Source organism: Ovis aries, chromosome 1 (genome assembly GCF_016772045.2).
Source record: "Ovis aries strain OAR_USU_Benz2616 breed Rambouillet chromosome 1, ARS-UI_Ramb_v3.0, whole genome shotgun sequence".
In the NCBI taxonomy this organism is placed as follows: Eukaryota; Metazoa; Chordata; class Mammalia; order Artiodactyla; family Bovidae; genus Ovis; species Ovis aries.
In genome coordinates, this window is record NC_056054.1 from 14,962,093 (window position 1) to 15,025,888 (window position 63,796).

A 63,796-nucleotide genomic window follows, 5' to 3' on the forward strand; every position below is an offset into this window, starting at 1 on the left:
ATAAGAGGAGACCTCATGAACAGAGAAACCCAGAATTCAGCAGGAGCAGGCATACCAAGTGAGAGGTGACCAGGGGGAGGTTGTGATTGATGTTCCCTTATTTTGTGTTAGGAGGTTGTTGTTATTCAGTCACTACATTGTGTCTGACTCTTTGTGACCCCATGGGCTGCAGCACGCCAAGCTTCCCTTTCACCATCTCCAGGAGTTTGCTGAACTCATGTCCATTGAGTTGGTGATGTCATTCAACCATCACATCCTCTGTCACCCACTTCTCCTCCTGCCCTCAATCTTACCCAGCATCAGGATCTTTTCCAATAAGTCGGATCTTCGCATCATGTGACCGAAGTATTGGAGTTTCAGCTTCAACATCAGTCCTTCCAATGAATATTCAGCGTTGATTTCCTTCAGGATTGACTGGTTTGATTTTCTCGCTGTCCAAGGGACACTTAAGAGTCTTATCCAGCACCACAGTTGGAAAGCATCAATTCTTCGGCTCGCAGCCTTTTTTATGGTCCAACTCGCATATACATAATGACTATTGGAAAACCATAGCTTTGGATCTCTGTTAAGAGGTTTAGAAGGTAGGACTCTTCTATTTGGCTGTTGAAGGAAAGAATAAGCTTTGGAGCATTCACAACCCAAAGGTTACATAAGGATGGTAAAATTTTAACTCATAGAGAGGTTTGGGGGATAATGTTGGGATCATTCATAGAAAGCGCTCAGCACAGTGCCTGGCACGTAGTAAGAGCTCAGTTATTTGTTGTTTCCCTTCACTTTCCTCCACTCCCTCCACCCGCTCTCCGCCTGCTCCATTCATTCTTTTCCAAGGACATGCAGGGGGCGTGCCCAATCCTCCCTCCGCCCCATCCAAGCCCCACCCCTCGCTTCTGCCCGGATTGGTTCTTGAGAAGCGGAGCGGAGGGAAGAGCCCAGTCCGGAGCGGTGGGGGCGGGGCGCATGCGCGGGCTGGGCTGGGTGGAGGAGGAGAGGAAGAGCTGCCGGAAGTAGGCGGCCGAGGTGGTGGCAGAGCAGGCGGCAGCTGCCAGGGAAACCGAGGCGCGGGAGCCGTAGCCCGCTGACAGGCAGGCCCGGGGGTCGTCTCTGCGCCCGGCAAAAGCAGGAGGCCCGAGCGTCCCTGTTGCCTGGGCCGAGGGTCCCTGCCTGGTCCGACAGCCTCGTTGGGACCTGGGCCTTTCCCTAAGCCCGCCAGGGGGCGCCGCCCTGAGGGGGCTGCAGAGTTGGGGGGCAGGCGCGGCTGACTGGAGAAGGGGCGCTGGACTGGGCAGGGGGAGAGGGCTCCCGCGTTCTCAGGAGGTGCCCTGGGCCGGGGACCGGGAGTCCTCACCTCCGGACTGAGGCAGGGGTTTCTGGGGGCTAGGAGGGCGCGTCGCCCTCTGCCCCCGCCGGCACCCTGGCCATGACGGGCAAATCGGTGAAGGACGTGGATCGGTACCAGGCGGTCCTGGCCAACCTGCTGCTGGAGGAGGATAACAAGTTTTGTGCGGACTGCCAGTCTAAAGGTAGCGCATCCTTCCTTGCGGGCGAGGGGTCCAGCCTCCGGGCGACACGGGGGAGGCGACCTGTGTGGGGAGGGGGGAGGTCTCTAGAGCTTAGGGGGCCCCGACCGTCTAAATGGTAACGCGTGCTTCCCTCATTGAGGAGGCTGCTAGGTGTTCTGGGGCGCCGGGATTGGTGTGGGGAGAGGTTGAGAGGGCGAGTGTGTGTGGTTGAGGCTGGGGTGGGGGGCGGGGGCGGGGATGGTCGGGGTTGGGGGAAGTGGCATGGTGTGTGCAGGTGAGAATGTCTACATTTCAGGGCTCTGCATGAGTTCTGCGCCGACGGTCAGTGCAGCTCGCAGCCTTCCGCTTGCAAAGCTGGGGGTGAACTGCAGCGGGGCGGGGAGGGGGTGGGGAGGAGAGGGAAGTGAGATGACGGGGAGGAAAACTGCTTAAATGGTTTTTAAAGGTGGTGAGCGTGGCTGCCTGCTATTTGGTTAGCAGTTCCTTCTGTCATTTTACAGCCTTGCTGAGATCTGACAGAGTGCTTAGGTGGCTTTCCTCTTCCAGGATGTGTGGAGGGGGGACCTGGCTTATGCAGTGACACAGTGCGGATTTCTAGACAGTCTAGCCCTGGCTTGTGGAGTGTGCTGGAGGCCTGATGTGTGTGTGGTGGCAGGAACTAGCAGATTGTGGCTGTAGTGCAGGATCGGCTTAATCAGTGCAGAGAAGGAAACAAGGGCTGCATCGAATTTGTTACTTCCATGGCGATGATCCTTCTAAAGATGAAATATGATCATGGCAGAGTCTTTGTTTTCTGTGCCCTCAAAGATTCATGATTTGGTACAGTTACAAATTGGTGTGCTACCAAAGCTTGCTTATTAGTGAAATATTTGCACTTGAGATTGATAGATTACAAATATTTTGTTTCCTTATTTTCTTTCTGAATTCTTTGGAATATAAATTGGAGTTGGGAAAATTCCTTTTTTGGTTTGGGAGCTATTGCTAATTTACTTTTGTTCATAACGCAGTGAATTCACCTGGATTGTTTGTCGTATAGCATGTTGGGCATATAGTACATAACAAAGATTCAAATATATTTGTCTTTATCAGTATTGAGAAAGGAATTACGTGCTTAATTGATACTTTTACTTAATTACCTTTTATTTTGCAGAAGTAAGGTTATGTAAGGAGATGGGGGAGAGAGACATTGATTTGGACCCCTGGTAGTATATTTTAGTGCCCTTTACCAATGGGTAAATGGCATGTGCCATTAGGAAAGTGGATTCCCCCGACTTCTTTCCTGAATTTTTGCAGTGGCAAGAATTCATTTTAAAAAATACTGTAGAATCAGTTTATGTTGAGTAGGTTAATTTCTTATAGTTGACTCTCATGAGATCTGCTGCTAGCTCTATGGGGAGATTTGGCTTAAAATTTGGGAGTATATCTCTTTGGGTTGACTCAAATTCCCTTGTGTCCTCAGTTGACAGATCTTGAGTTACAGTGAAGCAACCCACTGAGTGAGCACTGCTCCGTTTGGGGAGTCAGATTCCATTTTTATAATCGGTACCACCCCTATCCCCCACTTCCCATACCACTCTTGTATTTACTCATATTCCAACAAAACATAGCACATAGAATAGAGGTTGATTCATCACCTCCAAATTTTCTGTTGCTCTTTATCAACAGAATTACTGGGGATCAGGTAATAAAACATTAGTCAGTTCATTCTTAACGAGAGATGGTAACTGCTGGCCTGTAAACTTTATTAACTGCTTTTGATAGTAGAATCCTGGGTCCTGAAATGATTTATTTTCACAAATTAGCTTTACATTTTGGCTTGGTGGCTTCAGTGACTTGGCCATTCTATTAAAAATGAGATGACAATGTGTCGGTCAGTCATCGTTCAGTTCAGGTCAGCAAGATATTTGTGGCCTCAGTTTTCGCAGTTTATGAGTTAGCTAGCCCCTTCTACTGTTTGAACTCCTCCCATTCATTTTCCCGCTCCTTTTTCCTGACTGTGGTTGTCGTAATGGTCACGTGGACAGATGTCAGATCGTGGAAGGAAGAGACACTTGAATCCGTAGATTAAGTTATCTCTTAGCTCTGGTAAAAAACACATTTAGTGGGAGGAGGAATTTTAAAGCCATAGGCTAAAATGAGGTTTGTACTTGGGTATTTATCTGTAAGTCTCATGTCGTTTCTTACTTAGAAAATTGAGAGCTTGATTGTGTAGGACCTGGTGAGTGATTGCTTACTAATCCGTTAACATAAAATCAGATGATGTAACCCTGAACTGCAGACCTATGAACAGGTATTTTTGTAATGTTTCAAAATAACTCTGGCAGTAATTCTTAAAAAAAAATTCTTATCCTGATTTAAGAATGATATTATAAGATACATAATTTGAATATCAGAATAGAGAATAAACCTGTGTTCTCTTTGTGTAGTATAAGTTATGTTGGTTCTGGGTTTTTTGTTTTTGTTTTTAACTCTCTTGAGCATAAGACTCACAAGTTACCTCTAAGGCATTGAAATAATTTATGTGGGAATGGAGGCCACTTTGGTACTACCTTTAAAACAAATGCTTCAACTTGCTTTAGGCTGAAAGATGTTTCGTCACCCAAAGCCTTTAACTTACTGTGACCTTTAGGGTAAAATTTTGGGCTGACTGAAGTTGTGGTAGAAAAGAGAACAAACATACTGAAAATTTCAGATATGTTTAGCTCCACCTTGTTGAGGCCAGGTCCCATTTTTGGAGGTTTAGTCTGTAGCTCTGCAGTTCCATGTTTTGTCTGTATGCCTGGAATAACTCCTAATCAGCCTCTTCAGAGAGTGGTTTAGACTGGACACTATCCTGCTGCTGCTGCTGCTGCTAAGTCGCGTTAGTCATGTCCGACTCTGTGCGACCCCATAGATGGTAGCCCACCTGGCTCCGCTGTCCCTGGGATTCTCCAGGCAAGAACAGCTGGAATGGGTTGCCATTTCCTTCTCCAATGCATGAAAGTGAAAAGTGAAAGTGAAGTTGCTCAGTCGTGTCTGACTCTTAGTGACCCCATGGACCGCAGCCCACCAGGCTCCTCCGTCCGTGGGATTTTCCGGGCAGGAGTACTGGAGTGGGGTACCATTGCCTTCTCCGGACACTATCCTATTTACCATGAAAGGATCTACCTTTCTGATGTCCTGAATACTTATGTCCATTGTTGGGATGTTCCTTTCTCAGTATCAAGGTTTGTGAAAAAAATGAGAGCTGTTTAATGAGAAAAGAATTAGAACGGAAGAAATTTGATGGTCTTGAGGAATATTTACTTTCAACTGTGAAATACCACATAGAATTCTGGAGTCTGACAAAAAGTTTGTAATATCTTTTTACTGCTCTGTTCTTCTCCTACACTCCATCTCGGAAATGTTTCACTTCAAATCACCTGGCCACTGCCTTTGTTCCAACTCCTAGTACGTGTTCTTAAATTCAGATTTCCTTTTTGAAAAACCACTTTTATGTGGTTCAAAATTCAAAAAGTTCAAAAGGGAATATATTCAGTGAAAAGTTGTTTTTCTGTCCCTGATCCCTTAACCAGCTTTTCCCAGTGCTTCTGGAGGTAATTTATTATGTGACTTTTAAGAGATGATACATACATAGACAATTTCATTTAAATATATTCCTTTTCAGTGCTTTTATGCGAATAATAGCATGTTACCCAAAGTCCATGGCACCCTGCGTTCTTTTTCTTCTTTAATATTTACTTATTTGTTTTTTTTTTGGCTGTGTCAGGTCTTAGTTGCAGCTCACGGGATCTTTCATTGTGGTGCTTGGGCTGAGTAGTTGCAGTGGGTCCAGTAGTTGGAGAGCGCAGGTTTCGTTGCCCTGCAGCATACGGGATCTTTGTTCCCTGACCAGGGATTGAACCTGCATCCCTGCATTAGCGGCAGATTTTTAATCTCTGGACCATCAGGGAAGTCCCAACCTTTCACTTTTTCAATCAAGTGTACAACATGAAGGGCATGGAGATTCCCTCTCCATGCACAGTAAGGAGTGTCCCCATTCTCTCAGGGTATAAAGTTGAAAGATATGCATGATTTGGAAACATCTGCTCTCATTGAAGTCATCTTAGACAGTGTCCTAGCCCCCGTCCGTAGCACCTGTAAGCTCACCTTTCAGGTTCAAAGAATCAGAGCTGTAGACTTTTAAAAATATGTATTTATTTATTTTTGACCTCTTCAGATCTTAGTTGCCCCAAGGCATGTGGGATCTTAGTTCTCCAACCAGGGATCAAACCCACATCCCCTGCATCGGAAGACAGATTCTTCCAATGGAAGGACTTCCAATGGAAGGACCACCAAGGAAGTCCCAGAGCTGTAGACTTCTGTTGGAAAGTAAAAGTCACGTCTGACTCTCTGTGACCCCGTAGACTGTGCCGTCCATGGAATTTTCCAGGCCAGAATACTGGAGTGGGTAGCCTTTCCCTTCTCCAGGGGAATCTTCCCAACCCAGGGATTGAACCTAGGTTCCCCGTGCATTCCGGATGGATTCTTTACCAGCTGAGCCACAAGGGAAACCCAAGAATACTGGAGTGGGTAGCCTATCCTTTCTCCAGGAGATCTTCCTGACTCAGGAATCGAACTGGGGTCTCCTGCAGTGCAGGCAGATTCTTTATCAACTGACCTATCAGGGAAGCCCTTTGATGTTGGAACATCCAATTAAACTCTGTTAGTCTGCTTATTTTAGCTTTGGGACCTTTAGCACACCACCTAACTTTCTCAGTTTAACTTTCCTCATTTGAAAAATAAAAATGCCTTGTAAACTAAAGTGTTACACACATGTAAGCACTATTTATCATTACTATTGCTGAACTCATTTATTTCATCTTAATTTTATTCATTCATTCCACTTTCAGACTTTATTCCCTTAAATACCCTAGTTACTGGAAGCCACAGTTAGAATGACTCACTGAATAACTCACTGAATAGAAAACTCACCTAGTTTTTAAGCCAAAACCATTTCCTATATTTGATTCTAACTCTGGTAGATTCATCTCTAGTTTTGCTTTACTTTTTTTTTTCTGTCAATAGCTAAATCATTGCTTGCTGAATATCATTCCTAAGAACATGAACATTGCTATCATTTTTAAATTATTTTAGCTGTATCTGTGGCACCTTTTAAGAGATTTTTTTCTTAATTGCCGCAGACCTGGACAGTAGAAGGTATTTTCCTTCCATCTCTAGTTAGACACCCTTCTCCAGCCAAGATCAAATAACTCTCAGTCCTTTTACAGCTCATGCACCTTAACTCTGACCATTGTAGTTAGGCTGACAGAGTTTTACTGACAGTAATTAAAGTCCCTGTTAGGTTGTCATTTATTTTATTTTATTTATTTATTTGGTTGCGTAGGGTCTTGGTTGAGGCACACCAGATCTTGGCTGTAGTTCACAGGCTTAGGTGCTATGCGGCATGTGGGATCTTAGTTCCCTGACAAGGGATTGAACCTGCATCCCCTGCACTGCAAGGCAGATTCTTAACCACTGGACCACCAGGGAAGTCCCTAGGTTGTCTTTTAATATCAACTTATTCAACCTGTTCCCTGGGAGACATTTTCCTATTAGTTCTCTCTGTCTTTTAAATTTCATCTGGCAGCAGTGGGATAGAAAGTACAAAATGCCTAGTCTTCTGAGGGTGCAGTCCCACACTGCATGTATTCATTCAGGAAATGCTCTTAAGCACCTGCTTTGTGTCAGACACTACCAAGACATGTAGATTAAAAGATAGGGCCTTTGGTCTCAGGGATTTTATAGTCTAATGGGCAAGCAGATGTGTAAACAGATAAATGATGCAATGTGGTAATTATCACTGTAGCATTGTGTTCAGGGAGAGATGAAAGCATTGAAGAAAGCAAGCAAGTCTGCTTAGGAAGTCATGGCTCAGAGAGACGAGAAGGCTATGTCTTAAATGAGAAGCATGATTCTGTCAGGTGAATTTAGGGGACTTTTCATTCCAAGCCGAGGAAGAAGAACGTGCAAAGCCTCCAAGACGTGCTGTGATGTGTGTGTGAGATTCTCTAGTATATTCTCATTACATGTTGGGGATTGACAAGGGCTAAGGTAGGCAGAGACACGTCAGATTAGCTCTGCAGTTGACTTGCTGTGTGGCACTGAAATTATGAATATGCATTAGACTCTCTGTTATGTAAGAAACCCACAGTACTGGAAGTCCACCTGCTCCTCAAATGGAGTTGTAAATATAGCAAACATGAAATGTTTTCTGATTGCTGAGTAGTAAGGAAGGTCAGAGTATTGTGCCCACTAGATCTCCCTTCATGAGTACATTCATTTATCTGAAAGAAGCCTAGTGGGATGCCAGCCGCAGATGTCATGCTGTTTCTGGAGTTGATGACTTTGGATTTTTGAAGCTGAGCATGCTTTCACACTCAAGCAGTCTAAGAGTATTTTATGCAAGCCCTTGGTTGTTCAGTGCTTGTGTGTGTGTTCAGCTGTGTCTGACTCTTTGCGACCCCATGGACTGTAGCCCTCCAGGCTCCTCTGCCCATGGAATTTTCCAGGCAAGAATACTGGAGTGGGTTACCTTTTGCTTCTCCAGGGGATCTTCGCAACCCAGGGATCGAACCTTTATCTCTTGTGTCTCCTGTATTTGGCAGGCGGATTCTTTACCATGAGCGCCACTTGGGAAGCTGGATGTGTAAACAACAGGCAGCTGCAGCCACATCTCTCAGTATACCTTTCAGCAAATCTATTGCCTTTAAATAAATCAGAAAACAACCTTTCTGCATTTTTCCTCTGATATCGTGGTATGTAGGTGGCAGCTTTCTTGGGCAGAGTTGTCTATATAACTGTTCACCACATGAGTCATTGTCTGTTTCTGTTCAGGCTAAAAATTCCGTCTTGGAAATAATGTCATGCAGTTGGAGACCACAACACTTGACTCGTTATGTGCATTGTGGCTGGCTTGGTATGTGATACTGGAAGCTACCTGCGCCATAGGGAGGAGATAAAGTGACATTAAATGGACTCAAGCTCAATTCCTCCAAGTGATAGCTCCTATGAAAAAGATACCCAGCAAGAATCTGCATCAAACACTCATGTGTTTTTCATTTAAGCATACAGTGCTTAACTTTTATTATTGTGTCTGCCTAAATCCTTATCACAGTTATATTTTTGTTTGAGCAATTTGCCAGTTTAAGTAGATACTAACTTTGAAGAAGTTTTATACTGGCCCCTGGAATGTGACAGTTCAGCATACCACACTGAAAAGGTAGGAACCAAGTCTATGTAGAGTAGAACCCCTTAAAGTTAATTCACTTTTACCAAATTCCTCTATTTTTAAAGAAATATTCCTCTCACAGTTAACTTCTTAAAATTGTAATTTGCCGCAGTTCACTAGAAAGTAAGCTGCATGAGGGCAGGAGTTTTGTGCCTGTTTTGTTCAATATAGTATTCCCAGCACCTAGTATGGTCGGGCACAGATCAGGCTCTCAGTAAATATTTGCTTGAATGATACAAATCCTTTGTTTCTTATTAAAAGAAATCCTTTATAACTTTTCTGAATATTTGTGTAATTCTTAGGAAATCTAAGTTTTTAAAATATATTTAAAAGTCAGGGACCCTTCAGAGAAACAGAAAACACTATAGGAGATATAAGCAGAGAGACTTTAATATGGACTAGGTTCCATAGGTGATAAAAGGGCCAAGAAGGTCAATGGGCTGGTGAGACAGCCCAGAGATTGGCAACACCTGGGACCTCTTATGTCCTAAGGAAATTAGAAGGTGCTGATGCCAGCAAAGGCCAGAAGCCTGAGCCATCTGCAGTGACCAAGACGAGTGGAAAGAAGAGCTGTCTGGTGGCAGCTGGAGCTCGGACCAAGTAAGACAGAGAGTGTTACCCCGGCTTCCCCCCTTCTCCCGCCTCTTTTCCTTATCAGTTCCTCCCATTGATGGAACTTACCAAGAAATTAGTTTCCAGGGAAGCCTGGGAGATGTAGTTCCCCGTGATAGTGTGGAGGAAGGGGAGGATCCAAATTGAGACAGGCAAAGGCACTTGAATCCCCAAGATGCGGTTCTTTCTGCTTGTAAGAGAACAGTTGAATTATTTTGGACAAAGGATAAGAAGGGTGTTCAGGCCAATGCTTCTAAAGGAGCTTAACTGTTGCCAAAACAATAATTAGTCCTGGGAAGTAATGTAACAACTCAGTCATTGCCTGTTTAATTAGGATGCATAACTTTCTGTGGAATCTGTATTTGACTTTCCCTCTCTGCCAGGAGCAGTTTATCATTTGGTTACTTGGAAAGTAAGTTCCCACCCTGATTCTGGGAAGCTTTAGGCATGATGTGTATACACTGAGCTTGTCCCATCCACAACTAAAAACTTGGTCGGTAGCACTTAAGATATGCAAAGAGTTTTGAGGATTGCAGCCTTAAAACATGGTACGGATTAGACTTTTCTGATTGTTAAGCTGGAGCCAATTTTCCTTGCGTTGGGTATCTCTCTAAATAGTTTGATTGCTTTGTCTGTTCCCCTGCCTCAACAAGCTTAGATCAGTTAGCACTGGGGGAGAGTGGCGAGATCACCCGACGTACTGTCTTCTGTGTTGCTGTTGCTCAGCCGCCTAGCTGTGTCCGACTCTGCCGCCCCACGGACTGAAGTCTGCCAGGCCTCTCTGTTCCTCAGCGTCTCCCAAAGTTTGCCGAAGTTCGCTGCTGTCTTCCATACTGGACCTGAAAAATATTCTGTCTTGTTCAGAAGGGTGCTGCTGTTCCTTGTAAAGACAAGGCTTCTCAGGTTATTGCTGCCAGTTTCCTTCTTGATGATGAGGTGTTTAATGAGTTATGTGATACAAGTCGAGCACTTTGCAGAAGTGCTTTTTTTGTCAATCGGGTCGCCTGCCTTTGGGCGCCTGCCACATTATTGGAATTGGTGGAACTAGGCCAGCAAGGGTTTTTCAGTGGAGTGTGAGTATGTTTGCTTTTAGGTGGTTATTTTCCTGCAGAAGCTATGGATAAGGACCTCTCACTGAGTAAAGTTACCAGTGGTAAAAACTGCATAGGTTTCATTGTTTTTCTCTTCTTTTCCAAAACTTAGTTTCCTCATAGCAGGTATTACTATAATTCACACATGTGATTGAAGTGTAATTTGGTATTATAAAAAGCATATCTCTTCCCAGAGTACCAGTTCTTCCCAGCCAGTCCCTTTCACCTTAAGAGGTACACCTATGTGTTTTTGAAGCCTCATGTTTAATAATTACAATATTTCACTACTGTATTTGACTCTTCCATTTTCCAAACTTTCTCCTTTCCTACCCCACTCTTCTGGATCCTGTATTTCCCCCACAGGCTTTGTGGATGCTGGTCCATTGATGGCTGAACTGCAGGTTTCTTCCCCGTGGAAAACCCCAGAGATGAGCCAAATCTGCCTTCAGCTGTGGCCACCCATCAGCGTAAGGTCACCCTGGTGGTTGTCTTCAGTTTGTGCATCACTCCCCTGAGCCCCCATGTGCCCTCTTGTGTGGCTGGAACCTGCCCTGGGGTCCCACCTCTGCAGCCTGTTGCTGGGATTTAATTGTTGCTGCTCATTTTCAAATAATGTTAAGTAGCTTTCTGACCATTTTTGTTGACCATAGCCCTCTTTTCCCCATTTGTATATTTCCTATGGGTATTCTGGTTTGCTTTTTATATAGCTGTTGGATATGGTTTATTTAGAAAGTACTGGATTTCATAAGTCTACTTGGAAAATGCTTTGTTTATCCTTACTTAATTTCAAGTCAAAACTTTCAAAAAGAACTGTCTTAATCAGAAGCAACGAGAACCGGATCCCTCAGGCTTCATGTCATTTCTCCTCACCCAAGGAACAAACGTGTAACCTTTTCCATTTTATGAGGTACTGAAAATAATAGAGCAAATACAGGAGGAGGAGAGACCTACTCTCAGCTGCAGCTGATAAGCCTGTCCCTGCATAGAGATGTGTGGAAATAGAGCACTTTTTCTTTCCCTCTATTGCAAATAGCCACACTGTCTTTCATGGCAGTTGCTGGTGATGGGAAGTCCATAAATATCCCCATGCCTCTGTCACAGAGCTTACATCTTGAGATGTGGGTTTACATGCTAATCCTGCAGTGTTATTTCCTGAATGCACACACAGTGAATTTTAACTTCTTCTTTTCTTATCTTAGTGGAAGTCCCCTGTGTGTGTGTGTGTGTGTGTGTGTGTGTGTGTGTGTGTGTGTGTAAATTTAGAAATGAGTTCTCTACTGTTTCAAGTCTTGAGTTTAAATCCTCTTTTCTTATCTTAGTGGAAGTCCCCTCTGTGTGTGTGTGTGTGTGTGTGTGTATGTGTGTAAATTTAGAAACGAGTTCTCTACTGTTTCAAGTCTTGAGTTTAAAATTGTCTTAATATTATTTAGATGGTTTTTGTTCTAGTGCCTTCAAAAAGTAATTACCTACAGAATTTTCCATCCTGTGCTGTTGATGAAGGGGGCATTGGTGTCTCTTCATGTTGACACTTGACACTTGGGTTATAACTGACCCAAGGCCTCTGATGAGAAAGAGGAAGGAAACGTCCTATTCTAATCATGATGCTTGTGTTCAAAATAGCTGGAAACAATGGACTTAATGGAGACCATTTGAAATGTGACAGCCGATCTGAAAAAGAAAGAATGAAAAGACTCAGCCTCTTCTGCTGTGTCTAAACCGTTTTTATTGCGAGAATAGCTTTAAGGGACTGGGAACTTTGTCTTGCCCAAGGTAGATGTCAGGAGATGAGTTAGAGGAACTGTTTCAGACTGAGGGGAATTTTGAGGTCTTTCTGGTGGTGTGAGTGTTGTGTTAACATTCCTAGCTCTCCTGTGAGAGAAAGGAAGCATCATTAAATACAGCATTGGAATCAGGAAGATTCCAGCTCAGCTCCCCTGAGCCTTCTGACTTGGTTTTGAGCCTTGTCTATGAAGAGGCATCTGACACAAGTGACTCAAATTAAGGATCGATAGGAACAGATTCCCAGGCCAGTTGTGCTTATTAGGTAAACATCATTAAATGCTATTTCTCTAAAAAAGAAAAACTGTATCTTCTTCTCATTATGAAAGTTATTCATATTTGTGATGGCAATCATTGGAAAGTATGAAAAAGTATAGTAATGTAGAAGATATTTCATATAATCCTTATCACCTATTTATACTTAAGCTTATACTACTGTAATAGAATTTTATATCATTATTGTTTTGCTTAATATTATCTTAAGCATTTTTCCTGACATTAAAAACGTTTAAATGCCTTTATTGTACTCCACTGTTTGAATATATCATTACTTAATTCTTGCCCAGTTGTTGGACATTTGGGTCTTAAATTGTCAGGATTATAAAATTTTTTATAACGAGACAGTGTGAATTTTGGTGTTGCTGTTGGACTGATGGGTTATTTATGTGTTCAGAGTTGAGTAGTGATGTGTGCCTTCTAATTTTAAGGAGTTGTCAGAGGGTTCTCCGGTTGAGCCCCTGTGGAGACGGCCTTGCTGTGGGGGCTGTTGTTTTGAGCTGCCTCATTGTAGTGGACATTTGAGACGGGAGCAGAGAGCTGGGGAGAATCCAGGCTTAACCATAAGGAACAGATTTACAGGACATGATCATAGCAAGATGGGCCAAGTTATATTTTCATATCTGACGTGCACTTTGCACATTTATGTCCTTGATATGTGGAACTGTTCTGTCGAGCCATTGATCAGCATCTTATGTTGTTCATACAGGCCTCCTTCACTTAAACTCAGTCCAGTGGGAAGAAGGATTAGAAGCCCTACTGTGGTGGAAAGGGGATAACAGCCACTGGTTTTTGCTTTTGTTTTACAAGGCTCTCTTTGGACTGTGGGTTCCATAAGGACAGGGGCCGTGTTCCACGTTTCCCTGTTACCTGATGCTCAGCATCTGCTGCGCAGTGTCTGTGCTTCTGGAACCATTGTTTTTGGAGTATAATCTGCAACATTGTGTTAGTTTTAGATGCACCGCAAAATGATTGAGGTGCACACACAGACACTCACACATACGTGTGTGTACACATATTCTTTTTCACTATAGGTTATTAAAAGATACTAAATATAGTTCCCTGTGCTATACAGTAGGTCCTTGTTGTTTATCTATCTTATCTATAGTAGTGTGTATATCTTAATTCCAGACTCCTAATTTATCTTCCTACCCACAGAAATTTTGCTTTTGGGTTGAATTACTTTACACTTGTCCCCAGGATCATCTTTTTCTCATCTCTTTCCAATCCGCACTCTCGACTGGGTTGGGTGCAGGATGATGTCGTTTGGTGAATGGGGTAGAGCGTGTTCTGTGGGCATCGTGAACACTATCCTAGTCATGCATGTTCAGGTCATACTCTTTTTCCTGTTTCATTTTTTGAAAGTCACCTTTATCCTCTCAACTCAGATATTTGAAGCTCTGCGACATTGCAGGAAGCCCAGCAGGTGAATTTCCTGGTTGCTTTGTGATCATTGCTTTTGTGTGCCATTTCTTCTGTGTGCTCCTGGCATCTGTGCCACGTTGAAAGCTGGAGCCAGTCACAAAGCTAGCACTCTGTCCTTCCCATAGGAGGTTTTAGTGTGACACGTCACTGGGCGGGGGAGTGTAGCGGGGGGTATGAAACAGGAGGCTGAAACAGTAGCCCTTTAGCCTTTCTTGTGGGATGGGAGTAAATATTTAGACGCTGTTCTCAGGTGCTGTAGAAATTAATCATAACCTTGCAGCGCTTTTAGAAGCTCTCTTTGTCCCTGCTGGAACAGGTTTGTCTAATTCGAAGAACCTTGCTTTGGCTCTTTTGAAGCTGTGTTTTTCCTTGAGACCTGTCCTGGGTTCCCCTGTGTAAAGTTCCCTTTGCAGGAACTTTCTATCCACACAGCTGGCATCTTGCCCCATCCCCTTCTGACCTGTACCTCATTATACCCAATTGTGAAACACCTGGCTTGTGAAACCTTGTAGTGAATGTCTTCCTCTGGAAGGGTAGATCTCCACCTTTGCTCTGCTCCCTTAAGGCAGGGCTGTTTCAATGACTAATAGTCTGTGTGTCACTGAACTAACTGGCTGTACTTTGATCCCAGGATTCATTTCTGTTCTGCTGTTTGTTTAGGAATGAAAGTTCTCTAGCTTTTGCATGCGGTTGTGATGCGATTAAACTGGCACTGGTTTTCCATCTGCTGGGAAAGCGGCACACCGGTGTGAAAGGGAGAAGTTCACGTCTGTGGTCTTGTGCATGAGTCCATCTGCTGACTCGGAAGGTTTTGTGTAAAGCCTCTCTCTGCCTGTGTGAAAAGCATGAGCTTCCCTTTAAACAACTGAAAAATGAGTTCTGCCTGGCTGCTTGTTCTTCACTCTCCTCCACTTCTGGGCTTCCTCTGAGGCGGAGGACTGTGGGTGAGAAGGGGTGGGAGATGAACCTTCACACACAAGCTCAGGCATTGGGCTTTCCGGGAGCAGAGAGTAAAAAGTATGTGGTAAGAGATGTGAGAGTTGGACTGTGAAGAAGGCTGAGCGCCGAAGAATGGATGCTTTTGAACTGTGTTGTTGGAGAAGACTCTTGAGAGTCCCTTGGACTGCAAGGAGATCCAACCAGTCCATTCTGAAGGAGATCAGCCCTGGGATTTCTTTGGAAGGAATGACGCTAAAGCTGAAACTCCAGTACTTTGGCCACCTCATGCGAAGAGTTGACTCATTGGAAAAGACTCTGATGCTGGGAGGGATTGGGGGCAGGAGGAGAAGGGGACAACAGAGGATGAGATGGCTGGATGGCATCACTGACTCAATGGACGTGAGTCTGAGTGAACTCCGGGAGATGGTGATGGACAGGGAGGCCTGGCGTGCTGCGATTCATGGGGTCGCAAAGAGTCGGACACGACTGAGCGACTGAACTGAAGAGAAAAGAGCACTTGAAGAACAGGACATCAATACAGTGACTGTTACTGAGCACTGTCTGTGCATAGCGCATTTCAGGTGGAGAAGGATGATTCTGACTCTGCCCAGCTGGTGGTCTCTTCTATGAACTTGGGTGAATGACTTGACCTCTCTGGGTCTTAGATTCTCCAGCTGTGCTTGGACTAGATAATCCTTAAAGTTCTTTCCAGCTTTGAAATTCTGTATCCCAGTGTTTATCTCCTTGTTATGGAGCAAGAGAGGCAGCTTTTCTACAGGATTGGTATATTCTTATATCTCACATGCTCCAACCTAAATGGCTTAAAATAAAGATGGCTTCTCTAGGGCAGGACTTCTCAGCCTGAGCACTATTCATGTTTGGATACTTTGTTAAGAGGTTGTCCTGTGTAGGAGTTTAGGCAGAACCCCTGGCCTCACCTGTTAGATTCCAGTCCCACTTTCTGCCAGTTGTGACAACTAAAAATGTCCCCAGACCCTGACATTGCCACTAGGGGGGAAGTTACTTCATTTGAGAAGTATTGCTGTGGAGGAAGAAGAGTGGGAATGGAGGATGAAGAGCTATCTCATTGGTCAAGAGCTCTATCACCCCTCTTTAGTCGCTTATTCTAAAGATATGCCTCCCCTAAATGGGCAGGCTCACTTTGCATCTTCAGGATTTTTTTCAGGATATGAATAGATACTGGTTGTTGCAAAAATGAAGTTAAAGCTTTAACCGGAAGTAACCTAAAGAACGAAATGTCCCCAGAGGGTGAAGACAATAACTTTTGGTGAATCAAGTTAATGTCCATTTCCTGAAGTGAGGTCATGAGCAAGAGGAAATTAGCTTAATTATCATGTCAAGTTTTGAAATATCAGGTCCACCTGGCCTTGAAATAATTGCCCAGCTGTCAGCTCAGTGATCCATCTCTATGTGCGTCCTCCCCCCAGCCTGATGAAAGCCATTGAGATAGTGGCTGAAATGTCCTAGCTTTCTTACAAGATCTGGGTTTTATCCTTATTACTTTTACTACAAAATGTTGGTTTTATTTTATTCTTTTAAAATATTTTTAAATTTTTTAACCATTTTTTGAGGTACAATTTACAACACTGTGTAGTTTTAGATCCACAGCAAAGTGATTGTTATACTTGTATATATGTGTGTGTGTGTGTGATTCTTTTCCATTATAGATCATTAAAGATACTGAATATAGTTCCTTGTGCTATACAGTAGGTTCTTGTTGTTTATCTTATTTAGAGTAGTGTGTATTTGTTAATCCTGGGGCTTTCCAGGTGGCTCAGTGATAAAGAATTTGCCTGTTAAGCAGGAGATGCAGGTTCAATCCTTGTGTCAGGAAGATCCCCTAAAGCAGGAAATGGCAATCCACTACAATATTCTTGCCTAGGAAATCCCCTGGACAGAGGAGCCTGGTGGGCTACAGTCCATGGGGTCACAGAAGAGTCAGACACAACTGAGCGGCTGAGCATACACTTTATATTTGTCCCCAGGGCCGTCTTTTTCTCATCCCTTTTCAGTCCACAGTCTTGACTAGGCTGGGTGCAGAATGATGGTGTTTGCTGGTCGGGGTGGAGCGCGCTCTGTGAGCGTCCTTGCTGGGATGTTCTGGGATCCCAGAGCCGTGACACTTGAGCCTGTGTCAGGCTCTGTCCCTCAGTCCTGGCAGGCTCTGAGTTCCATTCCAGCTGAGCCTCTGTGGGAGTAATTGGCCACATGGAGCCTTCAAGCCAAACAATTGTTTGTACTGAGATAGTCTCACTGTTTAGCTCCTAATGAAATAATCTCCTTCCTGCCCCCAATGAAAGCAGCTCTTTTTTATTTCCTCCCTCCCCTTTTCAGAGAAGCCTTGCCTCAGCTACCACTCTTCTAGCTTATTCATAAATGCTTTAAGCAGGGTCTTTGTGTAGAGGAAATTAGCTAGAGCCAAAATATCCCGGCTAACCAGGGTGCAAGGAACATTAAGGATACCCTTCTTCCTAATTTTCTGTGTAGGATATTTAAATCACCTTTGTGTGGTTCAGTAATAAGGGATTCAAACCTCAGGTCCACATAGGAAAAATACTCATACTAGGTTTTTTAAAAGTATGCCAACTTAGGCAGTTGTTACCTAAAGGAGCTGACAAAATAAAAACATATAAAACCCAGCAACAGAAAAACTGTAGATGAGGGCCATAGGAGTTCTGAGAGAGCCAGAATAGGAAGGAAAAAAGCCTTGCTGGAGAAAGTGGATGGAGCAAGATTTTCACAAAATGATGTTTTGCAAGTAATAGCTCACATAGGGTTGTTGGGAGGTATATTAAGTTCATCCAGAAAGTGTAAGTAATCCAGTTTTCCTTACTTGTCAAAACTGAGAACCTCCAAAACGTAAATCCAGGAAAGAGAATCCGCAGGTAGAGATGAAAAGGTGTCCAAGTGACCCCAGCGTGTCCTGCTTCTCTTTCCGTTGTTGTATGCTTCTCCTGGATTATTAATGCTCTCAGCACAGTCCTGCCTCTGCTCTAAAGCTCTGGCTGGTACATACACACAGATTATTTCCTTTGATTCTTTGCTCTTAGCCCTGTTAGCACCATTCAGAACTCTGAGTACAAAGAGGGAGCAAAACTGAGAACTTACCACAAAATATATGAAACTGAAGAACAGTCACTGTTTGAAAGTTTAATTGCTGATCCTGCCTTGACTTGTTCCCAGTCCATGTTCAGCTTCATAATCCTGAAGTTGCTCGCCTTAGTTTATAAACAGTGTAGATTCTTAAATATCTTGCTTGATATTTTTTTCCTCAACATCAGGCCCTCTTCCATGGGAAAGGTGCTATTTAAGGACCCACCACCAGGAATTTTCTCTCAACCCAGAGGATAAAGCCAAACTAGCCTTTTTGTGCTGCTGCTGCTCACTTAAGGCTCTTTTACTCATTTCTTAGAGGATAGAGAAATCCAGGCCTCTTCCTAAGGTTACTGGCATAGTCAGAGACCTGATCCTGCAGGCGGATCTCAAGATTCTCCAGAAAGAGAGGGTCTTCCCACTTGGAGGCCCAGCACTGTGTACCCACAACTTTCCTACTGGCTTCTTGTGGGAGCATTTATTTAAAAAGAACCATGAACACACTGTTTTTGTTTTTTTAAGAAGGTAAAACTTTTATTTTGTTGGCATAAAATTTGAAAAAATTTAAACAGCAAAGCATATGCTAAACAAAATAACAGGTTAAAGAGAAATTTAAAAATCAAGAAACAAAAAAAAGTTGCAAAATGAGTTCTCCTAATCTATGCATTTATGGCTAAACCAATAAAAATACTATTGCTTTTAAGGTTAAAGCATCTGCCTCCAATGCAGGAGACCTGGGTTCGATCCCTGCGTCGGGAAGATCCCCTGGAGAAGGAAATGGCAACCCACTCCAGTATTCTTGCCTGGAGAATCCCATGGACGGAGGAGCCTCGTAGGCTACAGTCCACGAGGTCGCAAAGAGTCGGACACGACTGAGCGACTTCACCTTCACCTTAGCTGGGGATGTTGTTTTGTTTTTACATTCTTTTAAAAACCAATCAAAATTTTTTTGTGATAAATATTGTTACTTTTATAGATTTTTAATAACAGCTTATTGCACTTCTTGTATTGTTTCAAATGCCTCCACTCAGTCATATCAAGCTTCAATTAATGAACTAAGTGAGGGTCTTTTATGGCAGCCAAAGTACAACAGTTATACTACCTAATTCTAGAGAGTGCAATAAAGTAGGACTACTATGTTCTTAAGCATTACATTGGGCTTCCCAAGTGGCTTAGTCGTTAAGAATCTGCTTGCCAGTGCAGGGGATGCTGATTTGATCCCTGGGTGGAGATGATCCTTTGGAAAAGGAAATACCAACCCATTCCAGTATTCTTGCCTGGGAAATCCTATGGACAGAGGAGCCTGGCAGACTATAGTCCATAGGGTCACAAAGAGTCACACACGACTTAGCAACTAACAACAGCAAGCATTATATTAAATCCTATCTTAGAAATTATCAGAAGAGCAAATGTAGCATCAATTGTATAACAGCCATTAAGTAAAAAGAGAGAAAACAAGGTGACTTTTGAAGAGAGGAAGCATAGGCAGATGTCCTGCTGTGGTTGTGGATATTGAGGACGTGGCTGCGGTGGGATTAAAGCCAGACCTGACCCTGGGTCCCTCAGTCCTCGGGCTTTAACTCCTCCTTCCCTGGGAACCTGATGAAAGAGAGGGCTGCCCTGACCTCTCTGGCCTCTGCTTGCTGATTAGCAAGGTAGAGGAATCCTGGGTCGGGGGTGGGGTGGGGGGCAAGGTTGCGGGGGAAGCTAGAGTTTAAATTCTGCTTTGGCCCGTTTGTGTCTCCACTTCTTTTCTTAGCTCATTGAGCTTTCTCTCAGTCAACGGAGATGCCAGCCAACTTTGTTGAGGATTTTTTTTCTCATGGGACATGATCCATCTTTGATAGAAGGAAGTGTTTCTTTCCAATTCTCTCTCGAGGTCTTTGGCCAGCTTTCTGTAGGAGTTACGCTTCTGGTGTACACTGCTGCTGTTTTCGTACACTTTAGGAAGTTTCTTCTTTTTAAGTTTTTGTGGTTTAAAAAAATTTTTTTTGAAAATTTGTTTACTTTTGGCTGTGCTGGGTCTTCACTGCTGCGTGTGGGCTCGTCACAGCAAGCAGGGGCTACTCTCCAGCTGCGCATGGGCTTCTCACTGAGGCGGCTTCTCTTATCTCGGAGCGCGGGCTCTAGGGTACTGGCCTCAGAAGTTGTGGTACACAGGGTTATTTGGCTCCCTGGCATGTGGGATCTTCGCAGACCAGGGATCGAACCCGTGTCCCCGGCTGGCATTGGCAGGCTGATTCTTAACCGCTGGACCGCCAGGGAAGTCCAGTTTCTTCTTGATTTCTAAGCAGTAAATTCCCTGCTTGATTACCTTTGAGCAAAGTTTCATTATGTATTCGTGCTGTGGTTCAGTCAGTGTTTCAGGTTTCAGCAGAAGCTTTTGAATTTCACTTTCAAGTTATGAATATTCAAACTGCAGAGAGGCTCGCTCAGTGTGGAAATTTCTCATTTGACTTGTAAGCTCTTTTTCATTTGATTGTCTTCACACAATTTAAAAAATGTTCCTTGCTTTTCTCCTTCAAACCTTTTTAAGGAAATATTCAAGTAACAGCATAATGAGTCTCTTTGAATTGACTTCTGATTCATAGTCTAGGTGGTCTCCATTTTCTGATCCATTTCTTTTCTTTTTCAACTTTTTATTTTATACTGGGGGACAGCCAATTAACAATGTTGTGATAGTTTCAGGTGGACAGTGAAGGGACTCAGCCATACGTATACATGTCTCCATTCTCTCCCAAACTCCCCTCCCATTCAGGTTGCCACATGACACAGAGCAGAGTTCCATGTGCTCTAAGTAGGTCCTTGTTGGTTATCCATTTTAAATATAGGATCCATTCTTTTTGTGTAATTCCAAATTACTGTCATCCATAAAATCTCTAAAGAGAGCAGGGAAATTTATCCTATTTGTCACAGATTTTTAGCTGGCTCTTTTTATCATTTGCAATCTATTTCATCCATGTATTTGAGTTTTCAAGCCTTTTTTCCCTTCTGTTCCCACACTCTTTGCCTCCATCATGCAGCTTGTTGGGAAAGCAATCCTAGGTTTTTCTAGAATGTGTGTTTTCAACCATGCCATCCATTCTTTCCCTCTGAACTTATGCATTCTTCTGAGATGCTTTTAGGGTGTTTTTGCACCAGTCACTAGGGTTTGGAGAGATTTTGATGTATCTTTGAGAGGCCGTGTATGTCCTTGAAAGCAAGCCACCATTACTCTGTGTAATGAAAGTTTAGGGGGCTCACATTTAGTTCTTTTTAGAGAAAATCTGTGTCCTCAAGTAAAGAGGTGGACCTGTTTAGATTTTTATTACATTTTGCCATACTCAGTGTTTGTAGTAGCAGAGGACTGGGCTCCAGGGAGGGAAGCATCAACTTGTGTGAGAGTCTTCATCACGGCAGAAGATGTTTTGGCCAGCTTTTTCCCTCTCCTTAGAATATATCAGCTCTCTACTATGAAAACAACCATAGCATCACATACCAGAACCTCCCAGGGGAACCCCAGGAGACTCGGGCTTTGTCTCAAGTTTTCAGAGAGCACCACTAGCAGTACTGCACAGCTGCTGCTCCAGGACTGGCTGGAAAGAGACCTCTGTGGCGGTTGAAGACCTTCTGGGCAGAATCAGGGACTTACCTTGTCCAGGAAGGAGTCCCACAGTCTGCCTCAAATCAGAAAAAGGTGTCTGTGGGTAGGAGTTACCCTCTCAAATTTTTCTGTGTGCTGGAACTTGGCAACTGGCAGCTGCACACAGTTTTAGGGGAAGTGATGTCTTTGTTGGTGTATAGAAGAGAGAAAAGGAGTAAAAGGCCCAAATCATGGAAGAATTTAAGCCACATTTAAAAGTTTGGAGTTCAGTTAACAGTGGGGGTGTAAGTTACATGTCTTTGAATGGGACAGTGACATCATTAGAATGTACCTTGGCAGAATGTCCTTTTCAAAGCCAAACAAACAGCGAAGTTCCAACTTGGACCTGGTGCTTTCCCTTCTGAAGTATTCTGGGAAGTAGAGTTGAGTAATACTGGTATAGGCTGGTTGATTTGGGAGTTTGGAAGTTCTTTAGTACTAGAAATATCACCTGAATGTACGTTACCATCCACTGAGTGTACGTTACCATCCACTAAGCCACAGTAAATCCCTGCCGTCTAATAATAAAATAAGGCAAATAAGCTAAATTTGCTGAAAGTTAACTGCCCTTCCTTCGGTCTTTTCACAGTAGTTTAATGAGTTTCAGAGATGCAGTTACTACCTTTTAGGCCATAGCTTTGTGGCTAGCTAAATAACATGAGACGTGTGTAAGTATGTTACTGGACTAGTTCGCAGCAAGGACTGGTTTTCCTAGGCTTTAAGGAAGATAGATAGCCAGTGTGTGAAGAAGCTGAGAAAGTTGCCGCACCCCGCTGTAGACAGGTGCCTTGTTTTAGCTCTGGCCCTTTGACTGCTGTATTGTTTTAGACTTATTCCTCTCTGTAGGCTCTTTTTTGGTTATATTTAACTTTCTGTATGGCCACCCCGCCTCCAGAGCAAAGTCAAGGCTGTTGTTTTGTCTCTAAGCAAGCTCTGCTTAACAACAAGAGAAAGATGAAGAATGTCTTTTCCTTTTTTCCCCCCCGCTAGTCCCCAGTCTGCTTCCCTGCTGACTTCCTAGTGTTGCAAGCTTTAATGTCTTTAGAGAAGGACCATTTAAAGTCAGCTACTGAAACGGGTTGAGATGTAGATTGACTGCTTCTTTCTTTCTTTTTTTTTTTTTTTAAATTTTAAAATCTTTAATTCTTACATGCGTTCCCAAACATGACCCCCCCTCCCACCTCCCTCCCCACAACATCTCTCTGGGTCATCCCCATGCACCAGCCCCAAGCATGCTGCACCCTACGTCAGACATGGACTGGCGATTCTATTCTTACATGATAGTATGCATGTTAGAATTCCCATTCTCCCAAATCATCCCACCCTCTCCCTCTCCCTCTGAGTCCAAAAGTCCATTATACACATCTGTGTCTTTTTTCCTGTCTTGCATACAGGGTCGAGATTGACTGCTTATTTCATCAGTGATTGCTCAGCAGTGTTCTGCTTCACTCACCTCCTTTTCCTGGTTACCTGGTAGGAGGATAGTGTTGCTTTGCTTCATTTCCATGGATGGCATAGCAGTTTGTTTGCGTCGTCTGTCCTGTTGTTGACCTCCGGGATTAAGTTGGTTCAACTGGCTTGTATTTTGGTTGAGTGTAGAATAGCTCCTCTCTCTAGAATCTCCAAACCTCTGTCTTTATCTTACATTTATTGTTATTTTACATAAATATGGGAGGAGTATAAAAGCAGCACCAGGAGGTTAAAAATGGTAAGAAGGCAGATTAATGGGACTCAGTATAAAGAAGACCTCACTAATATTCAGTGCCATCCAGCAGTAAAATGGCCTTCCATTCCGGGAGGAACCAGATGGAAGGATCTCAGTAACTAACGAGAAGTTTAGACTCAATGACTTTTTCTTCCCTTTAAAAAAAAATAAATTATTTATTTATTTATTTGGCTGTTCTGGGTCATACTTGTGGCATGTGAGATCTAGTTCCCTAACCAGAAATCAAACCCTGCACCCACCCCCACCCCGGTTGGGAGCACAGTCTTAGCCAGTGGACCACCAGGGAAGTCCCTAGACCAAATGACTTCTAATGTTCTTTCCACCTCTGATTTTCTCATTTTTCAATTCCTTGGTATAGTATTTTCCTTTATTCTCTAATCAGTCTCAGAAATCTTTCAATTTGTTTTGTTTCAAACATTTAAAAAGCGTAACTTCTTTTTTCAAAAACGTGAATGTGGACAGTGTCTCTTTTTGACAGAAGGAAACGACATTTTTGCAAGATGGACCAGGTGGAAAGGGACTGACTTCTCTTGCAGAACAATCTGAGAGCAGAGGTTGATTGAGTAAGCTCTTGTTTTGGCCTCATGGTTCCTTAAAATGTTTTTGCTTACAGAAGTTCAAAGTAACTGTTTATTGTTATTTTGGCATAGGGAACTAGGTGAATTCTCTTTTGGGCAGATGGAAATAGGCTGGTAAACATACCTCCTAGTAGCCCTATGTAATTTCTCCAAGATGCCACTGGTGTTTATGTGTATTCTTCTTTGTAGTAAATAAGGGGTTGAAGGGATATAATGAATGGAACTGAGATAACTAGCATTCAGTTCAGTTCAGTTGCTCAATTGTGTCCGACTCTTTGTGACCCCATGAACCGCAGCACGCCAGGCCTCCCTGTCCATCACCAACTCCCGGAGTCCACCCAAACCCATGTCCATCAAGTCGGTGATGCCATCCAACATCTCATCCTCTGTCGTCCCCTTCTCCTCCTGCCCTCAATCTTTCCCAGCATCAGGGTCTTTTCAAATGAGTCAGTTCTTCACATCAGGGGGCCAAAGTACTGGAGTTTCAGCTTCAACATCAGCCCTTCCAATGAACACCCAGGACTGATCTCCTTTAGGATGGACTGGTTGGATCTCCTTGCAGTCCAAGGGACTCTCAAGAGTCTTCTCCAACACCACAGTTCAAAAGTATCAGTTCTTCAGTGCTCAGCTTTCTTTATAGTCCAATTCTCACATCCATACATGACCACTGAAAAAACCATACCCTTGATTAGACAGACCTTTGTTGACAAAGTAATGTCTCTGCTTTTCAATATGCTGTCTAGGTTGGTCATAACTTTCCTTCCAAGGAGTAAGCATCTTTTAATTTCATGGCTGCAGTCACCATCTGCAGTGATTTTGGAGCCCAGAAAAATAAAGTCAGCCACTGTTTTCACTGTTTACCCATGTATTTGCCATGGAGTGATGGGATCGGATGCCATGATCTTCATTTTCTGAATGTTGAGCTTTAAGCCAACTTTTTCACTCTCCTCTTTCACTTTCATCAAGAGGCTCTTTAGTTCTTCACTTTCTGCCATAAGGGTGTTGTCATCTGCATATCTGAAGTTATTGATAATTCTCCTGGCAATCTTGATTATAGCTTGTGCTTCTTCCAGCCCAGCGTTTCTTATGATGTACTCTGCATATAAGTTAAATAAGCAGGGTGACAATATACAGCCTTGATGTACTCTTTTTCCTGTTTGGAACCAGTCTGTTGTTCCATGTCCAGTTCTAACTGTTGCTTCCTGACCTGCATACAGATTTCTCAAGAGGTAGGTCAGGTGGTCTGGTACTCCCATCTTTTACAGAATTTTCCGCAGTTGATTGTGATCCACACAGTCAAAGGCTTTGGCATAGTCAATAAAGCAGAAATAGATGTTTTTCTGGAACTCTCTTGCTTTTTCGATGATCCAGAGGATGTTGGCATTTTGATCTCTGGTTCCTCTGCCTTTTCTAAAACCAGCTTGAACATGAGGGAGTTCACAGTTCACGTATTGCTGAAGCCTGGCTTGGAGAATTTTGAGCATTACTTTACTAGCATGTGAGATGAGTGCAGTTGTGGGGTATTTTGAGCATTCTTTGGCATTGCCTTTCTTTGGGATTGGAATTGTTCTTAAGACAAATACGGCCTCTGCTTTGCTTTGACTCCAGTTTCATGTTGCAGTTAATGACAGGCCAAGTCTAAGAGAAATTGAGCTCTATTTTTCAGACCAGAACATGTTGATGGAGCTTCTTTCTTATGTATCTATCACATTTCAATGTCAGTCATAGGTTTCATGAATTGAATTTGATCTCATATTTTTAGATTCATCAAGACATCTTTGGGGAAAAAAAAAAAGACATCTTTGTAGGTTAGCTCACATTACACTTTCAGAACCACTGAATTTCCAACAGGCAAGGATCAGCCAGTAGAACTGTAGTAGCTGGAGGACCTTTATAGTTCATGGTTTACCCTATGCACTGCACATGAATCATTTCTCTGCCTCCCTGAGAGTTGATCATCCAGCCTCTTCTTGAACACTTACTCTTATTGGTATCCCACTATTTCCGGATATGCTCCATTTGCTTTCACACAACCTTAATTATGAGTTAGGAAATTCTTCCCCAGAGTGTGCCAGAATCAACTTCTACTCATTGGTACTGGTGCTGCCTTTGGAGCCCCATCAAAGTAACCTAATCCCTTTCCTGTGTAATATCTTGGCCTTGCAGGTGTTTGAAAACTTCTCCCTTCATTTTGCAAAACAGGAAAAAAATGGTATGCTTTTTATCTTGCTAATTGGTGACTTCATTTACCAAAGGAAGTACATTTTGCATGTACTGCTTACAAGCACTGTGCTAGATGTTTGGGATAAATAATGATGAGATGAGGTCGTTGCCTTTCAGAGCTGATAGTCTATTTAGGGCAAGAGAGTCTTATAAGCAACTAACTGTAATAAGATATTCAGTTTGGGAAGAGCAAAGCAGGCAGCCATAACGAAGGTCAAGGTTTATTCCCTTGATGGCCTCGCAGAAAGAGGGGCCATTGGACTGGACTTTGGAGTTTGTCCGGTGGGGAATAAGGGAGACAGCCATTCCAGGCAGGAACTAGGTGTAGTCAGAGAGAGGCATGCGTGAGTCATGACATATTTCAGAATGATGACTTGCGCATCCTGCATGAAGCGCAGGCTCTGAAAGGGCTTTACTGTCATGCTAAGGTGTTTCAGTGTATCCTGCAGACACTAAGGAGTCATGCATGGCTGCGTTATTTTGCTTTTAAAATACCTCTACTGTTTTTTCTCATTGCAAAAGTAATACAAGTTCCTTGCAAATAAGTCAGAGAATATATAAAAAAATAGGAAAACAAATATTTCACAACTCCTCTACCCAGAAATATTAAATAGCTTCTAGTATTTTACATATATTCTTGTAGAGATTTTCTTCTGTACATACATATGCATTTATTCACATCCTTAAAAATGGTTTGATTTGTTCTGTGTATACTGTTTAAAATCAGATTTTATCACTCCAGTGTTCTGTTCTTGCCTGGGAAATCGCATGGACAGAGTAGCCTGGCAGGCTATAGTCCATGGCATCACAAAGAGTCAGACACAACTTAGCAGCTGAACAACAACACACAATCAGGCAGATTGTGATTTGGGGAAATAGTTCTTAATGGAAATGTGGCATAAAATGGAAAGTGAAGTGACCTAGCAATATGGAATATAGAATTTGGTAAGAAATTACAATTTGTGTATAGAATAATAGCTGCAAATATTCAAAGAATAAAGTCCATGGCTAAGGGAAAAAGAAAATCGAATTTTATATAATTAATATAACTTGTATATGTTTCTGTATTAAATAAAGAACTACAAATTTTGCCCCTAATTTTATAGTGATATCATAGTTCTTTTATGTAATCTGTTGATATTTTTTGTTAGAACACGAATATTTTGAAAACATTCTTAATGTATTTCTTTCTGTATTTGACTTGTTGTTTCCCTGATGAATTCTTACAAGGAGGGAAAAGGAGGGAAGGAGGGTTCAAAGGATTTGCTTACTTCTGATTAATTTTTAAACAAATTTTGCCTCCCTGCTATGTGCTAGCAACTGTGCTATGTGCTGGGAATGTGACAGTGAACGGCACAGATCTGTCTGCTTTTGTGGCGCTTATAATTCAGTGGAGAAGACATGTTTAGCAATCACACAGATAAATATGTGATAAAGTATGGTACAACTGAGAAAAAAACAAGGGGAAGTGAAAGTCTCTAACCTTTAAAAAGTCCTTATTTCTATAGATATATACCAAAGTATATATAGATATATATAGATGGTATGATATATCTATATATCATATCATATCTATATATCATAGATGGTATGATATTTGGGGTTTGCTTCAAAATATTCCAGGGTTGGGACTTGAGTATGTGGAAGTATAGCTAAAATTAAATTGGCCAGGGGTTGATAATTGCTGAAGCTGCTGGTTATTTACACTCAGCTTGTTTGAAATTTTCCATAATGAAATGTAAAAGCCAGAAGAGAAGATGGAAATGAGAATATAATCTGGTTTAACTTGAGGGACTGAGGAAAAGCTCTTTTGAGGAGGAAACTTTTCAGCTGAGACCTTAATGATATATGGGCGTTGACCAGGCTATGAGGAACGGATGGTGCTTTGGGAAAGAGCTTTTTAGGTAGTGGGAGTGACTTGCACAAAGGCCAAAAGCCCTAAGTAAGGAACATGTTGGTGTTTTGAGGAAATGAAAAAAGGCTGGTGTGACCGGAGCTGAAAAGCTGGGCCAGATCATGTAAGTCCTTGGAGACATGTTACAGATTTTTTACTTTAATCCAACCACCCTAGAAAGCTTTTAAGCAACTGAGTAACAGGGTCACATTTGCTTCTTTAAGAGCTCAATATGGCATATGGGAAAAGAATCTAAAAAATAGTAGGTATATGTATATACATATATAACAGATTCATTTTACTCTATACCTGAACTGTGGTGTTGGAGAAGACTCTTGAGAGTCCCTCGGACTGCAAGGATATCCAACCAGTCCATCCTAAAGGAGATCAGTCCTGGGTGTTCATTGGAAGGGCTGATGTTGAAGCTGAAACTCCAGTACTTTGGCCCCCTGATGTGAAGAGCTGACTCATTTGAAAAGACCCTGATGCTGGGAAAGATTGAGGGCAGGAGGAGAAGGGGACGACAGAGGATGAGATGGTTGGATGGCATCACCGACTTGATGGACATGGGTTTGGGTGGACTCCGGGAGTTGGTGATGGACAGGGAGGCCTGGTGTGCTGCGGTTCATGAGGTCGCAAAGAGTCAGACACGACTGAGTGACTGAACTGAACTGAACTGAAACTAACAAAACATTGTAACTAACCACATTAAAAATAAAAAGAGTTCAAGCTGGCCGTTTCACAGCAAATGGTTTTTGGTTTGGTTTGGAGGAGAGAGGAATATGAAAGTAGAGAGACATTCATTAGGAGGTTATTGCACTAGTCCGAGCGATCCGGTGGGTTTGAATTAGAGAAACAGTGTTGCACGTGGAGAGGAGACACGCCGATTTGAGAGAGGTTTGGTCTTGGTGATGCTGCAGAGATGGTGGTTGAAGGAGAGAGGTATAAATGAGGTATGAATTTTTGACTGCTGCATTTGATTGAATGGAGGTGAGATGGAGGTGAATGGATCAAGACGGAGAAGAATGGAGACAGAAGGTTTTGTGGCAAGAGATTGAGAGTTCAGTTTGGAATATACTATTCAGAAAACTTGCACCAAGTTACATTTTCACCTCTATGTTTATGACTACGTGAAAAGTTTATATTTGGGGCCTGATTTGTGTAGTTTTGTGTTTAGAGAGATTATTCTAGTGGGAGACTGGAGACCAATTGGTTGTTAGTCCATGAGCTCTTTGAATTAGGGAATCTCATCTTCACTGTCTCTGCCTTTGTATTCCTGGTACCTAGCAGGCAGAGTATTTGGCACATAAAAGGTACTCAGTGAAAAAGGAAAGTCACTTAGTCATGTCCAACTCTTTGCAAGCCCATGGACTGTAGCCTGCCAGGCTCTTCTGCGCATGGAATTCTCCAGGTAAGAATACTGGAGTGAGTAGCAGTACCCTTCTCCAGGGAATCTGCTCAACCCAGGGATCAAAGCCAGGTTTCCCACATTGCAGGCGGATTCTTTACCATCTACTCAATAAATAATATTAAAAGAATAAATGCTTAAAACAACATTGTAAATCAATTATTTTTCAATAAAAACATTTTAAAAGCTCCAACAAGAAAAAAAATCTTATGCCCATTAAAAAAGAGAGAATGAATGCTTATGGGTGAGATAGGAGAAGGTCTAGGTAGAAATGGATAGTTTCTGGGAAAGTTTCCAAGGTAGATTCAACAGGGCTTGAATGGAAGAGGGAAGAGTTTCTCTCCCTTCCTGGACGCTTCCTGTTGAAGAGCTATTCAACAGCTCCAAGGTGCTGGCAGGTCTAATTATGGGTAACCATCGATTTAGCAATGTTTTTTTTTTTTTTTTTCACCTCAACATTTATTTTTTGGAACTCTACAAGTTAGAGATTCATGAGCTATAATTATTATAATAGTGACTTCAAGCTATCTGTAAGTCTAGTTCTCTTCTCTCTGCTGATTTCTCAAGCCCAGACAGAACAATTCTAGGCCCAGCAGCTCTTGTGATGAGGGAAATTTTAGCAGCAAGAAAAATTTGCAGCCAAGTATCAGTAGTTAACTCAGTTATGCAGAAGGCATCCAGTAGTTGAATGTAAATTGGATTTACTTATATGCTTTCCATTTTACAAATGGAGAAATAAACACTCGAGATACTTGTTAGAAGGTGTGAAAATAGTTAGGGTAAGCCCAGATTTCCCTGATACTGGGCTGGGACTTATTAGAGCCAATTTCTTGACAGATTAGCCAAATCCAAATACTTTCTTGATTTTTACTGATCTCTTATTGCAGAGTGATTATTTGTTAATTTTAATATTGCTTAATGCTTCCTGAGCCCGCTCATAGGCCCCTGTTGAATATGTTCACTTAACCATGACTTTGTGCTAATCACTACCCAGTTTATGTCACTATCTATCCTCTTTGCTTTCAAAACAGTTCAGAATATTGCCTCTCAGAGTCTCTTTTCAACTTCAAAATGGCATCTTTTGTATATTTTCTCGTAGGTGGCCATGACCAGTGTGTATGGAACAACTGGATTATCTTTGCCTATAATGCCATGTTCTACTAGGTTGGCCTTGTAGCAGCAATACAGGGTACTGTGTAATCCAGACACGTCAAATAGCTGTCAGCTTCTCGTCTTCCTTCGTGTGTGTAGTGGAGGCATGTGTGGACACAAAGGCAGAGTGGAAGCGTATAACAGAGAAGGGGAACAGGTGGGGGTTTAGGAAATACATTTCAAGGAATATTTGGGGGGAGACTTAGAAAACTGCCTAAAATTTCTTGTTTTCTAGAAGACTTTGAAATTGTATCGAGGGTAAATTTCTTCTTTCTGCTGTTCAGTCAATTGATTCTGGTTCTGACATTTTAGGACTGGAACTCACATTCCTGTCTAACAGGAGCATTCTGTGGTCTTGCATAGTGTTGGTATAGACATATGAATGCGTTAACATGCTGTTATCAATGAAAGTAGATGAATGGGAAGTGGGTTCCAGAAATCTCACTCTATACCACGTTCTTATATGTAGCTCTCTTTTGTTAGTATCCCTCCATAGTCTCAGCATGTAAGGTGAATATTACTGTACACATTTTGAAGATGAGGAAACTGAGGCCTAGGAGGTTTCAGTGTCTCTCTGAAGTCGCGCAGCTAATTGTTATTGAAGCTGACCTTCAAACTTCAGTTTTTTCCTGGCTGCAAAGATTATACTTGCAATAACAACACCGTTTCCCCATATTTTCAGCCATATAAGTAACCGTCTCTCCTGTCTTTTCCTTTTCTCTAATTTCGGAATCCTGTATGGAGGATAAAGTTACAGCTTAATAAATCCAGCACCATAAAACTAAAGGAAGCTGAGTGTCTGAGATGGAACAGCCCATATTTCACTGGGAAAAGGTCGTAGGAGGGATGTGGGAGTGGGGCAAAGGAGGCTTTCCTTTGACTTTTCGTGAAAATATTATTGCCTGTGTTTCTATATGGAGGCCTTGTTAGCAGCTTCAGAATATCAGGATTTAGTCCTGTATTCTTCAGAGACCTTATACTCTGGAATGGGATCTGGAGAAATTCCCCAGTTGTGACACTGGCTTTGATGTTTGGGAATCACCTTCTCCAGACTTAGGGTCAGAAAACAAATAGTGTAACACTCCACAGCTAACTTTTAATTCGTGTTTTTGGCTTCTGATTTTGTTAGCAAACAGGTGCAATTTAACTATCTTATCATGAGTTCTAGAATCTAGAGCAGAGGGAAAATGGTAAAGAGACATGAACTATTGACTTTTGGTCCCATTTTTAATCATGTATAATTTCGGTTTATCTTGAGTTCCTTATAAAAACTATAACCCAAAATAGACCCACAGCACCTTAAGGAATCTCATTTCCATCTATTTAGGTTTTCCAGTTTGTGTTTATGTAACTCACCACCATTGAAAGAAGTGTGTGGATCATTTGTGTGCTTGTTAGTTACGTGGCAGATCTACTGTGCAAATCTGGGGATTTGAAGGGACTGAAGGTCTTTTTAGAAGATAAACCTGAGTGTATCAAGATTATTATAGCAGGAAGAGGGTATTGCAATAAAATTTCAGGCAGAGAACGCCACCTGGTGGTTATAAGGAGAACTTGAGCCTTCTGTATTTTCAGTTTTTAACCGTAATATCTGATATCTTTATCTAGAAATTACCTTATTTATAATAGCTGCTGATTCAGATTTCTAAAAATAATTTTCTTCCATATAACTCTAGCATTCCTTCATTGAAACTTCTGTCAGGGAATCTAGAAAAATGGTACTGAAGAATTTATTTACAGGGCAGCAGTGGAGAAACAAAATTAGAGAATAGACTTATGGACATAGGGAGAGGGGAGGAGAGGCTGAAATGTATGGAGAGAGTAACATGGAAACTTACATCACCATATGTGAAATAGATAGCCAACGAGAATTTGCTGTATGGCTCAGGAAACTCAAACAGGGGCTCTGTATCAACCTAGAGGGATGGGATGGGGCGGGAGATTTTAGGGAGGTTCAAAAGGGAGGGAATATATGTAGACCTATGGCTGATTCATGTTGAGGTTTGACAGAAAACAACAAAATTCTGTAAAGCAATTATCCTTCAGTGAAAAGATTAAAGAAAAAAAAAAAAACTTCTGTCAAAACCCTCAGACTAACCACACCATTGTCTGTGTCCAGCAGAACCAAAACCTCGTGTCCTTTTTTGTTCCAAATGCGGGTCCTGTTTATCTCTGTAGAAACCCAGTTCGTGTCTTTTCACTTCTTTTTCACAACCTCTAGCTCTTGACATCATGCTTCTTTTATGTGGTGAATTTCTGCCTACTGGAGTAGTGGCAAAAGAAATATTAGTGATTTTTCAGTAAATCTTTGGCAGATGTCATATAAAAGTAAGTTGCTTTTACCCTGTATAAAAATTATGAAGAGGAGTTTGAAATTTTTCCAGAGTGGTTATTAGGGTGAGCAAAGTTGGCAGGGGATGGGAGATTATGTAACATCTTATATTAAAATACATGTCTGAGTTTTTTGTTTTTGTTTTTGTTTTTTGCTATAAGCATCCTTATTATATGGCAATTTTAAATCTAGATAATGCTGTAGGTGGGCAAAGTAGGGACATTAGCCCTAGGGGAAAGGATCCTATTAAGCGAATCTGGATGCATATTTTATAGTCCTGGTGGGGAGGGGAGGATAAACAGAGTTTTAAATTTCAGGCTTAGCTGCAAGCTGGCATGGTATGTCTGTATCTTTTTTCCTAGTAGGAAAACTGAATCCAGGTCTCACCACCATTAAAAAGTTTCTTGAGAGAGGGCTGTTCATGAAATATATTAAATAGAATGTGACATGACCTGCCGCTGTTCTCCTGGGATTTTTAAAAACATAAGTAACAATATTAACCTTTGTGAGACTCTAAAAAAGCTATTGTTCCATACACAGATGCCCACGTTATATATTTCTATGAAATGTCCAGAATTGGCAAATCTATAGAAAAAAAATGTAGATTTGTGGTTGCCAGGGGCTGGGGTCAGGGGAATTTTAGAGGAAATGGGAAGTGCCTGCTACTAGGCTTGAGAACTCTTCTTGGGGAGGGTGAAGACATTCTGGAATTAGATAGTGGCAATGATGCATGACTGTGTGAATATACTAAAGACCACCATATTGTACACTTAAGAGCTTTAAACTTTTTTTAAAAAAAAAGCTCACTTTTGGAAAAATTAACAAAACAATGATCCAAAAAAGGTGATTATGGAATTCCCTGGCAGTCCAGTGGTTACGACTCAGAGCTTTCCCTGCTAGGCCTGGGGTTCAGTCCCTGTTCAAGGAACTAAAATCCCGCAAGCCTCACAGCGCAGCCAAAAAAATAAAAACAAAATTTTTAAAAATTTTAAAGGTGATCGTGGTAACAATTCTCTCACTGATGTTCTAGCTGAAATGTTATCTGATAACCTAAATAATTCTGGTTTGGGTTGTGAATGTTGTTTTAATTTTTACTTTATTGCCCCCTGATCCTGCCCTCCACAGGGCCACGATGGGCCTCCTGGAACATTGGTGTGTTCATCTGCATTCGATGTGCTGGAATCCACAGGAATCTCGGGGTGCACATATCCAGGGTAAAATCGGTTAACCTTGACCAGTGGACTCAAGAACAGATCCAGGTACTTGCACAACCCAGGAGTGAGTCAGCTGCTCCCATACTTCATGTGAAAGTAGTTCCAGATGAATTTCAGTCAAACTGGGCACAAAGGTGAAGGTAGAGGGAAGTTTAAGTATTCAACACTAACGCCACAATAAAAAATTTTCATCTTTGTATTTAAAACACAAGTTATTCCACTTATATTTTACCTCCTTCAAAACACAAATACTCTATGGACTAGGACCCCATGGATCCATGAAGACATGAAGGAGGATCTTTGTATTATTTTCTAAGGCCCTTATCATTTTCAGATCTAATGTTTGTAATTTTAGATACTCACTTAAAAAAGAAGTCCAACACGTATACTTTTAATGTTTTTTATTGCAGAAATGCATATATGAATCCTGCTTGCTGTTAGGTTGGTGGGCTGACTGTGAGACGCTTAAGTTAGTGAGTCCAGCCTGGCTGGAGAGCTGCAGGTTGATATGGCTTCCCTGTTTTCTGTTCTCTTCCTGCATTGAAACTTCTTAAAGTAATTTACAAATATATATATATATATATATATATATATATATACACATATATATATGAAATTTGTTTTCGGGAAATCTCCTGGCTCCGAAGAAAACCAGTTGCTAAAGTTGATATTGTAAGTAAGAGGTTATTCTTGACAGAAAATGGCTTTAGAAGTTACTTTAGGTTATCTTTATAGATTCACTGAAGGACTAAAAGATTAGTTATATTTTTCAGTTATATTTGAAGATGTTTAAAAATCTTGGAATGTATCTCTCACAAATGTTAAGGAGTCTTTCAAAAGCCTAATGAGAAACATATTTGTTGGTAATACAGTGGATAGGTTAATTGCTACTATAAACTCAGAATTGTAGTTGTTCGTAATTACTGCCTGCCTGATTAGGCACTGAGTATTGCCTGCCAAGTAGACATTTGGATTGGCAGCTCTGTCTTGGACTTTCAAATGGGATCTTAAATTACTATTGAATCAAATATATCTTGTTAGACAAATCTTTCAATAAAAGGAGACAGAGTGGCAGGAAAGACAGCTGTGGAAGGAAATGGTTGGGAGCAAAGCCGAGAGAATCATGGATTATAAATCAGAATACGCAGGTTTAAATCTCGGTTCTGCCACTCCCTAGGTTGGCTTTTCAATTGTAAAATGATGCAGTTGGATAAGAAGTTTTTCCATTCTTTCCTAATGTGACATTCCTTGTTTCCACATCTTTTTGATTGCAGTGCATGCAAGAGATGGGGAATGGAAAGGCAAACCGACTTTATGAAGCCTACCTGCCTGAGACCTTTCGGCGACCTCAAATAGACCAGTATCCTTTTTGGAGCAGCTTCAAAGGCTGAATGGTTTTATTGGTGGTGGTGGTGGTGTTGGTAGTGTCTTGGGAGAGTTACAGAAGACTCAGGACCCACGATCTGACTGGGCCATCTTTATATGTGGATGAGTTGAAGTCTGTCTGGCTTTTCCTCTTTCCTGCAACCAAGACATATAGAAAGCCCACGTATATACTCTCTAATGTCAGAATGGTGGTGTCACACAGGGGCGACTCATCCAGAAATTAAGACTGCTGTGGTTCACTGTGAATTCTTCCATAGAGTGACATCTCTAATAGTCTTTGAATCTCTGAAACTATTGTTTGATAAAAAGAATAGTTTATTGTGCTATGTTGATTCAGCAAAACTGCCACTGATTTTTAATGCCTTTTTATGCCCTACCTGAAAGAATTAACTTGTTGACCAGTTAATCCACAACTTTCTTCCCCTAGCCCCTCAAATGGAGATGGCACTCAGCTCATAAAACCAAACTCCCTGAAGGCAGTGCTTCTCAAAACATGGCTTGTAGACCATCTTGTTAGAGTTTGATTTTGGTGGGTACAAGGAGAACCTACTAAATGTAGATTTGGAGCCCTGCAGAGGACCCCAGATCAGAATCTGGCAGTGGGGCACGGGAGTCCCGTATATTTTTTTTAAGTGGCACTCAGATGTCTGTTTCAGTCCTGTTGACTTAAGGACTTTAAAGTAGATAACTGATTGCTTTACCTGTATTCTATCAGTAGAACAGCCACAGGCTCCACTGCTGTCAAAATGAAGAGTGACCCCATTTCTGCTGTAGGAAATGGTGATTCCCTGCAGCAGCCACGAAGGAGGCATTTTAAGGTTTGGGTTAGGGATAGGCCAGAAGAGACAGGAGCCACGTGGGTAAACCAGGCAGAAGGAAGAGGGGGACCAATGCTCACGGGATACAAATGGACCTTTTATGGTCATTCTGTGAGAAAGACTTGCTTGCTTTATCCTTAATAAGCTTCTTGCAGTGCAGTCGAGGGATTTATTCGAGATAAATATGAGAAGAAGAAATACATGGACCGAAGTCTGGACATCAACGCCTTTAGGGTTGGTTGTAAATCTTTCAAGTTTTGTTCATAATAAACAATTTGCTTATTAATCAGGCCTGGGGAGAATCTGAAGAACAGCTACCAAAATACTCTAAGAACATAAAAACAAAAAAAGTAGAATAAAGCAAGCTATTGAATCAAGACCCTGAGATATCATGGAGCAAACTTTTGCCTCAGGGTTGGACCAACCATCAGTTAATTCTTTACCATGATCTGAATTTAGATGTCAGCGATTCCCATTTCCAAATTATTTCTTTATATGGATATGTTGGGCATACTGGATCAAATAGAATAGTGTGTGTGTGCATACATACGTGTGTGTGCATTTTTTTTTCTGTAAATGAAGTCACCAAAATTGATGTAATTATATCAGCAGAGTTTCCTTAAATTTGACCAGCATATGTTTCCATTGTGTCCGTTGACTGACTGCCAATGGAATCGCTTGTTCTTGAGAGGAGTTTTAGGAGACTCCCAGTTGCCAAATACACTTTGCATCCTAGGCATGTGGTTAGAATCTGAAATACAGTGTACAAGAGGAAATACAACATGGTTTCTGGAAGAAGGAAATATGCCTGACTAATGACAGCTAGAGGGGAACCTATAAATATGACTAACTTAAACCTTCAAAAAGCCTTTGACAAGACTAATAAATTTGCTTTGAAATAATCGACTGTTTCTCTAGCTAAGGAAATATGGAGAATATGGGATTCTCCAGTTCTAGCAAAAGACCTATCTACCTAGCATCTGTCCTCTCTCTGTTGTTTATTTTGATGGAAGATGTGCTAGCCAGTGAGATCATTACATTTACACAGGGCTCTAAGCCGTTCCAGATAAAGTCAAACTAATTGGAATTAGCTCGAGACTGATCTTTTGATCTTGTGTGAAAAGGGGCACTAACTGGTCTTTGATTTCAACGTGGGCAAGTAAGTGCAGGGTAATACATGTAGTTAGGTAACGATAATTCCTTCTCAGCTTTGTATGAAGGACTCTTATGTCACAGTCATCCAGAAAAGGGATGTGTCGTAACTCTTCCAAGAAAGACTTAACCCAGCGTACATTTATGGCTTGGATGGCATCATTAAGAAGAGTTTGAAACCAGAAGAAACAGACCTTTCCTTTCCTTTGTAGAAAACTGTAGTCTGTCTGCTTAGCTCTGTTCATTGTACAAGAACATATGAAATCAGATGAGGTCAAACAAAAGGTACCTGAGGTAATTCAGAAGGTAGGAGAAGAGGAAAGAGGTGCTGTATGGAAATAGATGGTATTCATCCATAATTATGTTTCTGCTGTACCATACCCATGAAAGCAGCCTGTTTTACTCACTAAATGTTTTCAGTTAGAAAGGAAATGTTTCCTGTGTGCCAAAGAGCTATTTCAAAACCTTTTATTTGATGTATGTAGACTTTTAAAAAATATCTTTGTGAAGATTTATATGCCAAGAATTAATATTTGCTAAGTGAAGGCATTTAATATCAAATCTAAAAGAAACTGGCTTTGTTGAAGAGTATTCTTCTTGAATAGACAGATAAGATGTTTTGAATTTCGAGAAATAAAGTGTTCTGTATTAAAGTATTACACTATGTATGCAACAAGCATCGCTGGGTGTGTTCTTCGTGATTATGATATCACTTTACAGATAATATGGAAGTTAAAGTGGAAAAGCCATGCCTGCTCTTCCCTTCATAATGACTGTCGCCTGTGTGTTTCCCCCATTCTTCCCCGTGTAGTTACTTTTTGAAGGCATAATTGTGCCATGGTTGGATAGAATGCCTCCTGCTTTCCTTTAACTCAACACATCGTGTTTTTACCTGTCACCTGTTTCCTTGTTACTTTTCACAACTTGTAATCATTGCCTCTTGTTCAGTGAGCAGCTAGATCACAGTTTATTTCACTCTTCCCCTCTGTGGCATAAAGGTGACGTTTCTCTTCAGATACATTATTCTGGAATGAACTTCTTGGCATATGTCACTTTCTCCATGCTTTGGATTATTTTTCTTAAGGTATATTACAAGATACAATGTTCTCTTGGTCAAAGGGTTTCAGTATTTGTCTCTTCATACGTTTGCCAATATATTTTTTAGAAGTTGTACTGTTCTATACTGTCTTCTTAGCATTGGATAAGTAGAGTGGTTTTACTCCATCCCTACCAATATTAGATAGTACTATTAAGATTTTTTTCTCCTCCCCAAAATGTGTGTGTTTTTTTTTTGGCCATGCCTCGTGGCTTGAAATCTTATTTCTCCAACCAGAAGTCAAACCTGGACTCTCAGCACTGAATGTTCAGAGTCCTAACCACTGGACTGCCAGGGAATTCCGCCCAAAAGTGCATTTTAAATTTCACTTTTTGATCATGATCAGGGCCGACCGTTTTTCACGTGTATTTGTTGTTCAGTTGCTAAGTGGTGTCCAACTCTTTGTGACGCCATGGACTGCAGCATGCCAGGCCTCCCTGTCCTTCACCGTCTCCCGGAGTTCACCCAGGTTCATGTCCATTGAATTGGTGATGCCATCCAACCGTCTCATCCTCTGCCACCCACTTCTCCTTTTGCCTTCAGTCTTTCCCAGCATCAGGGTCTTTTCCAGTGAGTTGGCTGTTCGTGTCAGGTGGCCAAAGTATTGGAGCTTGAGCTCCAGCTGTCCTGCATTTTACAAATAAGATTCGTGAGGGCAGGAGAAGGGGGTGACAGAGGATGAGATGGTTGGATGGCATCATTGACTCAATTGGCATGAGTTTGAGCAAACTGTGGGAGATAATGAAGGACAGGATAGCCTGGCATGCTGCAGTCCATGGGGTCACAGAGTCAGACACAACTGAGTGACTGAACAACAGAACCCTCTGGCTAGAAGAGGCAGATGGAGGACTTCAAACTTTATCCATTGTATTTATACAATATCCTTTAATATATAGCAAATTACATTTATGTTCTGTTATTCTTTTGATCCAGGTGATATTCTTTTGATCGCAGCTCTTCTCACTCACATTTTATATATAAGGAAACACTTCATCTTTGGCTCATATTTGTAAGGGAGAGAACCTTTGATTGAAGGCTGTATGTCAAGTAAGATGAACATTTTTCACTGCTGTACCAAGATGAGCAAGTTAAACTTGGGTCCAAAAGGGACAGCAAACTGTTGAAATGTTTTAACCTCTATGGATAACCCGGTCTGCACACTTAACAGTCATACATGGATTAGACAGAACAAGGAGGGAGATACTTAAGAAATTTGAAAGATGCCTCTTTACAGCCTTGAGGCCAGGGTGGAAGAGGCCAGCACTCATGCCCCACACAAGACCCTCCCACAGTCTGTCAGGCTCCTGCATCAGATTCAGTAGGGATTTGTGTGTCCTTTTGAGACATTTAGGATTCTAATTTGTTGAACTGTTAGTCACCATGGGGTCTGTTCTTTGTCTTGTTTTTTTTTTAATCATCATAGAAAGAAAAAGATAACAAGTGGAAAAGAGGGAGTGAACCAGCTCCAGAGAAAAAAATGGAACCTGTTGTTTTTGAGAAGGTGAAAATGGTAAGTGGGGGCAGTGTGTGTGCTGTGTGGATGGCTCAGGGTTTGCTGACATGTGTGGAGGGGAGGGCAGTGGAGGAGAGGAGAGGGGAGGGGAGGGGTGGGGAGGGGTGGGGAGGTGTAGGGCTCGTTGAGAGCACGTTGCACCATTGCACCTGGGACTAAAGGGCGCCACATTCGGATTAGATCACCCACTGCCATTTCTGCTGCTTTCCCATTGCCTTGTTGCCGCCCAGTCTGCTCTGTCACACTGCCTTTGAGGTCCAGATGGGAGCTGGGGAACGGCACCTGTCCCATCTGAGCAAGAGGCACGTTTCATGGCAGAATGCCAAGGCTCCGTGACACCTTCTGAGCAGATGCTACGTTAGTCCTCTCCTTAGGCCTTCTGTACCTGGTTTTCCTGTTGCTGTTAAGAACAGTCCAGAAGCCAGGCCGTAGTAATTAATTTTATTTTATTTATTTATTTATTGTAATTCATTTTAAACCATCCCTTCTTGTGTTCTCGCTCTGTCATAATGAAGTAGGCACCCTTCTTTCCCACTGGACACCTGATGGCCGTGGTAGTAGATACTCTAAGATGGGACTTCCCAGGTGGCGCTAGTGGTAAAGAACCTGCCTGCCACTGCAGGAGGTGTAAGAGACACGGGTTCGATCCCTGGGTCACGACTCTTAACATGTTTGGAATCTTGGGAAAGAAGACTTTTTACTGTTTTCCTTCGAGGGTCTTTTAGCATCATTCTGAAATATTGTCTGCAGAACACAGTCTGTAGTGATATTGGCAGAGCGAATTAGGTAACCTATAAAATGAGTTCCCTTTTGGTATTAAAGGTTTTCTAATCACTGGGAGAAGTGTTGGCCATTACCTTTTGTACCATCAGACACCTGCCTTTATTCTTTGCTTCTCCTGGGACCAAAAACCGCTGCTTCTGTTGGATACCCTGGTCTGTGGTTGTCTTGGTTTCGGAAAGATCTCTCTCTTTAGAAAGCCAGATAAGTGCAGATGACAGCTTTGTTTTTCACTTTAGGTTTGATTTCTGCACTTTGTCTTCTGATTTGGTTTTTTTTCACTTAACGCTTCCTGAGTTCTGTTCCTTTGGTAACTCTCTTTGAATAACAACATCCATGCCACAAGAATTCCTGTGGCTTTACAGTTGGAGAGGGAATTAGAGGCTTCAAAAACACCTGCTTATTTCTTTCTGTAACATATTTTAACCCTAGCCACAGAAAAAAGAAGATCCACAGCTGCCTCGGAAAACCTCCCCGAAATCCAAAGCTCCTGCGGTGGATCTCTTGGGCCTTGGTAAGAGCTAGACTTTTCCACTCCTGTAATCTCAGCAATGTTGATGAATTCTCTGTGATCCTGGGGAGACAGGTAAAGATGGGGTTGTTCGGTTGGTGGCTTCATCACTAAGGTTGTTCCCTCCTGTTCTTCCTGCTCTTTTACATCTGAGCAGTTGTTCTAAAAAGTGCTGACAGTCTTTAGGGAGACAGTGCTGCGCTAGAGGAGCGGTCAGGCCCAGTGCTGGCTGCGCATGACCTTGGAAGCCGGAGTCCCCGCTCTGCCACTCTCTATCTTTGTGACCTTGGGGAGCTTGCTCAACCTCTCAACATAACTTTCCTCCTGTAGTGAGGATGATGAGTCTACATCAGAGATGTTGTTGGAAGGACTAAATGAGATAATGCCTCTAAAGCTCTTAGCTCCTTGCCCACACACACGGAGCATTCAGTAAGTGTTTGCAAGTTTCACTAGACCAGCACCTGTGAGCCTTGCCCCCGGCCCTCTCGTTTTCCAGGTGCATCCTGTTTCTGAGACGGCCCCTTACCTTGTGGTCATTTTCCTCCAAACTTTTTGAAACCCTGAGCTAGTGGTTCTGCCCCCTTCAGAAACAGAGCCTATTCTTACTTTTCATAGTACTGATGGCTGTACTTTGTTTCAGTCCATTCCTGCTGAGTATTGGCTACTTCAGCTTCTCATGTCTGTACTTTTCATTTCTCTCTGAGGATAAATCCTGCACAGCTTTGCCCCTCAAATAGCCAGAAGGGAGCCAGGCATCTCCCTTGCAATGGTGCTAATGTAGCCTTCAAGCCCAAGTTCCTCCTGTCCTCTGCTGAGCTACAGGCTTTTCCAGTGTTCTCGGGAATCTTGTGAGATGCCTCCTCATCCAAGCTGTATGGTTCCAGAGCCTAGATTTCAGGGTCTGTGATTGGAGCATGTGGGGCTTCTCTACTTTGTGTCTGGAAGAGAAGAAAGGAATGGGCTTAATAAGCAGGGCTACATTTTAACTTTGGCCTCTCTTTCCAGATGCTCCTGTATCCTGCTCCATTACAAATGGTAAGGCCAGTAATACCCTAGAGAAGGATTTAGATCTTCTGGCCTCTGTTTCATCTCCCTCTTCTTCGGTTTCCAGAAAGGTGAGTCTTATGGGTGACTCAGGAGGAAAGAGCATTCTGTAAAGGGTGCTTTTGATAACTTAATCCTGGAGTCAAGTCATGCATTCTTGGTGGGATTGACTTTGGTTTTCTTGATTCTTCCCTTAACCCTGTCATCGCTGTTACAGCCTATTCATTCCATTTTGTCTCTTGCCTCAAAAGATTGGGCCCTTTATGTGAACTTCTGTTGAAGATGTGTCAGTTTGTAAAGGCTAATCCTATAAGTCAGCTCCTCAGCCTGAGTTATTGGCAGAGAGTTTGTAAATAGGAAAGGCTTGAGACCATCAGTGACTCCCATTTGTGGAATGCCTGCTGTGCACACCAGGCAGTGCTGGGTGATTTTGTGTATCATTTTGTATATTTCCCTTATGATTTGAAATATTCACCACAATCCTACAAGATGGGTCTTCCAAATGAGGAAAGAGTTCAGAAAAGTTACATGACTAGCCTCTCATTACACAACCAGTAAACAGTGGTACTGGGGTCTTAGTTCTCTCTGGCTGCATCATTTGTAGGTCATTTTAATTTGTTAGTTTTTTACCAAATCACATCGTTTTGCTAAAGAGCAAAGAATTGTACCAGAGCTTAACTGTCAGGTGTTTCCAGATGTTTTTATGGTAAAAGTTTCAGGAAGCTACTAACTCGAGCCACGTTTTCTCATGGCAAATGTTAGAAGCACCTGAGAGATGAGGGAGGTCCTTTACAGAGAACCCCAAGAGGACCATTCCAATTCCTCCCTGCCCTTTGTCCTAAGGTTGTAGGTTCCATGCCAACCCCAGGGAGTGCTGGCTCAGTTCCGGAAAACCTGAACCTGTTTCCAGAGCCAGGGAGCAAATCAGAAGAAACAAGCAAGAAGCAGCTGTCTAAAGACTCCATCCTGTCACTATATGGATCCCAGACGCCTCAGATGCCCACCCAAGGTAGAGTTCACAGGGGTCATGTCAGTGTGCCAGCTAGAAACGGGAGGCCTTCCATGCAGGAATTATTTGTTGTGCCAGGGGCAGTTTCTCTGGGGGCCCTGACATCATACTCCAAACAAGCCTGAGCATGACATTCCTTGTGAAGCCACTGACTATCAGGAGATAGATATTGTAACTCAGAGCCATGCTTCTGTGGGGTCTGGCCTCTGTGAAGCCTGACTTGGGGTCTGGATCTGGACCCTAAAGGGGAAGTGCCTGGGTCTGCAGCCCGCTAGAAGCCAGAGGATCTGTCTGAGGAATCTTAGCTGGAAGGGGCAGCCAGCGAGCGTTGGGTTGGCATTGTGTGCATTCCTCTTTCACGAATCTGTGTGTCTGTTCTCTCGGCAGCAGTGTTCATGGCTCCTGCTCAGATGGCGTATCCCGCTGCCTACCCCAGTTTCCCTGGGGTTGCACCTGCTAACAGCCTAATGGGGAGCATGATGCCCCCACCAGTAGGCATGGTAGCTCAGCCAGGAGCTTCTGGGATGGTTGCCCCAATGGCCATGCCTGCAGGCTATATGGGGGGCATGCAGGCCTCCATGATGGGTGTGCCAAACGGAATGATGACCACCCAGCAGGCCGGCTACATGGCAGGCATGGCAGCTATGCCCCAGACTATGTATGGGGTTCAGCCAGCTCAGCAGCTGCAGTGGAACCTAACTCAGGTAAGCTGCTCCATTTCACTCAGGACAAGAGTTCTGAGCCTTCCTCAAGGCCGTCTCACTTAGTGTCTGCCCCTTATCCTTTGAATCCTTACAATGTAAATGAGATGTCGCCAGAGACATTCTTGAATTTGCTTCATTTATTTATTTGTTTGAACAGAAGGTCTGTCTAACCTCAGACTTTCTGAGGTATTTTGGGTTCCTGTAGAATAAGGGTAATTGCCTGATTCTAAAACTCTCTACACATTCATCAAAACAAAACAACTTGTCCAGATAAACAAGAGGTGCCAATAAAAGCACCCATAAGCAGTGACTTTTGCACCTAATAGAATACCACAAACCTCAAATTACACGGTTATAACACCAAAATCCAGGGCTTCCCTGGTGGCTCAGTGGTAAAGAATTCGCCTGCCAAGGCAAGAGACACAGATTCAATCCCTGGCCCAGGAAGATCCCACATCCCGAGGAGCAGCTGAGCCCACGTGCCACAACTGTTGAGCCTGAGCTCTGAAGCCCAGGAACTGCAGCTACTGAGCCTGAGTACAGCAAGTACTGAGGCCTGTGCACTCTGGAGTCTGTGCTCCGCAACAAGAGAAGCCTCAGCAGTAGGAAGCCTGCACGCTGCAACTGGAGTAGCGCCTGCTCACAACTAGAGAAGAGCCCTCACAGCACCAGAGACCCAGCACAGCCGACAATAAACAGCTTTTTAAAAACACCGAAATCAAGCAGAGCCAGCACCACAGAGAGGCCGTGTGAAAAGAGGAGAAGGAGCAGGGGGCTAGAGGTGACAGGGCATAGATAAAACACGCCCAAGAAAGAGAAAGCCCTGCCCTGATGAGAGACGTGCTGAGAAGTGTTCTGAGACCTGGTGCAGTATAACTCTGGTTACTTGGAGAATCGAAAACAAAGGACTTGAAATAGATAGGACTATAGGGGGTAGTTTTGGCAAAGCATTGTTTCTAGGAGAGATGAGGATGACTTAGAATGAGAGGGTGCCCTTAGGAGACCTTGTGGTGAAGAAGTAAAAATTGAGAATGACAAAATCAGATCTACTATCCTCCTCCCCACCAAATAGTCATTTCACTTTACTAACGGAAGAGGGTGCTCTTGAACTAAGAAATTTAATAAGTCTCCCCAGATCCTTTCATCTGTGTGTGTTATTGCTGATTCAGAAAAATAAGGTGCTACAAAGAATCCGCCTGCCAGTGCAGGAGATGCAAGAGATGAGGGGTTTATCCCTGGGTGGAGAAGATCCCCTGGAGGAGGAAATGGCAACCTGCTCCAGTATTCTTGCTGGGAAAATTCCATGGACAGGGGAGCCTGAGGGGCTGCAGTTCATGGGGTCACAAAGAGCCAGACACGATTGAACAGGCATACACACAGAAAATAAACAGAAAGTAGCAAGTGACATTTATGCAAAACTATTATGAGAAGAAACTAAAAAAATGAAGTCTAAACATTTTGAGGAATGAAAATTCTTTCTCCAAAACCAGTCACAAAATAGAAGAAAACTGTTACGCAATCCTGAATTAAATGTCCTCTAACAAACACTTGCAGGTAAGACAAAACAGCTTGAATCAAAAAGTGAGAAACTTAGAACCCAAATGGACAAATACCTGGAAGTTGTGAAATGAAATTTTCCTGAACTCAGGAAACAAATTGAGAAACAACGCAATTATCTTAAAAATAGACTGAATTACAAGTTAGTCAGAGGAGAATAGATTCAACTGAAAATATATTTGGCATAGAGGAAAGGCGTGAAATAGCTCAGAGAAAGGAAACTAAATATAGAGAGCACTAAAAAGAAACAGAAAGAAAGACCTTAGGCAAAGAAGGTCTAACATAAATATGTGTGTTTGGCGACCCCCAAAGGTGGCACTAGTGCTAAGGAGCCTGTGCCAATGCAGGGTCTCTCATGCCCGGGAAGGTCCCTGGGGGAGGGCGTGGCAGCCCACTCCAGTGTTCTCGCCTGAAGACCCCCATGGACAGAGGAGCCTGGCGGACTACCATCCACAGGGCCACTAAGAGTCAGACACGACTGAAGACACTTAGCACGCACACAAAGAAGAAAGATAAAATAGTGGAACAGGATTAATATATTTAAAACTTAATATGAGAATGTTTCCTAGAAACAAAGGACTTGAATATAACTTGAAAGAAACTACTGTGTGTGTATCTGGAAGAACTGACTCAGAATGGTCACCTCGAACATATCCCAGTAAACTTTTAGGATTTGTATGATAAGAAAAAAATCCATGAGTCCATATTTTTTTAAAAATGGGTGTGGGATAGAGGGAGAGAAAGCCGCCTTTGCAGAAGAATGACAACTAATAATTATAGAAAGAACAGGGTATTCACATGTTTGCAAAGAAATACCCTTCAGATTACTTATTAATTACAATGAAAGAACATATGATGGATACAACCTTAGATAAGTGATCAAACGTAAAATTATCAACAGTGGGGCACGTTAGCATTATGCATTTCTTGATATCTTATACTAAGAAGGATATAATATCACTTACATAAAATTTTGGGGGCCTTCCCTGGCGGTCCAGTGGTTAAAATTTCACTTTCCAATAAGATTTCACATGCCTCACAGCCAAAAAACCAAAACATAAAAGCAGTATTGTAACAAATTCAATAGATTTTAAAAGTAGTGCACATCAAAAAATATATATATTAGAATTTTTGCCAAAAATATTTAACTTGGATCCAATCGTAAGAATACATGAGATAAATCTAAATTAAAGGATTTTCTCTAAAATAACTGGCCTAGACTCTTCAAATGGTGTTAGGAAAAAATGGCGGGGAAACTCCTTTAGGTTAAAGGAGGCTAAAGAGATGAAAAATGAAATGTAATATATATTAGAATATAGTATTAATGTGAAACATCTTGAGCATGTTCATTGTATTGTGATTCTAGGAAAGTCTTCATTCATGTGAGACCTAAGAGTCCGACTTTGTGCGGCCCCATGGACTGTAGCCCGCCAGGCTCCTCTGTCCATGGGATTTCCTAGGCAAGGATATTGGAGTGGATTGCCATTTCCTTGTCCAGGGGATCTTCTTCTCCTGCATTGACAGGCTGGTTTTTTACCACTCGCACCACCTGGGAAGCTTCTTATGAGATGCCTCCTGACTTATTAAGAGGTGAAACGTCACGATATCTGCAATTTTCAATGTCTATCAAAGATTTTTCAAAGCTGATACATATGTATATATCAAAGATAAAATAAAGCAAAAGTGTTACCAATTGTTGAATTTAAGGAAAGATATATGGGTCTCATTACCCTAATCTTTTGACCTTTCTGTAAATTTGAAATTTGCTTTAAAAGTTGGTGGAAGAAAAAAAGTTAGCCTTTCTCCTAAAGGAAAAGATCTTATACAGAAAATGTACCAGACTTGGGAAATTTAAGGCATTTTTCTTTGATAAATAGTTTCGTCTGTTCACTGCCAGGAGCCAGTCTTTTAATCAGATTCCTAAAGGGGCTTCAACCCCACCCAGGCCTGATGCCACCAACCCTTTTCTCCCAGCAACTTCCTTTCTCATACAGTGAAGACATGTTGGTCTTTTTTTTTTTTTTTTGCCTGCCTTTGTCCTTTCTGAAAGTCCAGTTTCCTTTTCATTGTCTTCTTTCTACTCGAGCATGCACAGCACTTACCCTGACACTCTTTGCTGGAGGAAAGACAGGAGTTCTGGCTGGCTGGGGGCTTCTCTTTATATTCTCAGGGTTGGCTCCAGCCGGTTCACAATAGGCTCCTTTTCAGAATGAGAGTGGAAGGGAAACAGAATAACCTCCTGTGCCGCTTTTATGTCAGCTCACTCCAGGATTCCCCCTTCCCCTCCCTGAGCATTAGTCTCCGACAGCATCTCCCTTCTGCAGAGGCCTCCATCGTTGTGGTCTGGTGTCCCCGGAATGATCTGTGCAGGTTCAGGGCAGTTCTGCTCATGACAGAGCTCCCCTTTGTCTCACTCTCCTCTCCCCACAGGCGGAAGGACTTCTTCCCGCCCTTTGCTCTAATTGGCCCCGTGCCCACAGCCTGTCTGAAAGCCTCCTCTCTCCCTTTCAGATGACCCAGCAGATGGCCGGGATGAACTTCTGTGGCACCAACGGCATGCTGAGCTATGGACAGTCCATGAACGGCGGGACCGGACAGGCAGCAAATCAGACGCTCAGCCCTCAGATGTGGAAATAGGCACAGCACACCTGGATGACTACCACTCTCCCTGTCGCCCCCTCTCCTTGTGTTTCCTCTTTCCCCATCCCCCTCTCCTACTTCTCTGGTTTAGACGTCGGTCACTTAGGACTTGGCATCCTGCCTAGCCCAACCGCATCCCAAACCTGCAGGCCTCTCTGTTGCTTTCTGTCGTACCTGTCCCCCAGCTGTCCTGATTCCCTCCCCAGCCCCAGCCCGGCTTCTCTCCTGGTAGCCGCACCTTAGGAGCTGTTGGCAGAAGGCACTCAGACTGCAGGATAGATGTGCACACCTTTGAGCACCTTTCCCACAAGCTGAAACTTCCTGTCAGACTCAGAAAGGTCTGTAGGGGTTGTATTTTAGGCAAAGAGGGAAGAGATTAGAGGTCCTTCTGTATGTGTTGATGAGTTATTGGGTTAACCAAAAGGACGTTTTGGCCAACCCAGTATTTCCATAGGTTTAAATTTTGGGGGTGAGAAAGGGGGCATCATGCTCCCCTGATTTATGGAAATTAAGGAAGTACTAAAATCGAATTAAATGCTCCTTGAGTCTTAGAGCAGTTTGGCCCCAGCCCTGGGGCGAGGATGAGCAAAATATGACTCTACTTCATGCTGAATTGTTTGCTGGATCTGAGACTTCAGGACTTGCTGCTTCGGTCAGCCTTTCTTAGCACCAAAGACTCTTCAAAGGTCCCACACAAAGACACACACCCTGTTCCCTGACTTCATCCGGTAGGATCTGCCTTTGTGGCTGGAGGACCAGCCCCTCCGGTGGGAATGCAGAGCTTAATGTGTGTACTGCTTGTGTGTGTGCGTGGATTCCACCTCCCACTCTTTCCCCGTCTGTGCTGAGTGTTTTTGTTTTTTAGTTTTAGGTTTACAACAGAGAGGAGTTAATTTATCAACAGCCCAAAACTGTTGCCAGTTTTTCTTTAGTTAAAAAAAAATTTACCATCTCATTGGTAGCTCCCTTCCTCCTTTCCCCTCTCCGACCTGCCAGTTGCTGTTTCATATTGGTATGTCCAGGTTGCCCTGCGTCCCCGTCTGTCCAGGTGTATGAGGCAGGGTGCCTGGGCAGCCTTCCTCTCAGTCATCGTTCGCCCCACTTGAAAACTAAAACAAGAAAACGTTGCTTAAAAGATTTCACCTGTGGGAACCACAACTCCTGGTTGCCTTTCTCCTGTGTATGTGCAAATTCCTTAATAAATGTTGCAGGGAAGCACTGCTCACTCGCTCTCACTGTGTGTCACTCGTGGAGGAGGGTGAGTTCTGCCAAGCTCTTCTGCTTTCCAGGGGCAATTCCCTCACTTTCTGCATTTTAAAACATGATTACATTTAGAATGGATAAACAAGGTCCTACTATAGCATAGAAAACTATAGCCAGTCTCCTGGGATAAACCAGAATGGAAAAGAATATTTAGAAAAGAATGTAAATATATATATATATGTGTGTGTGTATAACTGAGTCACTTTTCTGTACAGCAGAGATTGGCACAACATTGTAAATCAACTGTATTTTAATTAAAAACAGCGTAGGGAGCATACCCAAGGACCAGGTCAAGATTCAGGCAGTCAGAAAGGTGGCCTTTTTCCAGTGGCATCTAGAGTTGTGAGGGAGTGGACTCTGGATGTCCGTACCAGCCGGAGTCCCGGACCATCGGAACTCATCGGAACTAGAAGTACCCCCCACGATAGAAAAACTGAGACCCCGCCCCTTCTCCTTCCTTCGAGTACACCTTTTGAATACTTCCAGGTGTGAGAGGATAGCACAATGGCTCAGAAGGCTCTGAGCCAGGCTACCAGTGTTCATATCCCTTCTTGCTCTATGACCTGGCTATTAAAGCCCTGTGTATCAGTGTAAAATGAGGCTAGTGTAAAATCAAGCGATTCCTGTGGTATGTTTAGCACACAGGGTACTTTGCCCTCAAATATTAGCAAATACTACGTGCCAGGCCTATGTCAATTCATTCAACAAGTGTTTAAAGAAAGCTTTCAGTGTGCCCAGCACTATCTTAGGCTCTGGAATAAAACAGTGAATCAAAACTCCCTGATCTCATAGGATAGTGTGGTAGGAGAGATGGACAATAAACAAGTAAATGAATGATTTGATTTCAGGTGGTAATAATACAAGGTAAGACAAGATTAGGGGAGAGGGTGGGTGTGGGACCATTTGGGTGGAGCAGTCAGAAGGAGGCTACATTTCAACTGAGACCTGAAACAGGAGGCAGTTGTGTGGAGATCTGTAAAAAGAGCAGAGCAAAGGTTGACGTCTGCATTGAAAATGGTTTGGTGGAGGTATTGGTTTGAGAATCATCAGGGTGTGTAAAGCCACGAGACTGGGTGAAGTCGTCTAAGGAGAAAGCATGAAGAGAAGAGGACTGAGCCTTAAGGTCCATCAGCTTTTAGAATTTGAAGAGAGAAGAAAAAACATTTTGAAGAGAAAAAAATGAATCATAGTCCTTGCTCTTAAGACGCTCACAGAATCATGGGGCAACAGACTTAGAATCTCTTAGACATGCTTTATGGGAGCTAGGAAGGTTGGGGAAACCTTCCTAAGGACAGAGCACTTGAGCTGAGTCCCGGGGGCAAGTTAGGAGTTAACCAGCGAGTGGTGTGGAGGTGGGGAGAATAGTCCAGGCAGACTGTACCATGTGATCAAAGAGACCTGCAAGAGCACAGAACATTCCAAGAAGCACAGGCAGTTCCATGCTTCTAAGGTCCAGGTGTCATGAGAGGTGGGACCTAGCTGGGCTTGGACCAGATCATGGGGGGCTTCCCACAGCCCAGGAATGAGTTTAGCCTAAACTGTGGTAAACAGTGGAGTGACACAGTCAGATCTGAGATTCAGGCAGCTCACTCTTGCCTTGCTGACAATGTGTTTGAGAAACAAGACCAGATCTAGGGGACCAGGGCTGAATAAGGGCCAAGTTATTAGGAGGTGGGAAAAATGAAGCCGCTCAGAACAGCATCTCATGAGGCACGTGAGGTGCTAACAGGTGCAGCATAAAAACCTGAAATCAGCTTGGGAAAGATTGCGTGTCATGTCAGCTCTTGCTCATCTAGAGTATAAATATCCAAGTAGAAAGGGCTCTGAAAATTTCCGTGGTAAAGACTTTAAAAAAAAATTAGTTTATTATATTTTTTAAAGCAGTTTTAGGTTCACAACGAAATTGATCAGAAAGTTTAGAGTTCCCATACACCTCTGTCCCTCACTTAGCCTCCTCCACTTTTGACATTCTGCACCAGAGGAGTACATTTGTTACAATGAATCTATAGCAATAGATCACAACATCCCAAATCCATAATTTACAGTAAGTTTCATTTTGGTGTTTTGTAATCTGTGGGTCTTAGCAAAGGTACAATGACATGTACTCATCATTATAGTATCATACAGAGTGGTTTCACATCTTGAAAATTATCCGTGCTCTGCCTCTCCATCCCTTGCTCCCCCATAACTCCTGGAAGCTACTGATTTTTTTCTTCCCCACTGTCTCCATAGTTTGGGCTTTTCCAGAATGTCATATACCTAGAGTCATACAGTTTGTGGCCTTTTTCAGATTGACTGCTTTCACTTAGTAATATGCACTTTTGTCTTTTCATGGCTTAATATCTCATTTCTTTTTAGTGCTGGATAATATTTCAGTGTCTGAATGTACATAATTTATTTTAATCTATTCACTTACTGAAGGACGTCTTGATTGCTTCCAAGTTTCGGCAATTATAAATAAAGTTGCTATAAACATCTGTGTGCAGGTTTTTGTGTAGACATAATTTCTAATTCCTTTGAGTAATTACCAAGGAACATGGTTGTTGAATCATATGATAAGTGTATATTTAGTTTTATAAGAAACTGTCAGGTGTCTTCCAAAGTAGCTGAACCATTTGCACTCCTACCAGAGATGAGTGAGTTCCTATTGCTCTACATCCTTGCCAGCATTTGGTAGTGTCAGTGTTTTGGGATTTAGGCCATTCTAATAGGGAGGGATTGGGGGCAGGAGGAGAAGGGGATGACAGAGGATGAGATGGCTGGATGGCATCACTGACTCGATGGACGTGAGTCTGAGTGAACTCTGGGAGTTGGTGATGGACAGGGAGGCCTGGCGTGCTGTGATTCATGGGGTCGCAAAGAGTCGGACACGACTGAGCGACTGGACTGAACTGAATAGGTATGTAGTGGTAACTCACTGCTGTTTTAATTTATAATTACCTAATAGGTAATGTTGAATATCTTTTCATATGTTTGTTTGCTATCTGTATACCTTGATTAGATTAAAATTGAGAACTGTTTGTCTAAAGATTCAATTAAGAGAGAAGAAAAGTTTATCTCAGAGGAAGGGAAAATACCTTTCTTTCTTTCTGACTGTACTGGGTCTTCGTTGCTGCGAACAGGCTTTCTCTAGCTGCAGTGAGCGTGGGCTTCTCACCACAGTGGGTTTTCGTTGCAGAGCACAGGCTCTACAGCACGCCAGCTTCGGCTCAGCAGTTGTGGTGCGTGGGCTTAATTGTCCCAAGGCATGTGGAATCCGCCCAGACCAGGGATAGGACCCATGTTCCCTGCATTGGTAGGTGGATTCTTAACCTCTGGACCACTAAGGAAGTCCCTGGGGCATATTATAAATAGATAGAGCTAAACATTATATTAGGGTATTCCCAGATGGCTCAATTGTAAAGAATCCACCTGCCAATGCAGGAGACGCAGGAGACGTGGATTCAATCCCTGGGTCTGTAAGATCCCCTGGAGGAGAAAATGGCAACCCACTCCAGCATTCTTGCCTGGAAAATTCCATGGACAGAGGAGCCTGGGGGGCTATAGTCCATGGGGTCTCAAAGAGTCAGACACGACTTAGCGACTAAATGCATAGGCATGCATACACACCTTACATTGGCCACTCCTAAAAGCTAGGATGGCAGAAATTCCTTTGTATAATGTAGAGAAAGGATTCCAAAACTCAGGGAATTCTGGGACAAATTACCAAACATGTCATTCCTTTTCCCAACCTAATAAAACTGAAGGCATTCCCTTTACCCAATGGCTAGAGACATACTTTGTTATAGAAGTACTAGACTCATTAAAACATGACGTAGTGGGTGTTCTCTATAGGCCAAGTACAATTCTCTAGTGAAGTGTACTTCCTATTTTCAGTGGACTTGAGCATTTCCAATAATAGCCTTTAACAGTGGCCCACCTGCAATTTATGGTAATCAGAATGGATACCAAGATCTTTGGAGATGATTAATTAATTGAAGCTAGGGACCCAGACAAATGGCAGCTCACTAAAGCCCCACTTGATCTGTATAGCCAAATTTTCTCAGGGTTTGGAGACAGATGTCAATAAGATAGAAATATAGCCTTATATTCTGTTGCTAGACCTAAGTTCACAGCCTATTGAATAATGGAGAGACAGGTATTCTTGAGGATGGAGCTTGTAAAAGCCCTATTAATGTGTAATGTATATCTTCTGGCTTTCCCCCAAGGGACCCACTACCATTTTACCTGGGTAAATACACTAGGGAAACTACACAAACACTCGGGCAACAGTTAGACATTAACTGTTAACTATCGCTACGTCCTACGCATAGTATTTTTGTCCATGTGTCAGAGTGGAAGCATATGGTGATCAGGTAATGATGGCATTTTGACCTAAGTCAGCCTCACCATAGGCCAAGTGGAACCTTAAACCCCTCCTGTAGCAGTTCCCCCAAGTTTCTGAGTGTCTGGTTGGAAAAAGATGCCCTTAGCAACTGATGGATTTCTTACACTGACTTGCTGACCTGTGAAGTAAGGACTGTTGAAGAAACAGTGAACTCTTCCCTACTGAAATAACAAACCAATAACAGTATTACATCTCTGGGGGAGATTTACGAGACCACAGGTCCATTTAACTTGAAGTCTAGCTGGTGCAAAAGATAGGTGGGTTTGGGAGAATGACAGTAAATTATGGTAAACTTCTCTGGGTTAATACCTCCAAACTGGGTTATCCTCATTACAGGCGCTATTCTGGAAGGCATCTCCTTTTTGAATTTAATCAGGATAATGCTTGACGTGTGACATAGGTCTCTTAACATTATACTTTGGGAGAAGTAATTTATCCTGATAAACGAAAACATCAGACACAATCTGCTTCCACGTGATAGAACAGCAGTGTGAGTTTACTACCCAATCTGAGGAATGTGCCAACTCTTAGATCTATGCAGTAGTTCAGTGTGTAGAGGCTTTGGCTCTCTCTCCACAGGAGATTGTATTTTCCAAAGATGGCCTCACCGGCATACACCCCATCCCACATGTTCATCTTATCATCGTGACATTGGCCTTCTTCCACGGAAGAGGTCTATTTTCTCTTCCTTTGAACATGAATAGATCTTTATAACTGCCTTAACCAACAGAATATGGCAGATACGGCCTCACTTCCTGGGCTAAGGTTATGCAAGGGCTGTGTGGCTTCTTCCTGGTTCTCTCTCTCTCTCTCTCTCAGGACTCTTGCCCTTCATACCAAGCTAATATATTTTAAGAAAGCTCAGGCCACATGGAGAAGTCACATGTGGGTTTCTGGTCAACAGCTCTGGCCAGGCCTACGTGACAGTAAATAACCTTCAGATGATTCCAGTTCTTTGCCTTTGCATCTTCCAGTTAGGCTCCCAAAATCATGGTGCTGCTCTGTGCCCTGTCTGAATTTCTGACTTAGAGAAACTGTGAGAGACAATAAAAGATTATTGTTGTTTTAAACAGGAACTAATAGGCAATCTATCATATAAACCAATCTGTAAGGAATCCTGCCACATCAGTGAATTATCTGAGGCATGTTGGGCTGATCCTTTTAAAGGAAGGAACAAGTTGTTTTCTGTATGCTGTATTAAAAAAAGAAGTACCGCATGAGATGAGTCCCTTTGGATTTGTGAAGCACACACACCATAGTCAGATGTATTGACCCAGCTGATTTTGGGGGTGATGTGAAAAGCTGCCTATTTCAAGTAGAGCTCAGAACAACAGATGTTTCTCTTATTCAGGCTACAGGCACTTCTTCCCTTAGCTCTTGCAATTCGGTAGATTAGTAGTAGATCAGAATACTGTATGGACCCTCTTACAAGCCCTAAGTAAAGAACCAATAATGGGACTTCCATAGTGGTCCAGTGGCTAAGATTCTGCATGCCCAAAGCAGGGGCCTGGATTCGATCCCTGGTCAGGGAACTAGATCCCACATACTGCAACTAAGAGTTCACGTGCTGCAACTAAAGATACTGCATGCTATAACGAAGACCTGGTGCAGCCACATAAATAAATATTAGAAATAAAAAAGAACCACCAAGGAGGCAATTACGGTTTTCAAAACTGAGCTCTCTTTGTCAAGCAGCTCTTCCTACTTGGCCTTGGTGTGGATTGAATGCCAGATCAGGAGATCCCAGGTGTCATGGGCTTCCCTGGTGGCTCAAACGGTAAAGAATCTGCCTGCAATGTGGGAGACCTGGGTTTGATTCCTGGGTTGGGAAGATCTCCTGGAGGAGGGCATGGCAACCCACTCCAGTATTCTTGCCTGGAGAATCCCCATGGACAGAGGAGCCTGGCAAGCTACAGTCCATGGGGCCTCAAAGAGTTGGACACAACTCAGCGATTAAGCACACACAGCACATGGGACCAGAGCTGCCATAACTGAACCGAGTAATGGTCTACCTGCATATCCGTGGAAAACCTTCAACGTCAGTATCTTTAGATCTTTTCCTCTTTGGCCAGGTGGAGTCACTGGAGAAGTTTTTCAGATTTGCTGCCCAGGGAATATAGACCTGGGTAGAAGCATTCTGGAAAGAAGACTGGGAGTCTCAAGTTCAGTGTGTAAAAGTCCACATAGCCTTGCCTTGTTCCCGGTATTTCCAGCATAGTGCCCACCCCTCAACTCTGCCTGCTGTTCTTAAGTTCAGAGACCCCTCTGATTTATCTTTTCCTTAAACGACTCCTCCAGTCTCCTGCAGAGATGGTCAAAGGACAGTCACCTGACTGGAGTAGTGTAGAGACACTGAGAATCTGCTTCTAACAGATTTATAACCAATATTCTATGGTTAGGATTGCCTGAACTCCCCATTTTCAGAGGGACCCCTAGGCAACCAGATTGTTTGCTTTTGGGGATTCTGGAATGTAATTAGGTTGCTTCTTGGCTTTCCCACTGCTCACTAAGGATTCAGCCTTTCAGGACTCATAAGGCTGAAAGCATTCATCCATTAGTCGTTCAGTTGCCAGAATTTTGTTTTTCTCCTCTCTATTCAATGTATCCTTGGGTTTATGCCTTTGGTTTTAAGTCCTTTTTTCTGCAGTTATGATGGGATTTTTTTTTTTTTTAATGGTATGATGGGATTTTTGTGAGGGAGTGGAGCTAAATACATGTGTTCCATCTGCTCCCTTTAACTAGGACTTAAGACCATATGACAAGGACTAAGAAGGCAGAAAGGGCAGGGGATGAGATCCTTCTTTTGGAAAGGGGTGTCGTTTTCCCAGGGAAGAGAGTTATGGACTGATAGCTTCAAGGAAAAGGACACCTGTAGGATGAGGGTTGTGACTACAGTCCCTGTGAAGTTCAAAGTGCCAAGTACTTTCTGTTTAAGAGAGGTCAAGTTAATTACGATCGTAATTCTGAATTTCCATGACTCTCCTATAAAAGTTAGCATAAAACTGTTCAGTCTGGTTTAGGAATCCTGTGAGGGTTTAAGGAAAGCAGGAGGAAGATGGCTTTATTCTGTCCCACTATCTTCCAGGATGGAGAAAGGGCATTAACTTTGAGTGCCCACCCCCTAGCGAAAACAATAGATCCTGGAAGATTGTTCCAGAGAGGACAAGAGAAGAAAGAAAATCATCTGTTTACTCTCATGTGTTAGTGAAGGTTGTTCGTTTGAGGAGAAAGAACTCCAGCAAAACCCTGAATTATTTAAGTGGAGTGACAAGTTGATTTATAAACCAAATGAATTCATTGGAAGCAGAAGTTCAATGCTGGGGTGACTGTGATGCTGAAAGACAATTTTTATTTTTAATTTTTTATTGTGGTTGGTTTAAAATGTGTTGATTTCTTCTCCATAGCAAATTAACTCAGTAATACAGATTATTCTTTTTGATATTCTTTTCCATGATGGTTTATCCCAGAACATTGAATATTGTTCCCTGTAGTACCTTGCTGTCTGTCCATTCAGTATGTTATAGTTTGCATCTCCTAACCCCAAACTCCCTGTCTGTCCCTCCCCCTCCCCCATATATGAAGGTACACAAATTGTAAATGTGCTTGTATTTATTTTTAATGCGTATTAGGAGGAATAGAATTGGGCTAAATATAGAATGTAGGATATTATTGCTTTGAATGAGGGTAGTGTGCACTGGTAAGGCACTCACGTTACAGGGACTGCATGGAAACACCCTGGTGGTCCAGGGGTTGAGACTCTGCCCTTCCACTGCAGGGGGTGAAGATTTGGTCCCTGGTCCGGGAACTAAGATCCCACATGCCACACAGTGTGGCCAAAACAAAATCAAAAAATACGAAGACCATATGCCTTGTAGGATCATTGTTCATGCCTTCAGTGACTGTCTGATTTGGGTTCTCTCAGAAACATACTCTGACAAAGGATTGGGCCCAAGTAGTTTATTTGGGAAATACCAATAGGAAATGGGGGAAGGAGGTAGAAAGGAAAGTAGCCAGTAAAAGGTACATTATTAAGCTAGTTACCTCTGTAGGAGTGTTGTGTGCTTAGTTGCTCAGTCGTGTCTGACTCTTTGAGACCCCATGGACTGCAGCCTGCCAGGCACCTCTGTCCATGGGGATTCTCCAGGCAGGAACACTGGGTTGCCATGCCCTCCTCCAGGGGATCTTCCCAACTGAGGGATCGAACCCAGGTCTCCCGCATTGCAGGTGGATTCTTAACCATCTGACCTTCCAGGGAAGCCCTCTCTGTAGGAGACTGGAGTTTAATCTCACTGAAACTCTGGGAAACTGCATAATAACCTCAGAATCATGCCATCTAGTGTGAGCAGTCTGGGCACTGTCAAACCAACTGGTCAGAATCATTGGCTGAAGGCAGGTGGTGGGGGTGCTTGCATCTCTGCTCAGTCGTGTCCAGCTCTTTTCAACCCCATGGACTATAACCTGCCAGGCTCCTCTGTCCATGGGACTTCTCCAGGCAAGAAGTGGGTTGCTGTACCCTCCTCCAGGGGATCTTACCAACCTGGAGACTGAATCCACATCTCCTGTGTCTCCTGCATTGTGGGCATATTCTTTACCCACTGAGCCACCTGGGAAGCCTGGTGGTGGGGGTACTGGGAGGGTAATCACTGTTAATTCCCTGCCCAGCTGCAGGGATGCAAATACAGGCAGCTGGCATCGCTGAAGCACACTGGAAAGTCTAAAAGGTATGCATACGACACAAACAGTATCAGCTCCTGCAACTAAACTTACCATTGTAAGTGCTTGGAAGTGTTGATAGTACAGATAATTATGAGAGCTAGCATAGATTCCTCCTGCATTTTTCCCATCATTCGTCTGCTGGAAGTTGACAATTATTTGTGATGGAAAATACTTAGAAAGTTAAATAATTATAAGTTGAAATTGGGCCTCACTCTGTCATTACTTATAATGTTAATTTCTTTTTGACCCTATCAAAAATCAGGGGTGAAAATGGTAATTCTAAAGAATAAGGCTTGCTGGTGATGGAATGAAACACCAACAGTGCAGAGTGGTTTGAATCTTTTTACTTTAACTCCTTGCTTCTTACAGCTGCTTTACTTTATATCTTTTACACAACAATCTACAGGGCAAGTTGCCAAACACCATAATTCAGCGACTATACAGTGCGCAGGAGCAGGGCGAGATAACCTTTACCTTAACTTATTTACTGCAGCTAAGACTTTGTTTTGGGGAACTTCCTTATCAACTTAGAATCCGTTTTGTCCCTGGGTCTGTTCCTTTTGAGGAATCAGAGAAACATCCTTGTGTGCAAGAAATGTTCTTTTCCCACGGGAACAAACAGAGGATTCCTAGCTGAACATCTCGTTTGCAAGAATGTTCAGCCCTGGTTGAGAGTCTTGTTTGCAAGCACTTCCCAACCTTTCTTATACCTTGTTCCCTACAAAGGCTGAACATTGTAATAGAAATGTGAATAGCAATGGTGATTTGAATAAAATTTACAGATGAAAAAGATTAGTTTTCATTCTAATTCTAAGGAAGGGCAATACCAAAGAATGTTCAAACTATCATTCAGTTGTACTCATTTCACATGCTAGTAAGGTTATGTTCAAAGTCCTTCAAGGCAGGCTTCAGTGGTACATCAACCAAGGACTTCCAGATGTACAAGTTGGGTATAGAAAGACAGAGGAACCAGAGATCAAATTGCCAACATTCCTTGGATCACAGAAAAAGCAAAGAAATTCCAGAAAAACACCTACTTCTGCTTCACTGATTATGCTAAAGACTGACTGTGTAGAGCACAACAAAGTGTGGAAAATTCTGAAAGAAATGGGAATACCAGACCACCTTACCTACCTCCTGAGAAATCTGTATGCAGGTTAAGAAGCAGCAGTTAGAACTGAATATGGAATAACAGACTAGTTCAAAATTGGGAAAGGAGTACGTCAAGGCTGTATATTGTCACCCTGCTTATTTAACTTCTATGCAGGGTACATCATGCAAAGTGCCAGACTAGATGAATCACAAGCTAGAATCAAGATTGCCGGGAGAAATATCAATAACCTCAGATATGCAAATAATACCACCAAAATCAATGCAGATGGTGACTGCAGCTACAAAATTAAAAGATGCTTGCTCCTTGGGAAAATAGCTATGACAAACCTAGACAGTGTATTAAAAAGCAGAGACATCACTTTGCCGACAAGGGTTCACATAGTCAAAGCTATGGTTTTTCCAGTAGTCATGTACCGATGGACTTCCCCAATAGCTCAGTTGGTAAAGAATCTGCCCGCAATGCAGGAGACCCCGGTTCGATCCCTGGGTCAGGAAGATCCCCTGGAGAAGGGATAGGCTACCCACTCCAGTATTCTTGGGCTTCCCTTGTGGCTCAGCTGGTAAAGAATCCACTTGCAATGTGGGAGACCTGGGTTCAATCCCTGGGTTGGAAAGATTCCCCTGGAGAAGGCAAAGGCTACCCACTCCAGTATTCCTGCCTGGAGAATTCCAGGGACTGTATAATGCATGGGGTTGCAAAGAGTCTGACATGGCTGAGCATCTTTCACTTTCGCTTTCATGTAGGGATGTGAGAGTTGGACCATAAAGAAGGCTGAGAACAGAACTGATGCTTTTGAACTGTGGTGCTAGAGAAGAGTTTTGAGATTCCCTTGGACAGCAAGGAGATCAAACTAGTGAATCCTAAAGGAAGTCAACCCTGAATATTCAGTGGAAGGACTTTTGCTGAAGCTGAAACTTCAATACTTTGGCCGCCTGATGTGAACAGCCGACCCATTGGAAAAGACCTTGATGCTGGGAAAGATAGAAGGCAAGAGGAAAAGGGGGTGACAGAGGATGAGATGGTTGGATGACATTACTGACTCTACGGACATGAGTTTGAGCAAACTCCAGGACATGGTGAAGGACAGGGAAGCCTGGATTGCTGCTGTCCATGGGGTTGCAAAGAGTCGGACACAGCTGAGTGACTGAACATCAAGCCATCCAATTTGTGGTATTTAATTGTAGCAGCCCAAGCAGACTACTACAGTTCCCTAAATGGCTAACCAGTTGTCTTCACAACACTTAATGAATAATCATAATCAGTTTGCTAATTTGAAATTCCACTTTTATAATATATTAAATTTAAGTAAACTAACATGTCTGTTTGGAGGGTTTCAATTTAATTTTATTAATTTAAGACTATATTTTGGTGCTGGTTTTATCTTATCTTGATTATCAAGCCTTGTATTATATTGGTAAAACAATTTATACAAGTTATATTGGTAGGTCAAGTCTGACATCATTATTGTTGGAAAATTTTATTGGCCATTCTGGAATACTTACCATTCCTGGTAAACTTTAGAATCATTTAACTTATTAAAAGGAAAAGTTGAGATTTTTATTGGGGAGCATTAAAGTGGAGGAAGCTGACATATTTAGAAAGTTCTATTCCAATCCATGCACATGATGTACATCACTATTCTTTCCATTTAAATCAGTAATTTTTGTGACTTTATTGATAAGGTCCTGCATAATTCTTATTTATTCTTAGCAATATTTTATTATGAAAACATTCAAACATACAGGAAAGTTGAAAGACTTTTACAGTGAGTATCCATGTACCACTACCTAGACTTTACCATTAACGTTTTATTATATTTTATGCCGTGGTATTGTTGAGTAGCAGGTAGAAGAGCAGACTGCTTGGATTTATCACTTGCAAGCTGTATGTTGCAGGACAAGTTACTTAACTTCTCCAAACCTCAGTTTTCTTATCTGCAAATTAGGAATAATAATAGCATTTACCTCAAGAGGTTGTTATGAGGACCACATTGGTTAAAATACATAATGCACTTGGAACAAAGCTTCATACTCTGTAAATACTACATCCTAATGTGTTAGTCTGCTTGGGCTGTTATAACAAAATATCATAGACTGGGTGCCTTAAACAATGGAAATTTATTTCTTCATACTTCTGAAAGCTTGAAGTCCCAGATCAAGGTCTGGCAGGATCACTTTCTGGTGAGGGCTCTCTTCCTGGCTGTACATAGTGACTTCTTGTTAAATCCTCATATTAGCTTTCCTCAGTGCCTGCCTTCAGAGAAAGATTAAGCCCTCTGCTGTCTCTTCTTAAAAGGACACTAATCCTATGGGATCAGGGTCCCACCCTTGCGATCTCATTTAGTGTTAATTACAGAGAGTCCCTGACTTATGATTTTTCAATTTTACAGTGGTGTGAAAGTGATATGCACTCAGTAGAAACTATAATTTGAATTTTTATTTTTTTCCTGAGCTAGCAATAATTGGTTTAATACTCTCCCATGATGCTGTGCAATAGCTGTGAGCCTCAGCTCCCAGACAGTCACAACCACAAGGATAAACAACCAATACACTTACAACCATTCTGTACCTACACAGCCATTCTGTTTTTCACTTTCAGTATAGTATTCAGTAAATTACATGAAATATTTCAATACTTTATTACAAAATAGGCTCTGCGCTAGATGATTTTGGCCAACTCTGGCTAATGTAAGTGTTTTAAGCACATTTAAGGCAGGCTAAGGACATTAGAAAGCATCACTACGAACAAAGCTAGTGGAGGTGATGGAATTCCAGTTGAGCTGTTTCAAATCCTGAAAGATGATGCTGTGAAAGTGCTGCACTCAATATGCCAGCAAGTTTGGAAAACTCAGCAGTGGTCACAGGACTGGAAAAGGTCAGTTTTCATTCCAATTCCAAAGAAAGGCAATGCAAAAGAATGCTCAAACTACTGCACAATTGCACTCATCTCACATGCTAGTAAAGTAATGCTCAAAATTCTCCAAGCCAGACTTCAGCAATTCGTGAACCGTGAAATTCCTGATGTTCAAGCTGGTTTTAGAAAAGGCAGAGGAACCAGAGATCAAATTGCCAACATCCGCTGGATCATGGAAAAAGCAAGAGAGTTCCAGAAAAACATCTATTTCTGCTTTATTGGCTATGCCAAAGCCTTTGACTGTGTGGATCACAATAAATTGTGGAAAATTCTGAAAGAGATGGGAATACCAGACCACCTAACCTGCCTCTTGAGAAATCTGTATGCAGGTCAGGAAGCAACAGTTAGAACTGGACATGGAACAACAGACTGGTTCCAAATAGGAAAAGGAGTACGTCAAGGCTGTATATTGTCACCCTGCTTATTTAACTTATATGCAGAATACGTCATGAGAAACGCTGGGCTGGAAGAAGCACAAGCTGGAATCAAGATTGCCAGGAGAAATATCAATAACCTCAGATATGCAGATGACACCACCCTTATGGCAGAAGGTGAGGAGGAACTAAAAAGTCTTTTGATGAAAGTGAAAGAGGAGAGTGAAAAAGTTGGCTTAAAGCTCAACATTCAGAAAACGAAGATCATGGCATCTAGTCCCATCACTTCATGGCAAATAGATGGGGAAACAGTGGAAATAGTGTCAGACTTTATTTTTTTGGGCTCCAAAATCACTGCATGAAATTAAAAGACGCTTACTCCCTGGAAGAAAAGTTATGACCAACCTAGATAGCATATTCAAAAGCAGAGATATTACTTTGCCAACAAAGGTCCATCTAGTCAAGGCTATGGTTTTTCCAGTGGTCATGTATGGATGTGAGAGTTGGACTGTAAAAAAAGCTGAGTGCCGAAGAATTGATGCTTTTGAACTGTGGTGTTGAAGAAGACTCTTGAGAGTCCCTTGGACTGCAAGGAGATCCAACCAGTCCAATCTGAAGGAGATCAACCCTGGGATTTCTTTGGAAGGAATGATGCTAAAGCTGAA

At 42.6% G+C, this 63,796-nt stretch overlaps 1 protein-coding gene across 2 annotated transcripts; it reads left to right on the forward strand.

Annotated features, from left to right (window-relative positions):
- The first annotated feature begins 991 nt into the window (after positions 1–991).
- On the forward strand, positions 992–49,589 carry SMAP2 (small ArfGAP2). Of its 2 annotated transcripts, none has more exons than XM_004001841.6 (10): positions 992–1,520; positions 34,066–34,199; positions 35,429–35,514; positions 36,514–36,592; positions 40,030–40,116; positions 41,332–41,413; positions 42,416–42,525; positions 43,298–43,463; positions 43,851–44,167; positions 48,236–49,589. In XM_004001841.6, exons 1-10 carry the CDS (start codon positions 1,418–1,420, stop codon positions 48,359–48,361), a joined length of 1,290 nt encoding a protein of 429 aa, XP_004001890.1. In that variant the 5' UTR covers positions 992–1,417; the 3' UTR covers positions 48,362–49,589. The 2 variants fall into 2 exon arrangements, with proteins under 2 accessions (XP_004001890.1, XP_042102159.1); XM_042246225.2 differs by having other exon boundaries at positions 43,854–44,167.
- The last annotated feature ends 14,207 nt before the right edge of the window (positions 49,590–63,796 follow it).

Coding starts and splice junctions, on each gene's coding strand:
- SMAP2 (XM_004001841.6), top strand. CDS start 1,418: ATGACGGGCAAATCGGTGAAGGACGTGGATCGGTACCAGGCGGTCCTG. Junction 35,515..36,513: donor CGGCGACCTCAAATAGACCA/GTATCCTTTTTG, acceptor AGCTTCTTGCAG/TGCAGTCGAGGGATTTATTC. Junction 42,526..43,297: donor CTTCTTCGGTTTCCAGAAAG/GTGAGTCTTATG, acceptor CTTTGTCCTAAG/GTTGTAGGTTCCATGCCAAC.